The sequence below is a fragment of the Chenopodium album genome, chromosome 16 (genome assembly GCF_948465745.1).
Source record: "Chenopodium album chromosome 16, dcCheAlbu1.1, whole genome shotgun sequence".
NCBI classification, from domain to species: Eukaryota; Viridiplantae; Streptophyta; class Magnoliopsida; order Caryophyllales; family Amaranthaceae; genus Chenopodium; species Chenopodium album.
In genome coordinates this window covers 36,378,857-36,441,173 of record NC_137849.1, presented here as the reverse complement: position 1 = coordinate 36,441,173, position 62,317 = coordinate 36,378,857, and the positions used below count along the sequence as shown (strand labels likewise).

Here is a 62,317-nt window from a genome sequence, read left to right as displayed (position 1 = left end):
TCCCTTTAAATGATTATGAATTCATAATTATATCCCATTAGTTCACATAAATTTGTGTTCATATGTAAACACATGACCCAATCACTCTTTTCCATCAATAATTAAAAGTTTTATCTTTTAGAAAATTCTAGAACTATCAAATACACAAGACAAAGAAATTATATTACTAGAACAATATTTACATACTATATTGAATATTTATATGTAATATAGATTTGACAATTACTAAGGCCCCGTTTACTTCACCTTATTTTTGTTGAATTGAAATTATTTTTACTGAATTGAAATTATTTTTACTAAAGTGAAATTATTTTTGCTGAATTGAAATTATTTTTATAGGTTTTCTATTATATTTCTTCTTAGTTACTGAATTTTACTGAACTGAAATTATTTTTACTAAACTAAAATTATTTTTACTTGATATTATTTTTTTTAAGGTGAATTGAACGTGGCCTAATAATGGAATTCGTGAATACTATTAATATTACTATGTATTATGATATATATATATATATATATATATATATATATATATATATATATATATATATATATATATAGGCTAGTTCAAAGTTTTCAAGACACATCAATTTGCCTGACAATTTATATCTCAAGAGAAGTTATAGTAAGTTATTTCAATGCTACAATAGCTAAGCAAATATTTTAAAAAAATTATAAATGGAAACAAATCAATAAATATTAGCGTCTAACAAAGAATGTAAATAATTTTTTTTTTATTAAAAATATATATAACTACATTTTTGTAATGACTTACAAAACTAAAATAATTTTGCAGATGTGAAAAAAAAAACAAATTACATGAAGATCATATATATATTAACAAATACATATATATTGCACTTATGTTATATTATACATATTGACACTTATAATTAAGTGTATAATATTATTCTACATTTGTATATTATCAAGTCCTCAATTATGTGTAATATTCATCAGTTTATCAAGTGTTGTTAGAATAATTATAAAAAGTCTTTTATACCATCTTTTTATTGAAGGTCACACAAACAAATGATGAATATTAAAAAATTTCAACATGGGTCAGGGCTCCATTTTTTCTTAGTCGAATACCGTAGAATGACACAGTAGAAAAATAAGACACTTTAAAAAAAAAAGGAATTTTGGTGTGTACAAGCTACTATAAACACCAAGATACTAATGGTATTTTAATACTTAGGAGTATGCAAGAAGGAGTGTTGTACACAGAAATCATATACACACTAAGATAATGACTTGGTATTTTAATCATTGAACTTAGGAGTGTGCAAGATAATGACTTTGAGCATAGTGTTTGCCGCATGACCAATCCAATCTAACCCACTTCATATACGTAGTATAAAATTTTCAATTACTTGTTTGGCTATTTGTGTAGCAGGATTCGGTAAGGAATATCCTACACGTTTTTTTTTTCTTTTGTAATTTCCACATTATCCTTCGTCACCATCACCCACCTCGTTCTCGCCTTCATTACCATCACCCACCCTATTCTCGCCTACCCCATCCTCACCTTCATTACCAATCTCGCCTCCATCACCATCACCCGGCCACCCCATTCTCGCCTCCATCACCCTCAGCCATCTCTTAATAAAACGTAATCACAATTCTAGAGACAAATGGTAAGAGTTCTTGAAAATTCCAGTCAACTATCATGACTCCCCTTACTGTTCTATTTGAGACAGCTTAATTTAGTGCCTTATCATGTAATCATTGGGATTAAAGCCTAAATCATCAATGATTGGATTGAGCACAAACCTAGTTACAACGAAAAAGTCATCATAAAGGGTGTAGTCACCCCTATGTAAATAGGCAATGAGTTGAAAGTGACCTTCCTCTCCCTCTCGACGATAAATCGGTACAAAATCCTCGACATTGTCATTTGGACCAAGGACAGGACCAAGAAGAGAGTCATGTATGGAGCCATGAATGATTGGAGGTTCTGGAAGATTCTCAATGACATTTAAACCTAGATCATAACCAATCGTTGAAAAAAATCTTCTAAAAATATACAAACAGCAAAAACTGTTCTTAAAAAATGTAATACACATCATGGGGTATCAGGTAATATTACGTATTGAATTTTACAAGCATTCTAGCTCATAGGTTGACATATTTCATTCCATTGTATACGCTCTTTACCGTAGGCCTCTACGATACAATTCTAAATCTACCAAATGGTTGGTTTGATGTGTCTTTTACAAGTTGACAAAGGATGTTGAATCTACCATTTCAATGACTCTAGGAACACTTCAAAGTGTCATCACAAGAGCATTTCAGCATTATTAGTTTGCAAACTAAACTAAATAGTTTATTTTTGTTTATTCGTAGGGATGTAATAGTTACCATATTCAGTCTGTTATACCCGAGACATCTAACATCAAAGATTTGGAAATAATCAGTAGGCCTATTGTAAGCATTGGTTGTAGAAGAAGTATATTAAAAGTTAGTGACACACATGATTAGATACGAAAAAAAATAAGAAGTTAATTTATATGGCACCAAATTAAAGTAGTCACCCAGATTTTAAGAATTCTGCTATGAATTTTGCTACTAATTGCAATCTCTTCTTATCGCCTCCACTTCTCTCTCTTTTTTCCCCTCTAATTTGTTCTAGTTTTTTAATATTCTGCCATTAATTTGGCTCTTATAGCTTACACCATTAGTATATTCAAAGCAGTAATGCTTCTATCAAATACTCTATTAGTTCCACCACTATTGTTGTGGAAGTATTGAAACTTAATTCATGTACTGTAGACACCAAAATGTGTCTCCCCAAAACCAAACCCAGTGATGAATACCTTTCACGTCATTTGATTATCGAACAAAGTGAAAGTGTGAAAAGTCTAGTGATGAGGATGTTTTTTTAAAAATATCTCTTCTTTCTGTTTTAGAAAATATTTCTTTTCTTACTCTATTTATGAAAACGTGCAGTCCACTTTAGTTTGGTCCATCATATGGGTCCAATAATAGTGTAGTTGGATGGGGTTAAAAAGACCTTTCCAACGATATATTATAAGCCCAATTCCGATAAATAATGAGGAAGTTATGGCCAAAATACTAAACTGGGCTCAAACCGGATTTTACCTACGGCCCAATAATCATGTGGAGGGTCCAAAGGTTTAATCCTATTCCTAAACTTTTAGGATTAATTAGAAGCATCCATAAGATTCTAAAAGATCTTAATTATCCTTTTTGAAAAGATAAAATCAAAGAGTTTGAAATTGAATAAAAACTTTCCTTTTTTAAAACTTTCCTTTTTTAAGTCATAATTCTATTCGAATTTAAAGATGTTCAAAGACAGTCAGATATTATTTTTGTGCCTCATAGTTTTTATCCAAATATTATATGGTTGGATAGATCTTGAAATTATATTTCCAATGATATATTATAATATTAATTCCGAGCTATAACGAAAAAGATATGAAAGGAATACGAAACTCTATCCAAAACTGACACCGTTCCACTATTTCGTCCATATCTTTTTTCTACAAAATATTTTAATATGATTCTAATTGGATTGGAAATTAGACTTCAAGAGCTTTCCAACGACATATTATATGACTTATTTGGAGTTCTGGATCAAAAGTTATGATAAAAACAAAATTCGCAAAAACTGCTGACCGACGAGTTTTATTTCGATTCGAATTCGGATTCTTTTCTTATTCTTCGACTCTCTTTTTTTCCTATAAATAGTGGTCATATCTCCCTTTTTTCAATCATCTACGATCTATAATCAACAATCATCATCTCTCTCTTTCTCTCTCTAAAAGCTAGAAGCTTTCTCTCTCTCTCTATTCTTTTTCTAAACCTTCCCTCTCACAAAATTCCTCATTCATTAGATCTAGACACACCTAGCCAAGTTCGAAGTTGCCTTCGCCCTAGACGTGAAAGGTTATAATTTCTGAGGGTTTGGTCCCTAATCTCTATTTCAATTATTTAATTTGATTGTTTGATTTTATTTTCCTTGAAGTTACTAACGCGTGTATTTTGTTATTAGAAAGAGATACGAGGCATCAAAGTATGTAGTCTTATTGCTCTATTCTTGTAGAAAGCATGTTTAAATTTGTTTAATTCCTAGTATCATGCTTAGGATGTTATTATTGCTTTCTAGTATCATGTTTAGGGTGCCTTTTACTCTTTTCTAATAGCATGTTAGTATCATGTTAGGTTTAAAGCTTTGATTTTTATTGTTTAGTGACATGCTAGGGTTTGTTATTAATCTTGTTAGTATCATGCCTAGGATCTTGCTAATAATATTATGCTTTAACATGATTATTATTGTTATAATTATTGTTTTTATAATTATGATTTATGATTATCATGTTGCTTGAAGCTCATTTATTGTTATTGCTTGATCACGCCTTTTGTGCATGTTTAAAGGGAATTTGTACTTGTAATCACGCTTAATAAGATAATTAATAATCTTGTTTAGGGATAATATGGTTATAATTCAAGTGGTCGCCAATAATAGTTTTATTTGTGCATTAAATTCAACCAACATAGATAAACAGGTTTAGGGTTAACCTATTGATTGCATGTTAGTCAGAAAGCGCACATGAATACGAGAAGAATAAAGTAGAGGCCTATTTAGGGCAGGTTCAATCTCTTTTAGGTTGGATTTGTACCTTCATCCCTGAACCCTATTTGGTTCAAGACCTTTTGGAGTTGACGGTCTCATGGATCGTTAAGGGGTGTAATCTTCACCTTGTGAACGGTTTACAAGTTCCTAAAACTTGTTGGCGACTCTTTTGCTCTAGCTTCCTTCCCTTTGGACGCCACCATGCTTAAGTGTATGATCACAGTGGGGTTCAAGCTTGGGGTTAATGTTTGAAATATTCCCTACAGTTTTTGGCGACTCCACTGGGGAGGATTTCTATTTTAATTCCTGAAATTTATTTTGGCAATGATTTAGAATGAGTGGATGAGACTCGAAAAGTTCTAAGTATTTCATGTACGTAATTTTGATTAGCATTATTGTCATATGCATAAAAAAAAAGGTCCTCATTGGATAGACCATCCGAAATGAGTAAAAAACATAGGATTCTTACACGTAGGAAACTTGAGAAATATCTTTCACAACTAGAATTGAAATAATACTGCGAAATCTGGAAAATTCTAAGAACGTAGATACCTGCTGAGGCATGTAGGAACTAGCGTCTAGAAAACAGGGTTTGTGGCCTGTAAAGTGCTTCTGTCACCTGGCGACAGGGGTACTTTTGCGGCGACAGTCCCTGTAGTCTGGCGCCAAGTTCTTCCAATACCGAGCCAGAACTCTTCCTTCTTGTTTTGACCATTTCTAGCACTGTTGGCTCGATTCTACTTCCTGATTGAGTTTTCTCTCTTTGCTGAAACCCATATGTGTTCTACATATGGACATAACCCTCTGGGGGTTCACGCTCCATCTACCCAATCGAACACTCCTGGCAACGACGGGTACATCCGAGTTTGTGAATCCACCAAACCGTGGAAGCAAGTTTTTAACTTGCGGGGTCCCATCCATACGCGCCAACCCTTCCAAAGGTAAGGCTTCCGCGCGATGCATCCGGACTCATAACCATGGACCCTCTTTGACTAACCCATATCCTTGAACTTTAGAGAACTAGAGCCATGGTTAGGTTGCAAACTCATTGCATCATGTTGTGACTATTTGACTACTTGTGCATTATTTGCTTGTGCATACTTAAATGTGATTTAACTAACCGTTTGTTTTGACTTGTAATTATAAATACGATTAAATAAACTAACCAAGGACTAAAAGACTTTGCTTAATTAATTAGTTAATTAATTTGGCTAATAAATATGTCTAAAATCGAGTCATAGTTTCTTTAAGTCAACCCGGATTTTTATTCCCGTATACTGCACAAACGTCAACTTATTTTGGTCATTGTCGGAGTTCTAGGAATAGTTACGAGTTGTTCAACCTATGGATCTGTAGCCCCGAGTTTTATCTTTCATTTTCTGTTGGTTTCGTCCAATTCGGATTCACAAATCAAAAGTTATGACTAAAATACTACAACATGTCCAGTTTAGTGCACATACATGAAGTCTTAACTTAGTCTTTGCTTGAGTCTAGTCACATAGTCTAGCCGCATGGTCATGACACAAGTCTTAACATGTCACCTACACTCGCTAGTCTTAGCACACACTTTGTATATGTCACCATGACCATGTCTTAGGTTCATGCATGAGTCATCCTTTCCGTCATTTGAGTTGGGGGTCCGTCCTATTCCAAAAATTTCTATAGCTTTCCACATTCTTTCACATCACTTCTCCATACATTAAATATCTTACACTTTTCTTCTTTCACACTTTCTACACCACTTTCATCTTACATGCTTCCTTCATACATCATTCACCTTACTACACTTTTTTCCCATCCATACATGTTGAATCGAGTTTGAGTCATGTGATTGACAAACAAAAAAAAAAGGGTATGAAATGATGAAACAAATGCACAAGGCAAGCTTCTCACCAAGATTTCATGCTTTCTTCTTCTTTTTTCAAACCCTTCCCCAACAAGTCTAGCATAGGTACCCTACATCCTCCTTAGGTTTATTTCTTAGAGTTTGATTTTTTTACCCTTCACTTTTAAAATAAAATGAGCATTTCTTCTTCTTGCATATGATCATTGCATTGCATTGGATTAAAAAAAAAAAAAAAAAAAAAAAAAAAAAAAAAAAAAAAAAAAAAACCATGTCGAACTAAGCATAAGGTATACCAATGATTTGAGGCACCCCCTTGTAGCCACATCATATCACCTCTCACCCTTTCAAATATACAATCCTTTTTCTGATAAACCACTTTGAGCCTCGTCTAACGATAGACCTTTCTTTCTTCGACCCACATCTACTTAACCTTGGGATGGGACAGTGTGCAATTTATGCAATTTTAAAAATCTTGAGTGATTTCAAAAGATCAAAATAAATAAAATAGCAAAAGTAATAAAAGTGTACAAAAGGGCAAGTGTTCCAATGTCATTGACATGAACATGTCTTTAATATGAACACGTCTCAGATTGCGTCTCTTATCGAATGCTAGGTACCGTGTCTAAGAAACATGAATGCCAAGTGAGTGATAGACCGTATGATCGGGATTGCCCACACTTATCAAAAAGGTTCAAAATAAAAAAATGCAAAAGCAAAAAAAAAAAAAAAAAAAAAAAAAAGAGAGCAAAAATATAAAAGATTTAAAATTGAGAAAACTCAAGCATAAAAATACAAGGATCCAAATGCAAGGTTGCACACCTTGGGGGCTTATCTAGGTTCTTCAGCCTTTATCCCTTTCTTCTATAACCTTTAGCCTAACCACATTACAACCCTCAAAAGACCTCTTTGAGGAATACACACTTGTGCGAGGTTCGGCTAGAGCTACGTTCGGCCTGATTCCTAATGGATACGTAGGCAACCTCACATTGGGGTGCGGCCGTAATAAAAATGCATTCATATTCACATTCACACACTCACACCATGATCATATCAAAGGATCTCCTATGCTCATCCCTATCTATTTAGAGCTAGACTTGGGGGCTTGATCCTTACATTATTAGCCTACCTAGCCTAAGAGTCACCACCATTTGACTCTTTTCAATATATTTTTCCACACACTTAGCCCTTGCAGCCTAACTTTAGTGTCACTATCACACACATCACAGATACATGACTAAATAATCCTACCTTTAGGAACCCTTTGTCATGAAATCTTAACACAACGCTGAAGCATGCCTTGTCATGTGAAAATCAAGATCAATTATCATTGCATCACAAAGTATGAAGTACTTAGCCTCCGCGCCTAAGCTACCTAAATACTTTCATTATCAAGTCAACTAGGATAGTCTAAGATGTTACAATCCTTGTACTATTGTAGACACCCATTTGTGTCTCCCCAAAACCAAACCCAGTGATGAATGCCTTGCACGTTGTGTTATTATCGAATTAGGTGAAAGTGATTTGAAAGCCAAGTGTTGCGGTTTAGTTTTAATTAAATTCTTTTCTCTCTGTTTTTGAAAATGACTTTATTTATTTGAAAACGTCCAATTCAGTTTATTTTGGTCCATGATAAGGGTCCAATAATGGTGTAGTTGGATGGGGCTTGAAAAGACCTTTCCAACGATATATTATAAGCCCAATTCCGATGAATAATGAGGAAGTTATGGCCAAAATACTAAACTGGGTCCAAACCGGATTTTACCTACGACCCAATGATCATGAGGAGGGTCCAAAGGTTTAATCCTATTCCTAAACTAATTAGGATTGATTAGAATCTTCTATAAGTTTCTAAAATATCTTAATTATCCTTTTTTGAAAAGATAAGATTATGGAATTTGATTTGAATATAAACTTTCCTTTTTTAAAAACTTTCCTAATTCTATTCGAATTTAAAGATGTTCAAAAATAGTCAGATATTATTTTCGTGCCTCATATTTTTTTTGTCCAAATTTTATATGGTTGGATAGATCTTGAAATTATCTTTCCAATGATATATTATAATATTAAATCCGAGCTATAACGAAAAAGATATTAAAGATATACGAAACTCTATCCAAAACTGATACCCTTTCACTATTTCGGTCATATCTTTTTATCTACAAAAGATTTTAATCTGATTCCAATTGCTTTAGAAAGTAGACTTCAAGAGCTTTCCAACGACATATTATATGACTTATTTGGACTTCTAGATCAAAAGATATGATAAAAACAAAATCCGCAAAAACTGTCTCTGTCGCCAAACGACAGGCTTGTCGCCTCGCGACAGACTCTGTCGCCTGGCGACAGGATAAATTTCTGGCGACAAGGTCGGTTTGTTAGCGACAGAGTGGAGTTTTATTCCTTATCAAATTCTATGATTTTTCGGACTATTTTTCCTTATAAATAGGGTCCTCGACCTCCGTTTTTATTCATGATCTCTCATCAATTCTTCCTTAATTCTCTCTATTCCCTCTCAAGAATTACTTAATTCTTTTCTTTCTCCCTATTTCTAAACCAAACTTTGTACAAAATACAATATTCCGCATTCACAAGATCTTGAGTCTCTTAGCCAAGTTCGAAGTTGCCTTCGCCCTAGACGTGCAAGGTTGATATTTTCTGAGGGTTTGGTCCAAATCTAGTCTAAACTTTATTTAATTTGATTATTCTTTAATTCTTTAATTATTCTTTATTATTTTCATTGAAGTTTACTAACTTGTGTATTTTGTTATTAGAAAGAGGTACGAGGCTTCAAAGTATGTAATCTTATTACTCTCTTTCAATGTAGAAAGCATGTTTATTATTGTTTTATGATTCCTAGTATCATGTTAGGATGTTATTTAATGCTTTCTAGTATCATGTTTAGGGTGCTTTTACTTCTTTCTAATATCATATTAGTACCATGTTAGGTTTAAAGCTTTGATCTTTATTGTTTAGTGACATGCTAGGATTTGTTATTAATCTTGTTAGTATCATGCCTAGGATCTTGCTATTATATTTAAGCTTTATTATATCATGCTATTATCATTATTGTTATTTTGATTATTATTATTATGTTGCTTGATATTATTTATATTTTATTGTTATTGCTTGATCACACCTTTTATGATTGTTAAAGGGAATTTGTACTTGAAATCACGCTTAATAAGATAATTAATAATTTTGGTTTAGGCTAAAGTGATTTTAACTCAAGTGATCGCCAATAATAGTTTTATTTGTGCATTAATATCTCAACCAACATAGATTAACAGGGTAGGTTTAATATAATGTTTGTATGTTATTCGAAAAGCGCACATGAATACGAGCAGAACAAAGTAGAGGCCTATTTTATAGGGCGGGTCCTTTCTTTTGTAGATTGGATTCGTACCTTCATCTCCGGACCCTATTTGGTTCAAGACCTTATGGAGTAGTTGATGGTCCTTTTGGATTGTCTTTTGGGTTTACAAGTTCCTAAAACTTGTTGGCGACTCTTTTTGCTCTTTTTCTTTCCCTTTGGAACGCCACCGTACTTTAGTGTATGATCACAGTGGGGTTCAAGTTTGGGGTTATCATAATGCTTGAAATATTCCCTACAACTATGAGATACAACGTGGGCGCATACATTTGACTAAGCTCATTCAACATGCACCATCAAAAACTTCTTTCTTTTTTGTGTCTTTCTTTTTCGGGAGAAATTCGGTACCCTCCACAAAAATGACGGAAAATTTTTGCTTTTCGCAATACAATGCACACACGGGTCATGAGTCACACGTGTCATTTCACTTCGAGTCGAGTCAACCTCGAGTCAATCACAGCGAGTCAAGTTTATACCTTGAGTCGTGTCAAGTCAATGAGTCAAGCGACATTAAACCTTAGGTCAACCCTAAAATAATTAAAGAAATTAGCAAAGTCCTATAGTCAAAGATAAATACAGGTGCATCCCAGCGGCAGCAAGAGTAGAATAGGGAAGACCCTACTCCAGCGCCAGACGACAACATCTAGCGTCTAGCAACAGATTTCAGCGCCTGGCGCTAGATTCCAGTGTCTAGCGACAGAGCCAAATCGCGGCGCCAGAGGCATTGCAGCGGCGACAGAAAGCTCAACCACTCAGAGTAATTATTTCAACCTCTTTCAGCAATTTCGGGTTCCTTGGTACGCCAGTTAGCCCCTATAAGCAATTTGACATGATTAAGTAGTCGGCTTGATTACAATCGCAATAAGTGATTGACCTGACGAAAGATCGTCTCACTTAGCTTAAAGCGCCTAAACATTGGCTCATCGTAAGACACCGACATACTGGTTCATAAACAATAGAGGCACCGACATAATGGTTCACAAGCAGCAAAAGCGCCGACGTACTGGCATAGCGGAAGCAAAGTTCAAAGCGAGCTTTAAAGATCGACAAGCGTTGGTCTTCAGAAGTTTTCTTCGGAATATTATCGCAACAAACAATCAAGTATCAAAGCTCTATTGTTCAGAGACGCGTGGACATTTCATTCAAAGATCTTTTGTTCAAAGACGCGTGGACATTTCTTTCAAGCTCTTTTGTTCAGAGACTCATGGACATTTCTTTCAAAGCTCTATTGTTCAGAGACGCGTGGACATTTCATTCAAAGCTCTTTTGTTCAGAGACGCGTGGACATTTCATTCAAAGCTCTTTTGTTCAGAGACGCGTGGACATTTCTTTTCAAGCTCTTTTGTTCAGAGACGCGTGGACATTTCTTTTCAAGCTCATTTTCTCAGAGACGCGTGGGCATCCTATTCAAGCTCTTTTGCTCAGAGACGCGTGGGCATCATATCAAAGCTCTTTTTCTCAAAGATGCGTGGGCATCCTATCAAAGCTCCATTATTCAGAGACGAGTGAACATCCCTCTAAAAGCTCCATTGTTCAGAGACGAGTGAACATTCCTCAAAAAGAAGCTCTTTTGTTCAGAGACGAGTGAACATCAACGGTGACGAAGCACGACCACAACATCAACAACGGCGGGATGACGTTCTCTAGCTTGTGGAAGGTCGTCAAAACAAAATGCAACAAATCGGTTACTTCAGAGACGTGTGCTCGATGGTGCACGATACGCGTTTTTTAACTCTTTATCTGATTTAACTAATGCTAGTTTCCAGGTATCGGCGTTACAAGAATGATTTAGGATCGCAGAACGTTCTGAATCTTTCTCCATCCCTATCGATACTTTGACTTTTGTTTTCGAAACTTGCGTTTCTCCAAACTCAGTCAAAGTGGGGGCTTCTGTAGACACCCAAATGTGTCTTCACAAAACCAAACCCAGTGATGAATACCTTTCACGTCATTTGATTATAAAAAAAAGTGAAAGTGTGAAAAGTCTAGTGATGAGGATGTTTTTATTAAAATATCTCTTCTTTCTGTTTTAGAAAATATTTCTTTTCTTACTCTATTTATGAAAACGTGCAGTCCAGTTTAGTTTGGTCCATGATATGGGTCCAATAATAGTGTAGTTGGATGGGGTTGAAAAGACCTTTCCAACGATATATTATAAGCCCAATTCCGATAAATAATGAGGAAGTTAAGGACAAAATACTAAACTGGGCTCAAACCGGATTTTATCTACGGCCCAATGATCATGTGGAGGGTCCAAAGGTTTAATCTTATTCCTAAACTAGTTAGGATTAATTAGAAGCTTTCATAAGATTCTAAAAGATCTTAATTATCCTTTTTGAAAAGATAAAATCAAAGAGTTTGAAATTGAATAAAAACTTTCCTTTTTTAAAACTTTCCTTTTTTAAGTCATAATTCTATTCGAATTTAAAGATGTTCAAAGACAGTCAGATATTATTTTCGTGCCTCATAATTTTTATCCAAATATTATATGGTTGGATAGATCTTGAAATTATATTTCCAATGATATATTATAATATTGATTCCGAGCTATAACGAAAAAGATATGAAAGGAATACGAAACTCTATCCAAAACTGACACCGTTCCACTATTTCGGTCATATCTTTTTTTCTACAAAATATTTTAATCTGATTCCAATTTTATTGGAAATTAGACTTCAAGAGATTTCCAACGACATATTATATGACTTATTTAGACTTCTAGATCAAAAGTTATGATAAAAACAAAATTCGCAAAAACTGCTACCGACGAGTTTTATTTCGATTCGAATTCGGATTCTTTTCTTATTCTTCGACTCTCTTTTTTCCTATAAATAGTGGTCATATCTCCCTTTTTTCAATCATCTACAATCTACAATCAACAATCATCATCTCTCTCTTTCTCTCTCTAAAAGCTAGAAGCTTTCTCTCTCTCTATTCTTTTTCTAAACCTTCCCTCTCACAAAATTCCTCATTCATTAGATCTAGACATACCTAGCCAAGTTCGAAGTTGCCTTCGCCCTAGACGTGAAAGGTTATAATTTCTGAGGGTTTGGTCCCTAATCTCTATTTCAATTATATAATTTGATTGTTTGATTTTATTTTCCTTAAAGTTACTAACGCGTGTATTTTGTTATTAGAAAGAGATACGAGGCATCAAAGTATGTAGTCTTATTGATCTATTCTTGTAGAAAGCATGTTTAAATTTGTTTAATTCCTAGTATCATGCTTAGGATGTTATTATTGCTTTCTAGTATCATGTTTAGGGTGTCTTTTACTCTTTTCTAATAGCATGTTAGTATCATGTTAGGTTTTAAGCTTTGATTTTTATTGTTTAGTGACATGCTAGGGTTTGTTATTAATCTTGTTAGTATCATGCCTAGGATCTTGCTAATAATATTATGCTTTAACATGATTATTATTATTATAATTATTGTTTTTATAATTATGATTTATGATTACCATGTTGCTTGATGCTTATTTATTGTTATTGCTTGATCACGTCTTTTATGCATGTTTAAAGGGAATTTGTACTTGTAATCACGGTTAATAAGATAATTAATAATCTTGTTTAGGGATAATATGGTTATAATTCAAGTGATCGACAATAATAGTTTTATTTGTGCATTAAATTCAACCAACATAGATAAACAGGTTTAGGGTTAACCTATTGATTGCATGTTAGTCAGAAAGCGCACATGAATACGAGAAGAATAAAGTAGAGGCCTATTTAGGGCAGGTTCAATCTCTTTTAGGTTGGATTTGTACCTTCATCCCCGAACCCTATTTGGTTCAAGACCTTTTGGAGTTGACGGTCTCATGGATCGTTAAGGGGTGTAATCTTCACCTTGTGAACGGTTTACAAGTTCCTAAAACTTGTTGGCGACTCTTTTGCTCTAGCTTCCTTCCCTTTGGACGCCGCCATGCTTAAGTGTATGATCACAGTGGGGTTCAAGCTTGGGGTTAATGCTTGAAATATTCCCTACATGTACTCATGTGTTTGTTGAACTGCTAGAATGAAGATTTTGATTTATTAACTCTTCAAATTCTCAAATTCTCTTTGAGTGTGTGGAAATTTGGTAATTCTAGCACCAATTTCCAAAGTTGCTATAAAATTATTCTTATAAATGGAAGATCGAACAAGTGAAGGCTCTGGAATGAAAGCTTGCCGAACAAGCTGGTAATATGCAAATACTGATATGATGAAAATGATCGTGGAAATGAAAGATGGAAATGGCACCTCAAATCTCCAAGAAACTCTTCTGATTTGGTCTACACCAAATCTCAAGGGTATGCTACCTAAATTGTAACTAGTCTTCTGGCCCGTACAATGCACGGGTTGTTTATTTATAGGTATACAATATAAATTTATATTTTATAATATGTTTTAATTGGAAAATGAATAGTTTATAAAGGAGAAGAAGGGGTAAAAATTGAATGTAATTGTAGAAGATATTAAGTTGGGGGAAAGTGAACCAAACAACATTCATACATGTATTGAATTAAAGCTAGTGTTTTTTTTTTAATAAGAGAAAGGGGATTAAATAATGAAAGGTTAAATGAGGTGACATATGGCACTGGTGAAAAATAAAATTTACATGTGGCATAATGCTGATGATGGTTTGTGTTTTTAAATACTAAGTATAGATCGATATAGATATAGATTTCCTACTTTCAATAAGACTAATCCTATGCATTGGAATAAAATGCAGTAAATGTTTTAAATTTTATCTTTGTAATAAAGATAGCGATTGTAAAGTAAATCTTGCATCATTGTACATGACTGAGAAGGCATATAATCGGATTTCTAATTACTTGGCTATAAGGAAATACTCCCTTTTCGTTCCTAAAAGTTTGACTCACTTTGCATCTGCGCGGTCTCCAATGAACATATTTGACCATGAATATCTTCGGCGATGTATTAGTGAAAGTCATAAAAAGTTCATATTTGGAAATTTAATAATAAGTGGAATCTAATAAAATACCAAATGCTAATTTATTTCTATTATATAGATTTATCGTAGAATGTGGTCAAAGTTGTTTTATTTTGACCACATATATGAATAGTAAGTGAATCGAACTTTCAGAAACAAAGGTGATGATTTTGTTATTGATTTGACCGCAAGATCTAAAGATGAAAACGGAATCCAATATATAAAACACTTTATTACTCCCTCAGTCCCATAATTACAGGCAAATAACTCTAAAAAGTACAGTTTTTAAATAGGATGGAAAAAGTAGAGGAATATTATATGGAAAAGTTAAAAAGTGAAGAATGTTGCATGGGGATTACAAAAAGTAGAGAATATTATATGAAAAAATTTAAAATTAAGTAATGATTTTTTAGGTATCTGTGTATTTTGTATGAAAAAGAGAAAAAATAAGTAACGATTTTTTAGGTATGTATGTAATTTGTATGGAAAAGCTAAAAAGTAAGTAATGATTGAGTGTTACTTTTAGTAATAGGAGGAACATTTTGGGACACCCAAAATAGTATATTTGCTTATAATTATGAGACGGAGGGAGTAGTAAGTTAGTACAGGGGGTTATTCTTTGTAAAATTATATTGATAAATTTGAAAAGGAAAAATGAAAATTAAAAATCCAACGTTTGCACTTTCTTTCCTTAGAAATCCAACCTTTTGTTTATTGCATAAAAATCCAACCTTTACCCTCTATCTTCATCTAAAGATCCATTTGACCTATAACTGTTAAATAGGTTAAAAAAAATTATTCTTAATCTCTTTCCTCCTACCATGGCTACCCCCTTCCATGGCTACCACCATAGCCCCACCCACTGCCGCATGTGATGTAACCATACCCCTTTTGAGTTTTAGAGGAGAGAGAATTGGGGTTTCGAGTGGTTGTTAGGATTCGAGGTTGGGTTGGGTTGCCAAGGAAGGAGAGGTGGTGATGAGGAGGGGAAGGGGATTGATGTCACCGGAGAAAGAGAAGTGGGGGTGGCGATCGGGAGAATTCTCGGCCTTGATCGATGTCACAGGAGAAGGGCTAATCGACGGCTGGGGGCTTTGAGTTTTTTCTTTTAATTTTTTTTAATAATTATTAAAAAGATAGACCTTTTAAAAGCTGACACGTGGCATATTACTTAATTTTAAAATTTGGTCACCAAAAGGTAATGGATCTTTAGATGAAAATAGGGGATAAAGGTTAGATTTTTATGGGATAAACAAAAAGTTGAATTTTTAAGGGAAGAAAGTGCAAAGGTTTGATTTTTAATTTTCATTTTTCCATTTGGAAATAGAAGGTCTCCTTGCTGCAAAAATTGGTATGTGTTACCTGATGACAATGTGTTTGATAGTTTTATTGGAGGATCGATAGACACCCGCAAGAAAACCATATGTTAGAGCCTTAGCCCACCTTAATTTTTGATGTTGTTAATTTTACAAGGGTTATCGAACGGTTGATGCCCTATTCTCCCAAACTAACAACAGAGGGAGTAGTTCTTGGTCATATTGTATCTAATAAGGGTATACAGGTAGATAAAGCTAAGCTTTCTATGATTGAGAAATTACCTCCTCCAGTTAATGTTAGGGGGGGTTATAAGTTTCTTAGGTCATGCGAGGTTTTATCGTCGCTTTATCAAAGATTTTTCTAAAATTGTTAAACCACTAACTCAGATTTTACTCAAGGATGCCCCATTTGATTTTACTGACAAGTGTCTTGAGGCTTTCAACAGGATTAAGCAGGCTTTGATATCGACACCCATCATATGTGCTCCCGATTGGAATCTTCCTTTTCGAGATTATGTGTGATGCAAGTGATTTTGCATTAGCAGCCATGCTAGGACAAAGAAAGAACAAAGTTTTGCATGCTATTTATTATGCAAGTAAAACTTTGGATGAAGCCCAAGTCAACTATGCCACCACAGAGAAGGAGTTTCTTGCTGTGATTTATGCTTTAGAAAAATTTAGATCATATTTAGTTGGTTATAAAGTTATTGTTTTTACTGACCATGCAGCTTTGAAGTACTTGATAGCCAAGGCGGAATCAAAGCCTAGGCTCCTCCGTTGGGTTATCTTGCTTTAAGATTTTGATGTGGAAATTAAGGATATGAAAGGTGCAGAGAACGTTGTGGCAGACCACTTATCATGTATCAGGTATGATGAGGGTAAGGATTCTCTTCCTATAGATGATTCTTTCCCTGATGACCACTTGTATGCAGTTGTAGAGCAACACCCTTGGTATGTTGATTATGCTAATTATTTGGTGGGTAGTACTCTACCTCCTAACTTGTCCTACCAACAGAAAAATAAGTTCCTTTATGATGTTAAACATTATTTTTGGGATGATCCTTTTTTGTTTCGTGAGTGTGCAGATGGATTATTTTGCAGGTGTGTTTTCGAATGGGAAGTTCACGGCATTCTTACTAGTTTCCACAACTCACCTTATGGAGGACATCATGGTCCCACCAAAACGGTGGAAAAGATCAATGAGTCGGGTTTTTACTGGCCCATTATTTCAAGGATGCTAACACTTTTGTTCAGGCTTGTGACTCTAGCCAGAGGACTGGCAACATCTCGCGGTGGCATGAGATGCCTCCAACGGGAATATTGGAAGTTGAAATTTTTGATGTTTAGGGTGTTGATTACATGGAACCGTTTCCTTCTTCAAGGGGGAATTGTTATATACTTGTCGTCTTTGATTATGTATCTAAGTGGGTTGAAGCTATTGCCACACCTACCAATGATGCCAAGGTGGTCCATAGGCTTTTCAAGAAAACCATCTTTCCCAGATTTGGAGTACCTAGAGCGATAATTAGTGATGGAGGATCTCACTTTCATGAGCGGAAGTTAGATACCCTCCTCAAGAAGTATGGTGTATACCATAGGACAGGTTTAGCCTACCATCCCCAAACTAGTGGCCAAGTCGAAGTTTCTAACCGTGAGATTAAGGCAATTCTAAAGAAGGTGGTAGCAAAATCTAGGAAAGATTGGAGTGATAAGTTGGATGATACCCTTTGGGCGTATAGAACCTCATTTAAGACCCCAATTGGTAGTACTCCCTATAGACTTGTGTATGGTAAAGCATGTCACCTCCCGGTGGAATTGGAGTACAAGGAATATTGGGCTATTAAAGAGCTCAATTTGGATGCTAAGCTAGCGGAGAAAAAAGGCTTCTACAACTCAACCAATTAGATGAGTATAGGTTGATGGCCTATGATAGTGTCTACAAGGAGAAGACCAAGAGATAACACGACAAGATGATCCTTCCGAGAGAGTTCAAGGAGGGTGACAAGGTTTTGTTGTTCAACTCTAAACTTAAACTTTTCCCGGGAAAGTTAAAGTCAAGGTGGTCGGGTTCTTTTACTGTCAAAAGGGCAAATAAATTTGGTTCTGTGGAATTGATCGATGAGCATGGTAGTGAGTTCAAGGTAAATGGTCAATGACTTAAGTTATACCATGAAGGGGCTACGATTGGTGCGGTTGAACTACTTCACCTAATCGATTCTGTTTCATCTTGATTGACATGTGGTAAGAGGGTCGTGCGGGACCTAGATAAACTAGCTCTTTGCGGGAGGCAACCCGTATTTTCTTGCTTTTTAGATTAGTTTCTTTCTTTCTTTTTCTTGTGAGAGGAGAGTAGAGGGTAATTAATGAGTTTTAGACTTTTTGTACAGGTTTGGAGGAAAAGAGTTAGCCAAATTTGAAGAGAAGAAAAGTAAGAATCGAACTCCTAAGTGTTGTAGCGCACCACCCGACCAGGCGAATCTCCGCCCGACTAGGCGTGAGAGGAGAGTCCAAAAAGAAGAAATTCGCTCGACCAGGCGAAGGGAGAGGTCTGATAAAAGGAAGATTTTCGCCCGACCAGACGAAGGCACGCCCGATCGGGCGCGAGAGTTGACGTGTACAGACATTTCGATCGCCTGACTGGGCGCAAGAGACGAAGAATTTAAAAGGATAAGGTTCACCCGATCGGGCGAGCTGGCGCCCAACAAAGCGCGAGAGCCGCGAGAATCTCAAATTTAGATCGCCCGACCGGGCGAGCAGCCGCCCGACCGGGCGCGAAAACACTACCAGCCGAATCTCCTTTTCTTTTCTTCTTCCTCCTTCCTTTTTCTTCATTAATCCTCCATTATTTCTCAAACTCCATACTTTCTCTCTCTTAAACTCAAATTTCCTCTACCTTCTCTCTAAGATCTCCTCTCCATTTCTCACCCAAATCCAAAAACTTTTACATATTCTTTCACTTCTCTTCATCCTCTTCATCTCTATACCACTTTTGTTCGATTTTGAACAGATTTTTCCAAAACCCAAACTCTAAAATGGCATCAAAGAGGTCAAGAACTCAAGGGGGCGTGGTTCAAGCTCAAGCCAAGCCTATGATCCGGAATTACAACTCGAGGAGTGGCCGATGATCCGAATTACAACACAAACCCAATGGGAACGGCTCATCAAGCTCTACGAGCGTGAGGTAATTCCTTCTCGGTGGCTTTACCGACCCTCTCTTGAGTCTCTAGGATTATATGAGCATGTTAGGAGATTCATGAATGATATTGGCATGCGAAATGTTGATATGCACTATCCTACATATCATGAATTAACATGTGAATTTTTTTCTTCTTTGAATGTTGTTAACTCTAGAAATGGTCTTAATTTGCATTTTAGGTTGAACAATAGAAATATTAGTTTAACTTATATTGAATTTTGCAAATTATTTGATTTGGAATATGAACTCCCCACCACTTGGCATAAGGAATATAAAATAGAGGATATTTATTGTGTTCTAACTGGTTTACCGGCCCCAAATGCCCAACATGCTAGTGCCCGACCTATTCACCATCCCGTCCCTAAAATCTTTCAAAGATTTTCGGGCGCTTGTTTTCTAGGTAGGTATGAACCGCACAACGCACAAACTAACGAACTAGCTATCATAGGACACTATGTGTTTGGGTTTGGTAAATTGAACATAGGTAGGTATATCATCAACCATTTGAGTAGACATTCCACCGCTAATACCACCACTAGGACCCCTATCCGATTAGGAGGCCTTATCACTAGGATAGCAGTTAAGAAAGCCGGGTTTAGTGAAGCTAGGGCTGAGGGTTTCACTACTGTGGAGGGGGGGGGGGACACTTTTATGACCACTGGGTACCTACAGAGTTTGGATTGGATAGAGTTGGACCGGCAACAAATCCTCCATTGGTGTGTTAGGATAGGAACGGACCAACCATTGCGTGTCTTTTCCCTTCCTAACCCCGAGTTAACCGCCTTTCCCCCTGGGCAAGAGTCCTACACTTATGACATCTTAGTTACCCATGCCCAGGGACGAGTACCACCACCCCATGTGCCACAGCCTGAGCCCATGGTAGTGCCATCACCACCCCATATACCTCCACCACCCCCTAGGCATGATTCTGAGACCGTTTGGGACTTGCAGATTATAGGTCAAGCCATAGGTCGTATTGAGCAGACCCACGGAGACCTTAGGAGGATGGTTGGCTCACTAGACACACGATTAGGGTACCTTCAGAGGAACCAGGGTAGAGCCCTGTAACCTATGTATGATGACTATGCTCGTCGGGGCTCTATTCCGACGATACTATTCACCCTGATTGGTTTCAGCCACCACCCCAGGGATATATAGATCCCTCCGCCCATGGCATTTACACTGATTACTCCTCCTTCCATGGGTATGGCCAGGAAATTCTTTTTAGGGGTCCAGGGGGAAGTTTTTAACCTAACTATATTGGTGGTAGCTCTTCTGGTGGCGCAGGTGGTAGCGGCGGAGGATTTGGCACGATGGATGATGATAATGAGGATTAGCCGTGCTGGGCTAGTTCCCGAGACAATGAGGACATTGTCTGATCTTGGCTTGGGGGAGATTTTTGGATATTGGTATCTTTCTTCTTCTTTTTCTTTTATTTTTGGTGTGTTTAGTATAGCTTTATTGCTTTCTAGTTGTAGACACCTAAAAATGTCTCCCCGAAACCAAACCCGATGATGAACAACTTTTCATCGCCATTATTGGTCAGGTTGAGTATTTAATCCCGGGAGTTCTTAAAATTCATATTCAATCAAACTCAATTCATAAAATCAGTCCTAATGTTTAGTCAAAGCATAATCCAATTTTTATTTTGTCCCAAACCTTTTATTCATTTCATATTATTTATTATTTTAGCCCAAATAATAAATAATAAACCTAAATAGCCCGAAATTATGAAACGACACTTAAAAATGCTGAGCGTAATTAGGGTTAAAATGTATCAAGACGTAAAAATGGAAGCAGGATCCGCCGCGTCACGGCAAACTGTGCAGCGTCACGGGAAATGTTGCCGCGCCACGGCATATTTCCCCGTGCCACGGTACATATGCCGTGACACGGGATTGCTCCGTGTCTTCTCCGCGTAATCCCTAAACGAAACGCGTTTTATCTTCTGTAGTCTGTAATCTGTCCCGCATCACACCAAATTATCCCGCGTCACACTAAAGTGTACCGTGTCGCGGCATGCTACTGACGTGTCGCGGCTTTATTTTTTAGGGTCTTTATCTTTTTAGGGTTCCGTGTGTTCCCTCAGCTTTTTCTCTATAAATTCCCCCTTATTTTTGTTGTTCGGGGCATCAATCAACATTCTCTTCTCTCTTCTATGCTCTACCCTAAACACTAGCCTACCTTATTCTTCCAAAATGCATTCCTTAAGCACTCCAAGGAGTCCATACTTTACCTGAGGTTCTGTCCTTAAACCAAGGCGTGAAAGGTAGAACTGTTTGAGGGTTTGGCCCCAAATCAACTCTATTTAATTTTAATTTTAATTATTGTTTTATTATTTCCTTGAAGTTACTAACTCGTTTATTGTTTTATAGTTGCAAGCAAGCAAAATCAAAGTAAGGAATCATGTTCCTTTTATTTCTATTTTTTTTTTAAACGATTTTATATTGTTGGATTTATTGTTAAATTGCTTCCAATATTATGTTTGTTCTATTATTTATGATCACAATATTGCATGTTTAAAGGGAATATGTAATTGAAAATCACGCCTAATAAGATAATTTGGACGACCGGTTTAGGTTCCTTTTTAATCTTGTTATTAAATTAAGTGATCACTAATGTTTTAGAATTATATGTTGCATTAATATTAAACCAATTTAGCCTAATAATAGTTTGGAGCAAATTAAATCTTTGTTTGCATGCCTTTGAGATCGCAGGAATCACTTTTCACTATAAGAATCGAGTAGAGGCTAATACGGGCGAATGTGACTCCAACTTCGTACCATCATCCCTGATCCTCCTTTCGTGGTTCCAAACCATATGGAGTTAGTAATCTCATGGATTATGAATGGGGTGTAACCTTCACGGGTCAATCGTTGTTGCTTATCGTTGTCCCTTTATTCGTGATTGCCTTTTATGATCCGTGAACGGTTTACAAATTCCTTAAAAAACATGTTGGCAGCTCCCTACTTTATTTGTCCCTAATTGTATACGTCAATTCCCACTTCCTATGAGTGCCAAGCATATTCACAACTTGCTTTAACGTAGGCGCACTTCGAACGACGCCTACACTAGTATAGATTTTTATCGCTTTGAAAAAATGAAAAATACAAAAAAAAAATTGAAAAAAGTGCAAAAATACGTTCCAATGAATGATAAATCATGCTTCCCTGTGCCCCATACTTGAAAATTGTTTTTATTCTTGGTATATGATGATGAATATTGTGGATAGGTTAGCCATGATTTGATATTTGATTGCTTGGATGTCTTAACATACGTTAATTTTGTCCAACTTCTTGTGAATACAGTGCTTGACTAGTTGATTTGGTAAGGAATGTGTTTTAGTTCCTGGTATGTCAATGAATTTGAGTATTGGTTTGCAACTATGAGTAGTGTTTTATGACTCATTATTATGCACATTGAGGAGGACGAAGGCATTTGTTCTTGTAGGTAGCCTTCAGACGTTATTAGATACATTTGTTCCCTTCTTGCTACCCATGTTGTTACCTTGACCTTTTTGTTGTTTATTAGCCACATTACAAGCCGATTTTTCCCCATTGGTTACTAGTCCCAAGCTTGGCTTGGGGGAGCTATTAGTGAGTGAGGTGAGGGAGTTTGTAGTGTGCTTATTATTTGCACAATGTGGAGTGGTATTGAAAAGTTATTTGTTCTTGATTGTGGTTTATTTTTTATGATTATGAAAGTTGAATTTCTTGTGAAAAAAAAAAAAAAAAAAGTTCAAGAAAAAAAAAGTGAAAAATAAGTGAACTTCAAAAGAAAAAAAAGAGCAAAAAGAAAAAATGTTAAATGTTCAAATATTCTAAGTGAAGGTTGATCAAAAGAAAAAGAAAATGATGATGAGTTTCAATGAGAAAAATCAAGTTTGAAAGTTTAAAGTTTGTTTGTTCACTCAAGTGTTACATTGTTATATTTTATGAGTGAATTTGTAAGTGTTGGAGATTTTTGTTATGATTGGAGTGTTATTTGGTGAATTTTTGGTGGAGTTGAGTATGTTGGAGATGGTTGGTCATTATTTATTTTTGACCTTGATTTCATTAGGATTTGGCTCCCTTTAAGCATTGCTTTTCTCTCACATTTTCCCAAATATTTCCTACCCTTTACCCTAGCCTTACATTACAAGCTTTAAAGACCTTCCGGCCGTGTGCATAAAGTCGTGCGAATGTGAAAGTGTTGCCTATCAATGCGAGGAATGACTTAACATATTTCGAGTAGAATATTAGGTTGAGTGGATGTCTTTTTAAACACACGAGTCTGAGTTGGGAGGGCATTGTTCACATATAAAGGGGTTGGGATGGAGAACGATCGAGTACATCTTTTACTCGCCACATAAATAAGAGTCGAGTGTGTGAGCACTAGTCTTGAATTCTATATGCTCTTGTGGTTTGCTTTATTTGACAATTGTTAGGGAGGATGAGTGATTGGATGGATGAGATTGGTTGATGTTGAAGCATGTTTGTTAGATTTGCCTTGAATTGGTTGTTCTTGATTTTGATTATTTTGGGGTGAGGCATGTTTTATTTGTTCATTGATGAGCTCTTTGATTTGGGACAAGCAAAGGTTTGGCTTAGGGGAGTTTGATATGTCTATTTTATATAGTGATTTACCCCCGTCCCTTGGTCATAATTAGGAGTATTTTTGGCTCTTTAGAGCCACTTTTATTACTAATTTGTGTTTTCTAGTGTTTTCGGAGTTTTGGTTATGTTATGTAGGAAATTGCATATTTGGAGCTTTTTCCCAAGATTTATTAGAGCCACTACGAGCACTGGAAGCTATTGACCATTTTTCGTAGCCCAAGGCCGGTTGGAGTCATCAAACCGGTGATTAAGGGCTCAACATATGAGAAGCCAAGGCAATGGACCGAGTATTCAAGCCCCAAAGAGGAAACCCGAATTGGTCTTAAAATTGAAGCCCAATCAAGGTCCAAAGGTGGTGCCCAAGTGGCCTTGCCCGGTCAGGCATCCTCGCCTTGAGGCACGCCCGACCAGGCGGGGCGGAAGAAGGAACAAGCAGCCCTTCGCCCGAGCTCGCGCCCGACCGGGCGCAAGAGAAGCCTTCCTGATGAAAAAGGCGGGCCCGGCAGGGCGGTGCTTCACCTGACCGGGCACGAGTCTTGAAGCTTAATTCCGGCGATTTTACTTAGTTTCTAATTAGGATTTTTAGAAGCTTTGTATAAATACGTTTTTAGTTGTTTGATACAATTATCTCTTCTTTTAGCTAATTCTCTCTCTTACTTAGTTTTAAGCTTAGACTTCTCTCTTGTTTCTCTCTCTACAACTCTTGGTTTAATTCAATTCATTATTTTTGTTAACTTTGGTAACGATTTCTTCTCTTTTATTTTCAGTGATTTAATTTCTTTAATTCATCATGTCTTGTTTAATTGCTTTGATTAGTTTTGATTTAATTATGTATGAGTAGTTTTATTTCTAGGGTTGGTGGGGATCCATAAATAATATGAAGGGGTGATTTATTATTGTTGATTGTCAATGCTTGATTAATTTCCTATTGATTGATTTAATGTTATGCAATTAGATTAGGCCTGGTTTAATTGTATGAGTTATGCAATATTGATTCGAGATTCGAGAGATGAGAATTGATGTTTAGGCTTAGTTTCAATAGCAGGTTAATTTATAAATGATTAAGTCAAGATTCGAGATATGTGATTTAATACCGGTAGATTAATTCTGTGATTGTAATACGTAGCGAAAGCCCTTTATGATATGGATTTTAATGGATATAACCTTCAATCGCAGTTGAAAGGTTTGGAATCTTGAGTCTCGGTCAAGAAACACTAAGCAACACGAGCTTTAAACCTAAAGTAGGCCAAGAATACACAAGCACAAACTTACGTAAAACTTTATAAATTTCAAATCAAGCAATCATCCTTTTCGTTAAACACCATCACGTATTTAATTAGCCTAAAAATCGTGTAAAACAAATTCTAATCTAACTAGGAAACTAACACTAACTTGTAAAGATAATATTTTGCAAATATGATCTTTAAAGTTAAGCTTAGCTTCTACTAACCGAATTAAACTAACAAAAATATCCTAATAAATTCGGTACCTAATGATAAAATAAAAAATAACAATAAAAATAATTATAATAACAATATTGATGCCTTGGAACCGCATCATACTCCCCCTCTCGAAAAAAACTTGTCCCAAGTTTTAGCAAATCATGAACCCAAGATATCATCCAAATTAATCGAACATGAACTAAAAGAATATGTCTCCATCCAACCATGCCATGCTTATAACTTACACCATTGAATGCACCACAAACTTCAATTGAATGCTCCAAAATTGTAATTGATGACACACCTTTTTCAATGCAATCAATATAGTGGAAATAATACGTGAAAATATTTGTATCCCAATTATCACCGTAAAAGGAAGTTATAGAAATTTGACTTTTTGCTACGAACTTAGATACCACAAATGTAACCTCCTTGTCAACGAAACTAGACAAATATACACTTTTGTGCTCCTTAATTTCTTTTTCTTCTACTAGTTGTTCATGAGATTGCTCTAAAATTGGATTTGTAAGATTATCACTCGGTAAAGATACAATCTTTTCCTCGTATATAGCCTCAACAATAGGTTGCTCTACTTTCTCTTTCTCATAAGACATATCTTGTACACCACATCTCACGTCACGCATTTGAAAACGAGCATCAATTCTATCCAAACATTCATTCATTTTCTTGATTTCCATCATAAATGCTTCAAACAAACAGCAGCCACACCAATTTGATATGGATTTTAATGGATATAACCTTCAATCGCAGTTGAAAGGTTTGGAATCTTGAGTCTCCGTCAAGAAACGCTAAGCAACACGAGCTTTAAACCTAAACTAGGCCAAGAATACACAAGCACAAGCTTGCGTAAAAATTTATAAATTTCAAATCAATCAATCATCCTTTTCGTTAAACACCATCATGTATTTATAAGCTAAATAATTAGCCTAAAAATCGTGTAAAACAAATTCTAACCTAACTAGGAAACTAACACTAACTTGTAAAGATAATATTTTGCAAATATGATCTTTAAAGTTAAGCTTATCTTCTACTAACCGAATTAAACTAACAAAAATATCCTAATAAATTCGGTACCTAATAATAATATAAAAAATAATAATAAAAATAATTATAATAATAATATTGATGCCTTGGAACCGCATCACTTTATGATCTGAGTAATTGATGATTGATTGTTATGTTTTACCCTGGAATATTATTTATTGGTGAACCTATACCCTAGGCCTTTTATTTATTGTTTCTCCCTATTCTTAATCTTCGTAGTTTAGTTCCATTTTAATAATAACAATTTGGTTACTAAAGTTTAGGTTGCTTTAATTAATTAGGAATAAATTAACTTGTTTCCCTGTGGTTCGACCCTTCTTCCCTATCTGCATAGTTAGAGGACTTAGGAATTATTTTTTATTAGGTGGTACGACTTGAGCCTGTCAGTTCGCATACTCGGTAATTATTTAAGTGTATAGAAACATGCTAGGCTTTGTGTAATTAATTCCATGGTAGTATCATGATAGGTATGGAATGGAATTGGTGATTGGATTGATGTTGGTGATTGATTTATGATGTATGAATTATTTATGATGGATTGATGTTTGGAATTATTTATGTTGAATATGAACTATACTTTTGTTATTGGCATGATTGAGAGCGTGTTTGATTAAACTAAATATTTAATTTGGTTTGGGATATAAAAAGGGAAGTTTATTGTGGTTCATATAATTTTTATTGATGCTTTAACCACGAGGATTGAGCATTCAAGTGTCTTAGAACACAGGAATTAAATATATTGCGATGCCTATGTGCACTTAAGGTGTTATAAACACCGAGGGGTAGGATTTGTAGTGCTTTATGCACTTAAGGTGTTATTTAACATTGAGGTAGTTTAATAAGGGTTCAACATAAAATTTATGTGGTCACTAATTGTTCAAGAATTAAATAAGTAACATAAAGTGAAAGAGTTTACGCACCAAAACTCTTGGAACGTATATACATTGAGTATGAACATATGGAGGGAGTTATGAGATTTTATATTTAACCATAGCTTCTACTTGGAGTACAAGACACTATATTTTCCTTTTTATTATTAAGCACAGGACGCCTGTCACTTCATGTGACATTTGCTTACCCGGTTAGCTCCTGGTGTAGTTTACCCCAATTCTTTGGGGCAGGGATTTGGTGGGAAACACGTTCGATGCGTAATCAAATTAAATAAGCAATTTATTTATCTATTTATTCGTTGGTTGTGCTGTGTGCTTGTAAACAGGTGCAACAAGGTAAGTTGTATGTTGATAGGATTAAAGCATGTTAATGTACACTGTTTACGCTAATATACTCAGCATTGATGATTGTGTGTTGTATGTTTGTTTAGCCTTGTCTTTATCTTGGCCCTATGACGACCCATTTCTAATGGCGAGTAGTGGGGACGAAGTAAAGAGAAGATTTTCAGGTGTTGAAGCATATTCATGATGGGCATGAATGAAAAGCGAATCATGTTTAGTTTCCATAAGAATATGACGTGGTTTATTGCTTTGATTATTATATATTTTGCTTGTGAGACTAACACAAAGGTTTTAAATATTTATTTCAATATTATTAAGGACCTAAAATGGTTCCAAGTTGTAGGTTGGCTTTGTTTGACTTTGGATTGACTTTACTTTCGTTTGGTTTGACTTTTTAAGTTGACTTGTTTTGAATGGTTTTAATTTTTAAAGATAGTCTTCCGCTGTTTGTCTTTGATAATTGCCTTAACCGTTTTCACGATGGCGGTAATGTCTTAGAATTTCCAATTTCGAATTTAAAAAGAGCAAAACAAGTATTTTAAAGGAAATGAATTTCTAGGGTGTTACAGATTCCAACTCCCCTTTCCTTACCCATTGAATTTCGACCACCTTGCGCCTTCTCCGTCAAATTCGACCACCTTGTTGCCTTGTCCGTCTAATTCCGACCACCCCCTTGGTGGTCCGAGAGTGGCAGGAAGCGGCTGGGGCTTAAGGAAGGGAGGTTGGTGGTGGTGGTCGATGCTGAGGCTGAGGGAGGGTTGGGAATTTATTTATTTTTTTTTCATTTACTTTTTAACTAATCAAGTTACGACATGTGCACAAGTAATCCCAAGTCACCAAGATTTACCTCTTCAACCGATTTCAAGTTACTTGGAGGTGATAAAAATTAATAGGGTATAAAGTTGAGAGTGATAGAAAATAAATAAAAGTTGAGATTAATAACATCGGACGGAGCAAAGTTGGGATTAATGGGGACAATTTTCCCAAAATAAAATAAAACTACTTGAAAAGTCCCTCACAATTGCAAACCTTAACTAGTCTCTATTACTCTATACCCTCTACTCAACACTCTACTATGGCAGTCTCCACCGTAAGCCACCATCACCGTTCACCGGCCACTATTTCTCACTCTCTGTCCTGCGAACAATCTCTCTGTCTTCATCTCTAATTTTTTTCAGGTACAATCTTTCTCAAATTATTTACTTAACTCAAATTATTTCTCACTCTTTTCAATTTGTTTGTTGCAATTATTGTTATGTTTGTTGCAATTGTTGATTAAAATTTCCAAAATTCATTTCCCAATTCAATTTTATTGAATATTACTTACCACTTACCTGTAAAAATTAGGGAAAATAATTTACATCCAAAGTGAAAATCACAAATTTTAGAGATTCATTTGTGTCTTCTCCATTTCCTGAACATGACCCAAGAAATCTAATAAGATAAATCAATGATTTTTTTTGTTGTAATTTAGTCAATTGTTATTATTAGTATAATTGTTGTTGAGTATAATCTGCTATGACATAAGTTTAAGCAACAGACAAATTCGAGTATTTAGGTACTGATATTAGGATTTCCCTTGCTTTTTCTTGGGTTTGTTTGTATTTGATAAATTAGTCATTAGAATGTAAATTACTTATAATTTTGATCCTTTATTTAATTGTAGTATCGATTCCAATTTCTTAACATAATCCAAGAAATCTAATTAGGGTGAGTCCATATTATACCTGTTGCTTTAACCTTTCCATTCACTGATCGGGTATCGGATTTTGTAGAAGTGTGTTAATAATGGTCTTCATTCATGTTAGGTTAGAGTTGCCTGCTATGTCTTGCAGTTTTTTCTTTTATTAATAGACTTTTTGCCTCCTGAATTCTGCTGCAATTGACTTTCTTTCCGAGTTTAGTTGATTATAAAATGAAAATCTGCCAAAAATCCGTTGGTTTGATTGCATTATGAGCTGTTTTACTTTTGTGTAATGTTTACAGTCAGTGATTGAGCTGAAAATATAATTAGGAGCTGCTTTTTGTCTTAATTTTTTGTCCAATACAGTAAGAAAATTGTGAAAGGAACTTAGAGGAATTGTTGTATTATGTCACAAAACCATAACTTTGTGAAATTTTAAGTATTTTCTTCAGAAAAATGTTCATATAGAGCTGTCTGAAATTTACATGGATGATCTTTTTATCCTCTCAGCATTCTGGACATGTCTTGAATCTGAAGTTCATGCCTTTTGCCTAAGGCAGAACCTACCATAGTTTCAGTTCTATCAATCGCGCATTCGCAGTATCCCTGCCATTTTTTTCTTACTATCAGTCACATTGGCTTATAACATATGCTGCTAAAATTTTTCATAAAATCTTTGCATTTTGATTGTTCTCTTGGCATTTATCAAGATATTGATACTCTTTTCTTTTTTTTTCACAGGGTTTTTTTTTTAACAAAACCTGCTCAACATGAAAATCATTAGGTTCTCTCAAAACCTGAAGTTTACAAACAAGAGTTCTAAGCCATCTTTTTCGATTTTCATTAGAGATTTTTCTCTTTGGTCAATGAAGAAAGACCCAGATCTTGAATCAGCTCTAACCCATAACTGTCGTTGGATTGTGAATAACCAAATTAAGAACATAATCCTGAGATACCCTAATCACGTGGCACCTGTTAATTTCATCCAGAAAAAGTTCAAGACCCTTGATCTTCAAGGCAAAGCTCTCAATTGGCTAAACAAGTATCCATGTTGCTTTGAGGTCTTTCGAGAAAACGACGAGCTCTATTGTCAACTAACCAAAAGGATGATGTGCCTAGTAGAGGAGGAAGAGGCCATCAAAGAAGAGCAGGAGCCTGTATTTGCTGAGCGGTTGGCGAAAATCTTGATGATGAGCTCAAACCAAAGGCTTAATGTGGTAAAGCTTGATGAATTGAAGCGAAATTACGGTTTTCCTGATGATTATCTGATTAGAATAGTTCCAAAATATTCAGAAATGTTTCGGCTTATTAATTATAGTGGGAGGAAAAGTTCAATGGAGGTCGAGCTTGTGTCATGGAACCCTGAGTTGCCGATTTCGTGCATTGAAATGTCAGCTAGCAAGCAGAATTTAGAGCCTCGCTTTTCGTGTTCACTGCCTTCGACATGGATTAAATCATGGGAGAGGTTTAATGAGTTCAATTCAACGCCATATATATCACCTTACACAAATCCAAGCAGCTTGGTTGAAGGATCAAAGGAGCATGAGAAAAGGACAGTGGCCTTGGTACATGAATTACTATCACTAACTCTTTGGAAGAAAATGTCTGTCATAAAGCTAGGCCATTTCAAGAGAGAGTTTGCTTTGCCAGAGAAGTTAAATGTTTTGCTGTTAAAACATCCTGGCATATTCTATGTAACAAACAAGTATAAGACCTACACGGTTCTCCTCCGAGAGGGATATAATGCCTCAAAGCTGATTGACAAGGATCCACTAGTTGTGGTGAAGGATAAATTTGGGGAATTAATGCAAGAGGGGCTGCATGAGTACAATCAGCGAGGGCGTTTATTGAATCTAGAGAAGAGGAAGAAGAAAGGTACAATAATGCCTAAAGTAGAGAAAAGGAAGGACAAGAATGTGGAGATATCTGAAGAAGAAGATCCAGTAGGTCAGGCTGGATGTCTATTTGATCCTGAGGAAAGGAAAAGGTTTTACAAGATACTATTTGAGGACGATTCCTGAGAAAATGAGAATATGTGGTGTTCATTAATTGGGCACTAAATAAACGGACAAGGAATCTAGCTGCTGTTTTCTTATATCAGGAATAGTAACATGGAATGAGCTTAGAAGTTCTCAACCAATCTAACAAAACAAAGCAATAGGATTCCAAGATCTGAAGCTCATGCAATAATATGACCCTTGATTCTGACATAGCATCCAATACTGTAAAACCTCTATGCTATTCTGGTTGTGAAATAAAAACTCAAGTGCCATATTTGAGTAATTCACCTTTTGTTGAGATTTAAGGTGATGAAATCTTCATAAAAGCTGGAATGCTGTAAATACAAGGGAAATCACAGGGTTTTTTTTCTCCTTTTTTCCCTTTTATCTTGGTTTGGTCTTCCTTTCTGCGTACTCTGCTGTAGGATTCTTTGTGACAGCAATGGCTGAACGATATACTTATATGTAAAAGATTTGCATTTTCTTATTAAATTGGTGGGTAGTTTCTTATCTGAACTCTTCTATCTTGTGCTCTTATTACTTTTATTATTAGGCATGTTGTTTTCTTTTGATTTTGGATCTCATTATTACCCTCTAATTGAGTGTAAAGTGAACAAGAACACTATATAATTTCAGTGGATTATAGTGAAATACTTGATTGCCATTAAGAATTCCTGTACTGGTTGAAAACTTTGTACAAATGATATATTTTGCCAATTTTGGTGCACTCTTTTTCAAAAATGTTGTATGAGATATAATCATTCCAAGCCTTTTTTCTGATTGTGATCTCACTAATTTTCTGATTATGTCTTACACAAATATAACTGTTATATGTAGAAGTCATTGTTATTTTTAATCCTGAAGGTATTAGTGACAGAACAACAAACAGGAATGTTTGTAGCTGTTTTGGTTCTTAAGTCTGTATTTATATAATATTTCTGTTTCTCTTCCTGCTTAGTTCTTTTTAATTATATTTCAATTTATGCTGAGCATCCATCTGTAATGCATTATGCGCGCGGACAGTCATACTCATACTGTACTGTGGTTTTCAACATTGTGGAATATTGACATCTGAATTGCCTAAAGGTAGTGATCTAATATTAACAATTATGGAATGTTGAGGTTTTATTTTTTGTAGAGTAATTGCTAATGCAGCCATTATAAATTAAAAGAGCTTTGCAACATATAAAAGATACAGCTTTCAGTTTAGATCACAACTTCATCCTCGATCTCATAGAAGATGGATAAGAGGCTCTGAAAATAGTTACTTATTATTAAACCTCTGGGAGTGACCTGAATTCCGTTACAAAGTGGACCTATTTGAAATGGGTGGAAGCTCTCTTGTAAAGCACAAATTGTTTGCTGTAAAAACAATTTTCTGCCCATTTTTATGCAAATTGGAGAATTGTGTTGATGAAGCTCAAAAGGATGCAGAGAGTGCCAAAATATCTGAAGTGGAATGTCAAGTTGGTAAGATGCTATCTGAAGTTTTTCTACAATAGAAGTCTTGTTCTTGATTTGTTTTTGTTGCTGATAATTATGTTTGTTTAAGTAGTTTGCATTGGACAACTTGACCGGTTGACCCTAAATCAAGTATTTAATGTCTCAGTTCGTCTGAGAGTCTGACTTTGAGACATCAATCTATGAAAATTACCCTGGTTTTCCAACTTCCCAGTTGCCACTATTCGTCTCCCTCTGGAAATTTGATGTTGCATGAAACACTTGGTGAAATTGTGATAGCAAACCGCCCCCCACCCCCCCTCCAAAGGTATACATAAGATGTAGGATGAATATTTGTATTAAGCATTGTGATAGCAAATATTGGTGAAATTGGAGTTTGGTATCATGTTAGCAAACATTTTTTTCTTTGGGGTTTTCTCTTTATATTTTTATATGATTTTGCACTGCAGGATCTTAATAAAGAACAGTAGTGCTATGAGAGGAGCAGCAGTGCTGAGAGAGACTAAAGGTGACTTAAAATAAGGGTTTACACTGAATTTTGCAGATTTTGAACCCTTATATGAACTAAAATCGCTAGTTAGTCACCTTATTTTTAATATAAGGGAGCCTATTGATTAGGAATTGTCATTTAGTCCTTCAGCTGGGGTGCTCAGATTTTACACTGAAATTGTTATATTGTGGTGGTTTTTTTAATTCAAACACAGGTCAACTTTGGTAACTAGATATTGATTATTGGCTCCTGAAGAACTTTGATTTCCTGCAATTTGGAAATACTTTTTCTGTTTCTTGTCATGGAAATCTCCATGCCCTTACAAGTCTCTCATCACTTTTAGTACTAGTATTTTCTAATAAAAAAATCACTTTAACATGTCAAAATGCTATGATCAGAATCGAACACAAGAAGAGACCAAAACTGGTCTGAATCAATCAGCAATCAACTGCTTACTATTATGCAGGACCAGAACCAAGAGAATTTGTTGGCATAATTATCAGAAACAGAATGATGAACTGTCCAAATACTTATCTAGAGACCTCCAGGCTTGTAAACTTTCACTTTCATATATTTGTGTATTGGAATAATAATTTAAATCTATCATTCTGATATCTCCTGGTGTTATCTAAATTTTGCGGTCTATTTTAACTTACAATTGACTGAGTTTTTCTAACTTCTTGAACAGGAAATTATCTACAACTGTAAGACCTTACATCAAAAGAATATGCCCCTTGTCATTCATTCTTCCACCAAAGGTTCTCATCGTATTCTTCATCTATACAATGTAGCATGTGAAGAACGTATTTGGAAATTTCTTGAATATGCAACTTATGCTGTAAATGCCTGGTACTCTGGTGTTAATTCTCATCACAAAAGCCGCTTATGACGAGTTGCTTTTATAATTTCTCTTGGTTTACGGTGTGACCCTTTGTTTCTTATGTATGGGACCTAAGAGCGATATGAAGCATCAAGCACTGATATCTGGGTTTATTCCTTTTAACCAAATGTGAATTGCACTATGTTCAAGGACGGAGTAGTTTTTTAATATTATTTCTCTGCAATGCTAGTTTACTTGTTCATTATCTCCTCCAACTGCAAATTTTCTTGTTGCTAGTTACCATGAAGTATGACTCTAGACATTGCACAAAGTTAAAAATTACACCCCCCGCTGGTTTGCAGGATTACAATGTCAAGCACACCATTTGCTGTAATCTCCCATCAATACTCAGCTAGCATCCTGATTCTGCTCTGTTATCCTCTGAATTTAGGGAAGCTGAGCCCTCAAGTATATTAACCGTCACATCTTGCTCCAAAGATAGAATTGGGAAAGTGGACCACTGTTTAAGCAGATCAAAGTGCTCCCTCAAATCGATGTGGGAATTTTTACCATAATCCGAAACAAAGAAGAGCTTCCACAGTAATGTAGCAGGATTTTATCAGATTTCAAAGAATTTGTTTTTCAAGTACTGGCAAAGAAACTTTCTGTCATTGTGCTAATATGCCAGCCATCTTTGAGTAGCTAGTACCTTAAAATCAGTTGAAGCTTGTACCTTAAGATTTCTAATGTGTGCTCCATTTCTGATTGAGAGGATGCTTGCTTGCAGGATAGAGAACAGAAAATTACTATTTACTTAGACCATGAGATTGATGGCTATCTTTGCTTGATAGTTGAAAAGGAATCAGGTATTTCACAAACTGATTAAGGCATGCTTCATTACCAGTTACTCACTAAGCTAACTGTTCTCTGTCACAAAATGCAGATAATCGTTTTATGGTGGACTTGGAGGAAGACTCTGCACATCTCCTTAAAGAAGTTGAAGGATCCTCCTAAAGGAGCCATCAAATGAGGTTATTGAAGAGGTAGTCACAACTTACAAATGAGAAAGTGATCGATAGTAGTGTGATCGAGAAAGAGCCAAAGAAACTAAATGCACCACCACTTGCTCCATATGTGCCACTAGTTCCCTTTCCACAGAGATTGACTCAAGCCAAGTTAGAGAAGAAGTACAGGAAATATCTTGATATATTGAAGAAGCTTCACATATATATCTTGTTCCTTGATGCTATATCTGAGATGCCTTCTTATGCTAAGTTTTTGAAGGATATGGTCTTAGAAGGAAAAAAAAAAAAAAAAAAAAAAAAAAAAAAAAAAAAGGTCGACACTTCAGGTCTTGGAAGAGATACGTCCATGACATATCAAAATTCAGAACACCAGAAGCTACTGTCAAAAAAATTCGTGTAGTGCCTATGGCGATTGGCGGGCATGTCCCAGCAGGTAGGCACGTCCGTGCCTCGTCAGTTTTGAGCATGCCCTTTTCTTCTTATGTCTGTGTTTTTCCTTCACAACCCCCACACTTCCACGAATTTCTCTCTCTTCTTTGCTCTCTCCTCTACTTCATGCTCTCCTCTCTCCTCTCTATACTACCAGACCCTCAACACCCTAAATTTCATCACAATCTCTTTCCATTTCCATTATTTTCCATCACTACTACACCAATTTCCTACGAAATTCTCACCATAAATTCACTCAATTTCTCACAATCTCACCAAAAATTCGAAAATCCTAACTTTCAAACGAATTTGGGGGTTTTCTCATATACTCAATTGGAAGCAATTTTGTGGCTTAATAGACTACAAGAACGGGTCATTTGTGGGTATTTGACACCAATCACAAGTTGGGTATACTCTTTTTACTCTCTTTCTCTCTCTAAAAATTTCATGGCTTACTTTGTGAAATTTCTTGATGAAACTTTTTAGTTTGTGATTCTTTAGGGAATTTCTTAGTTGTGTTGACCTTGTTTGTGTTGATTGTGATTAATTTGGTGAAATTTCAAATGTTCTTTGTAGTCATGGAGTAGCTACTTGAAAGAGTTGACTTTGATTTGGTTTTGCTTCATTCTTAGTCTTTATTCTTGATTGATTGTGATGGAATTTTCGAATCCTTAAAAATTGCGGAAGCAATTTTTGTGAGTTAAGATTGATTGCAATGTTTGTTGGTGGTTGTTCTTGTTGATTGTGGTATTGTGGCAATCCTAGGATAATTCTTGTTATCAACTAGGGTGGTGTAGCTTTGTGGTGCTTGATTGGTTATTGTTTCTTTGGTTACTTCTTGGTGTCTTTGATTGCTTAATTGTTCTTCAAACCCAAGAAGAAACCAAGAAACACTTCCACTGCCAATTATAGAAATCGCCCACCACCTAACAACCCATCCCACCACCTATACAACCCCCTCCTATCGACACTTATGGAATTGATTTTGGGAACAATGAGCAATATATGGCAAAATTCCTTAAGATTCGACAAAGGTCCATTGTCCCTCCTAGATTTATGAATAGAGGCGCCACTATAGCCTTAGGAATTGAAGATAAGATGTTGAGATTATTCACTCGTGCGAGTTGGGCTCCCTTCTTATACAAGCATGCATACACTTACACCAATCTTACTTTCGAGTTCCTCTCCATTTTGACCGTCAATCGTAGGTCAAATGGCTACACCCCTAAGGATATATCATTCAATTGTTTACGTCATACTCTCACGATAAGCCAAGTAAACCAATTCCTAGGATTCCTTTCGCATGGAAAGTTAACTAGACCAAACCGCTTTAGGATAGAGGGGTATTCAGATAGAGCATATTAGAGGGACTTAACTAGACTAGAGTAATATGACCCTAGTTGATCCATAGCCATATGCATTTTTCATCATGCTTTCTGATATATAGTTCGACTCCTCTCTTGTACTTTTTTCGCTAGGAATACACTTGGGGTGTATGCTCTAAGGAGCTATATTTTTTGTGGCATATCGTGGTTAACTCCGCTCGGGATGTCCAGGGAAATAAGGATGTCTCCGAACGAACTTTTAACCCTGTATGTGGTTCATTGATTATTTTGTACAATGTTGCAGACGGTTCTAGGGAGATTGCTATAGGAGGTATGATTACCTTGCTTGTTATTGGTGCCACTAATGATCTTGATCTTTCCGTTTTAGAGCCATAAAAAATGGGTGGTACTATCACCCTTGAATTGTGGAGTTTGAGGACAATGAACTGGAGGTTATGTGTGGCCTGTTGAAGGACATAACTGAGTGTCAACAAAACACGAATGAGATGACGATCGAGCAAGCTAATGCATTCTATACTACTAGAACTGCCCTCAAAATGACGACGTATCATGCCACCCATATCCTGAAATGTAGAGTGCATAGAAGTGAATTGACTTTTCATCTTGCCAAAGTGGTGGCCATGCTGTCATGAGATTTCACTAGGTTTTCATACTCCGTTCTTGTGTCCGCAAAATCCCTCCTTAGGCCATCAAAGTAAGTTTTCATGTGACCAAAGTCAATCCCTATACCTGCAATTTGCTCCTCTAGTGTAAGTGGTTGGTTACCAACTTGCCACCCTTTGAGCACCTTGAAATGGTTGAGCACCTTGAAGTGGTTGGGCACCACCTTGGAGCATGGGGATATATTCCTCCATGTTTTGCTGATTATCCCTTACCGATAATAGACACCTTCAGTAGGTGGGTGTGGGAAAACAAAGTCTGGGGAATGGCCTTTGTCTCCGGTCCTTTAATCTCAAGGAGACCCTTTCTTGGGAGGTTTGCATATGGCACAGGACGTGGGAGATTTGGCCTTCCAACAAGGCACACATAACCGTGGCCGCCTTGTTGTTTCTTGATGAAGTTCATTGTCCACAAACTCTGCAATTTAAGGGTGATAGTACCACCCATTTTATATGGCTCTAAAACTGTAAGATCAAGATCATTAATGGCCTAATAACAAGCAAGGTAATCATCCCCCTATAGCAATCTCCCCATAACCCTTACCAACTTTGTACAAATAATCTATGAACCACGCATCGGGTTAAGAGTCTGTTCGGAGACATCCTCATTTCCTAGGACATCTCAAGCAGAGTTAACCACGATATGCCACAAAAAATATAGCTCCTTAGCAGAGTAGACACCAGAAGTGCTATTCCTAGCGAAAAGAGTACAAGAGAGAAGTCGGACTATATATCCGAGGACATGATGAAAAATGCATGTGGCTTTGGATCGACTAGGGTCATATTGCTCTAGTTTAGTTAAGTCCCTCCAAAATGCTCTATCCAAATACCCTTCTATCCTAAAGCGGTTTGGTCTAGTTAACTTTCCATGTGAAGAGAATCCTAAGATTCGGTTAACTTGGCTAACTGTGAGAGTATGACGTAAACCTAAACAATTGAATGATATATCCTTAGGGGTGTAGCCATTTGACCTATAGTCGACGGTCTGGAGAGGAACTCGAAAGTGAGATTGGTGTAAGTGTATGCATGCTTGTATAAGAAGGGAGCCCAACCTACACGACCGGATAATCTCAACATTTCATCTTCAATTCCTAAGGCTAGAGTGGCACCTCTATTCACAAATCTAGTAGGGACAATGGACCTATGTCGAATCTTAAGGAATTTTGCCATATATTGCTCATTGTTCCCAAAATCAATTCCATAAGTGTCGATAGGAGGGGGTTGTATAGGTGGTGGGATGGGTTGTTGAACGGGTTGTCGTGGTGGTGGGTGATTTCTAAGGTTGGCGGTGGAAGTGTTTCTTGGTTGGTTTCTTCTAGGGTGTGAAGAGGAAGCCATGACTTGGTCTTCAAGTAAAAGCTCTTAATTGGACAAAATCAATAATTGTGTTGCTTTGAGGTATTTTTAGAAAATGATCATAAAGCTAATTTATTTCAGGAGAGTTTGTGTTGCCTGAGAAGTTAATCTTTTGCTGTTCAGACATTCTGGCACCTTCTATATATATTTTAGATAAAAGTTTACAATCTAAATGGTTTTCTTTGAGAGAGCTGTTGTAGCTTAAAATTGATTCACAATGCAATTAAGGATAGATTTGGGGGACTTGCAAGAGTGGTTTTATGAGTTTTTAAATGTGATAACATCTCTTTGTGTGCTCAGGACGTTGTACCCAAATGATCTGGTGGTATCAAATACGATTATGGGTTAATTTAACCCAAGAACAAGATGAAAGGAATGATTGTGCCATGAATAGGAGGAAAGCAAGGAAAGGAATTCTGAAAATTTCTGAATAAGATCAATTTGGTTAGAAATTAGAATGGAGGTCAAATTGAAGGTTTTACCATGTTTTCTTTTATTTGTTTTTTGAGTTTCTAACTGTTATAGATTGGATTGAAGTTGGATTGATCTTTAATTGTTTGAGACAAATAGATAAAGAGTAAGTGAATTAACAAATAAGATAAGCTAGAAAAATACAAGATTTTTACGTGGTTTGGTCAATCTGACATACATCCATGTTTGAAGAGATATAGTTTTCTGTTACTGTGATGGAGAGAACACAGTATGATCAGCAAGAGTAGCAATAAAAATCTCATGGCTTCCATATGGATGGCATGGCTATGTCTTTCTGCAGCATGACCCTGCAAGCCTGCTTCTCTGAAACAAGAATCTTCTGGAAACTTTTCGTGTTATTCCAAACGATACCACCTAGTCATGATGACAAACTCTTCAAAGCTCAGAACATGCTTCAAATAGGTGAACAGCAAAGCACTTCATAACAAGAGTTCTAGCCTTGATTTTGCACTACCATGGCTTTTCATTAATTTCATTTTCATTATTATAGAACATCGGTTGTTACATGCCTTATTAATTTGAAGAATGCTATTAAGTGGTTATTTTATCACTTGATCTGAGGGCCACAATATAGAAGAATGAACCACTTGTCAAATTGGATGGATTACACATTTACACTGGGGTTTTTTTGTTCTGCTTTTTCTCTCTGTATTGTGCATACTACTTTTAAACGTCAAGCCTTATGTTTTCTTTTATTAGTTTCTCAAATATCTTGGAATTGAGCTGTCAGATAAAGCTATATTTCCTGAGCAGATTGTCATTGAGAACTATTCTGTAAGAGTAAGATTGTAAGCTATGGACTTTTGGTCTGTAACTGAGGATTATGTTTTTTCCTTAAATATGATGCATCTATGTTTTACCATAATGCTGCTGTTGTCTGATTAATGTAAAACAAAATCTATTCCTGTTTTTTGAAGCACTGTAGGCAATTTGCAAAAATGTTGAGTTATATTTATTACGATGGTACTTTTCTTTCTTTGAGCCTTATTACATGACCCTAAGATACAGCAGTAGCAGCACCAATGACGAAGGTGACTAATGGCTTAATTAGCTGAAGAGCCTGAACAGATAACGTAGGAGTTGCTGTCATGGACTACTTGCTTAAGTAGCCTGCCATTTTCATGTCTAAGCTTATCTAAAACTCTTTCAACATAGTACAGAGGAGTTAATGTTGCCTAAACAGCTTTCAGACTGCTAGATTATTATGAAGAGCTCCCTTTGCTTTCCAAATGAAGTACTGACCTTGAAAAAACAAACAAGCCTGTGGCAGTAATGCAGTATCAGCTTATTATCAAGAATTGAATTGCCTCATGCCTCTTGAAGAAGTCGGCTAAGATAAGACCAGTTTGGACTCCTGATTATTCTTTATTTTTCTTCTCAGGTCATTCAAGCTGTGTTTGAGTATACATCTGACTTTGTGGATATATGATCCGCAAACGTCTGAATCTATTGGTATCTGTGGCAAGAACATAATTGGCTGTCTGGGGAATTATTTTTAGTAACTACGGAGCTAGCAGAAATGATAATGCACCTTTCAGTGATGTGCTGTGCAAGTATTGGTTGAAAGCTCGGGTGATCTCACAGTAACTTATTCTGAGGCGTCAAAAGTTGCTACCAAAAACAAAAGGTCACCTCAGTCTCATACAAAATATTTCCCTCGGTGAGTTTCATACCTTTGCCTGTGTCAGAAGAAGCTTCCCCCAGTAACACGATAAAAACAGGCAACCACAATCTGCATTTGAGTTTGTCGAGTGATGGAAAAGAGTCAAAGAACTGCATTTCTTTTTCAGATATGGACATTGTATAACCTGTCCAGTGAGAAACTAGCAATTTCTGCTGCATAATGTAAGGTCATAGTCTCTATTCTGTTGCGTCTAGCAAGAAATGAGCTTCATATTTCCAGATTCTTAATATCTCTACAGAAATTAGAATTGTCTGATATATTAAACCGTATAATTTTTCCATATTAACATTATTTCTTGCATTCTTTCCTCCTCACATCCTTTCCCCTTCCTCGTTTTTCTAACAAGAAAAGTCAAAATCTGATATCAATTGAAGATTTCTTCAAGTGAAAAATCAAATATAAAAGTGGTTCATTCTTCTATATAAAATCAACATAATTTTTAAAAATAAAATAGAATGACAAGAGTAATTGAGCAAAAGTAGTATTAAACCATAACAATTAGATTTCCGTAATTCCATTGAACATAAAACAAACATTCAGATTTCTATTTAAATACACAAATCATCACTACTAAACCCTAATTTCCCAAATTCATCCCCAAATTACAAACCCTAATTTAAATCAAAATCAACCAAACTTAATCTCAAGCCCTTTCACCACGAATCCGACGAGCAAGCTGAATATCCTTAGGCATAATAGTAACCCTCTTAGCATGAATAGCGCAAAGGTTAGTATCCTCAAACAAACCAACCAAGTAAGCCTCAGCAGCCTCCTGAAGAGCAGCAACAGCGGAACTTTGGAAGCGAAGATCAGTCTTGAAATCCTGAGCAATTTCTCTTACAAGCCTCTGAAATGGGAGCTTCCTGATGAGAAGCTCAGTGCTCTTCTGGTACTTCCTGATCTCTCGAAGCGCAACGGTTCCGGGGCGGAAGCGATGGGGCTTTTTCACTCCGCCGGTGGCTGGGGCGGACTTGCGAGCAGCCTTGGTGGCTAGCTGCTTCCTTGGGGCTTTTCCGCCAGTTGATTTACGGGCAGTTTGCTTGGTGCGAGCCATTAATGGAGGTTTTTGAGGAGAGAGAAAAATGGAGGGAAAGTTTGATTGTTTGAGTTTGAGATGAAAGAAAATGGTGGGATGAGGGGGTTTATATAGGAAAGAGAAGGCGGGAGTTTGAAATTTTTGAGGATTTTTTTTGTTTTTTTGATTTGTTTGAAAGGTGTTTTGAGGTTGATTTTGAGGCGTTTGATATTAGGGAAATGAGCGGTGAAGATTGGGTTTGTGAGGGAGCACACAGATCGCGATCCGTGTATGACTTTCGTTTTATCCTCTTTTCTAAATGGTGCGGTTTTATCCAAAAAAAAAATGGTGCTCTTTTTAAGGAAGATCATCGAGCAATTGCGGCCACAAAAACTGTTGGTCATCATTTCTTTTTTTTTGAAAGAAAAACTTTTGGTCATCAAAGTAATACGACTACTCTTTTTTCGTTGATGTTAATTACAGTATGTGAAAAATGGATTTATTAAAAATAAATGAATCATAAATACTCCCTTCATTTTATTTTATTTTTTTACATTACTTGGAAATGCACGGAGTTTTAAAAGAGTAATATAACAGTGTTTTAGGAGACTAATATAAATATACTCCCTCCGTCCCCGAAAAAACGACCCATTTGGCCTAATTTTAGTCCCAAAAAGAATGACCTATTTGCATTAAAACACCCACCAATTTGCAACAATATTTGTGCAAAATTAGCTTTCCCATATAAAAAATTGATTTCCCATGTAATTTTATTACTTTCTCTCTCTATTTTTTTACAAACCCCATGTAAATTTATCTTTTCAATATACTTTTACTTCCTTTTATTTAACTTTCTTAATTCCCGCGTAATCAACCCAAATGGGTTGTTCTTTCGGGGACGGAGGGAGTATAATATTGTGATTGGGTGAATAATTACTAAGAGGGGTTGTTAAATATCGCCCTCGAATATCTAACTAACGTCCGTAAAATAAAATAAAATTACGTACTTATCCTTATAATAACGATTATAAAACTAATTAAATTTACCTCAATTTCACACTTTTACCGTACACAAAAATTTTAACCGTTCTCTCTAGTGATCAACGGCCACCAACGCTAATCGGTCAACCATTCCAACCACCGCGATTTTCAAAATCAAACAAATTTTTTAAATTTGAAACCGTACAGACTTGATACGTTGCGATAATTTTTTTTATAAAAATTCGAAATCCAGGAAAACACCTAGGATTTTCGAAAACCCCAGGCTGAAACGCCTAGTTTTTCGAATATCCTAAGATGTTTCGAAAAAATAGGCGTTTCAGCCTAGGATTTTCAAAAATCCTAGGCGTTTTCCTGAATTTCGATTTTCAACCAAAAAAAAACAAATTAGTACAAATCTAAACTATAAACAAACTAACGAAGTTGTGAATTTTTTTCGTTTTTATAAAAAAAAAATAATAATAATAAACAACAATAGCGAAAAATCAAAAAAACGAATTTTAAAAAAAAATTAAGCCGAGGAAGACGCCTAGTTTTTTCGAACGTCCTAGGCTCAAACGCCTAGTTCGTGCGAACAACCGTGCGGTTGTTCCAAAAAACTAGGTGTTTGAGCCTAGGACGTTCGAAAAAACCGGGCGTTTGCCTGCGATTTCAGAAAATAAAAAAATAAAATAAAAAATAAACTTTTTCTCCGGCGACCGACTTCCCTTTGTCCTTCCTCGTCATTACTGCGGCTGTGTAGATCGTGAAACCGGAGGTAAAAGGAGTTGGTGGTTAAAAGAGGAGGAGGTGGTGGTGGTGGTGATGGTGGTGGGTAGTATGAAGAGGTGTTGGTGGTTGTTGTTGTTTAGGGAGAGAATTATGTTTAAGAGAGTGAACAAGGAGTGAGAGTATGGGGGGATTTTGCGGGCGTTAGTTAGATATTTGAGGGCGACGTTTAGCTTTCCACAATTTGAATTTTTTTTTCATTATTAAATAATTTAAATCCTAAATCTATAAATCCCTATTTGTAGTTTCTCACCTACATAGCACTTGAAATAAAAATGTACAGTAACATTTTAATTTAGCAAAAATAAGGTGAAGAATATTCTCATATAATCCAATAATCTAAGAATAACAAGACTATGATCCAATATTTCTTTTTACGGAGTATATCTTTCCTTAAAATCAATTATCCATTTGATATTTTGCACCCAAAATTTATCTGTTTGATTTCTTTTACAGTACATACATTTCATTGATAGAAAGACAGACTTTTTTATCTTATGTTTTTTTTTTTTTTTTTTTTTTTTGGAAACAAAAGATACTTAAAAATTAATGACCATTATGGCAATTATCCAATATTTTTTTATGAATATTATCCAATATATTGTTATATAGTTGTATGTATAGCATAAGAACCTGAAAAGCACATAATATACTATTTTGCTCTAAAATTCTTTGCAATGGCGATCGTATTAAATTTTTTTATTGTGTTTTTAGTTAAAATTGCAAGTTGTAGTGGAAATAGAGGTACACCAAGCATGGAGAACTCAAGTCATAAGTCTGTTATTGGAAAATTGGAACCAACCTCATCAGTAAGTTTTAGACTTTTTAGTGTACTAGTTTTTTTGCACTACGGGCGTACCGTTTTATTAATATAATTTAGAAAACCATTAGTGAATCGTTAAAATAATCAATTTGGTTTTGTTTTTGTAATTTTGTGCATGAATTTGTAGTTGTATGAAATATAAATTATTGGAATGCGTGTGTAAGATATAATTATTTCATATTGAAATATATTAATGTTAGCAATTATTTAGATCACAAACAATTGATAAGCATTGACACTCATGTTGGTATGGAGTATAGAAAATTAGAAAATTAATATCATTGCTTGGATTGGATCACATGTTTGAGCTTTGTCTTGCTTTGTGTTAATTATTTCTTGGTCAACGGTTACTCGAGTTGTTGGTGTTACTCAAGTTACTTGGTCAGGGGTTACTTGAGTTACTCCTTATCGAGTAACTCCGTAAGTAACCCCTGACTGAGTAACCTCTCAAGTAATCCATGACTTAACCCCTCGATTAACCCCTAACCGAGTAACCCCCCCCCCCCCAAGTAACCATTGATTGAGTAACCCTGACTGAACCCTCAAGTAACCACTAACCGAACTCCTTAAATAAGCCCTTACCGAGTAACTCGAGTAAACACTGATCGAGTAGCTCGAGTAACCCATGACCGAGTAACCCTTCGAGTAACCATTGACTGAGTAACTCGATTAACCCCTGACCGAGTAATTATTATAAGTTTTAAATGTTGAACAATTATCTTAAAGGTTTTTCTTTTATTATAACATAGATAGTTTGTTCTTATTGTGTTATTTTAAGAAAGAGGTCTTAAAGCTATAATCAATCTTCTATCTAATAAGAAGCACTTATATATAAATCTAGAATGATTCTAACAAAAACTCTTATTAGTGTTGTAGTCTTTTGACCCCATCTTACCTCATCTCTTACTTGTTTCATTATTTTCTTTCTCCTTTAACTTCTCCTCATCTTCTAAGGTTTTACAAAGTTCAAAAACTCTTTTCAACATGATTTTTTCCATAAAATAAACCATACACTAATGATATTCTTTTTAAAAAAAATGATCAATATCTGATTCAATTGTCATGCATTTATTAAAAATAAATCTCTTTATAGACGTTGTATGACTTTTTATTTATGATATAATCTTTATTAAAAAAAAAATGTCTAACACACCCCCTCAGTCAAAGCGGGAGGAGGACAGATGCTTAAATTGAAGCGAAAATCTTAGAACAATGGAAAAGGAAGATCCTTGGTGAAAATGTTAGCATACTGATATGAAGACGGGACATGTAAAACAGGAATGTGACCTAGAGCAACCTTCTCCCGAGCAAAATGAATGTCCACTTCAACATGCATGCTTTGTACGTTGATGTTGTACGGGATTATGAGACAGGTAAACATCACTAATATTATCATAGTAGACTATTGTAGCCTTCTGGAAGGGACAATGAAGCACTAGAAGTAAGTTTCGAATCCAAAAGACGGAATGTACGTACATGCAGGTATTTTCTAATGTACGTGGGCATATAAAAGAACATAGTGTTCATTTATATATAATGTACATGTACATATATATAAAAGAACATAGTATCCATATATAATATACACGAGATTTTTGTGCAACAATTTTGTATTTATTTTTTTTGAAAGAAATTTTGTATATAAGGAAATAGATAAATAGTACTATAATTATTTTTCTTTACCATACATTAATTACAAAACATTTAATTTTTTTTTTACCAAAAGTTCACCTTCTCTCTCCAAACAAACTTCAAATCCATTTAAATTCTTCAAACCTCGAGCAAAATTTCAAGAGAATTCGAAATTTTGAGTCCAGAATTGTTCAAGATAACAGATAAAAACGAAAGGTAAGACCAAATTCGACATTCATACTTGCTTATTTTGAGTTTGAGTGTTTGTTTTTTATAAATTTGATTGAAAATTGTAATTTTTGGTTTTAATTTGCGATTTATGTAGTTTAGGTGTTGCAATGAGAAATAAAATGAAGTTTTTGAAGAAGATAAACCGATTAAGACATTTTGGAAGAAGAAAGCAAGCAAATAGACAAATTCAGAAAAAGTTGTAGATCCAAATAATACAATGTACATTAAAATACAATAAAATGTTTTTTTTCATATACTTGCATGATCCAAATAATGCAATGTACATTAAACCTGTAAGCAACATTATCAAATATATGTTCATTAGAATATAATACAATGTACATTATAATACAGTAAAATGTTCTTTTTCAAATACTCACATTATCATTTATACCAAATGTACATTTACTAAATAAACAATGTTCTTTAATATTATCATGCTCTTTATTAATATTACAAACGTTCTTTAAATTTACAAAAAAAAAACATATAAAATTGGATGTTCTTTATAAAATAGCTATATGTTCTTTACTGAAGAACTAAATGTTCATTTTGCCTTCTTTTTTTTTGGAACGGATTCACGGATTATCGTTTATCCGCCTCCAGGGTAAAAATTTCATTATAAATGTCGTAATATTTAATTTGTACACATTAAAATTATCTTTGAGTGGCTTAGTTGCCAAGCAATGCTTTATTTTTGGAACTTCCTAATTAAAAATTATTGCAGTAGCTATATTTACTTTGTCTAGTATTAGCATAAAACTATTCCCACTAAGTATAAGCACCCGTTCATCTCTTTTGAAGTTTGACATTTTGGTACTTTAATCATGCAACTTGACTAAGTTTCGAAAGTTGTTGCATGAGTTATTATGAAAAACTTTAATCTGGATAATAATAATTAATTGCGAGCGACACTTCATACAAATTTAATTACAAAATGTTTCGTATCAATGCAAAAAAAAAAAAAAAAAAAAAAAAGTATTTCGTATCAAATAAGTCCTTGCCTGAATTAGGAATAGTAAGTTAGGGAGGTAATATTTATGGGGTAAAAAATTTCTCTTTCTAAACTACAAAAGAAAATGCATTAATCAAGTAAAAAAGCTATATACAAATATGAAAAGTTCAAAATATTGTCAAATTATAGTAATTTTCACACATAACAGAAATAAGCACTCAAAACATTTCAAGTTGATATAGTGACATAGTTTAACTTTAACACGTTTTCTTGAGATAGGGTCGGGGATCATTCATTAGATTGTGTACCTTACATAACAAAATCAAGCACTCAAACCAAAAAGGATCTCAAGCCTAGATAGACACTATATTCTCAAAATATATGCATGATTTTGATCATGTTTCTCCACTTAATCAAAAATAGGTATTTACGAAATATATGATTTGATCGTGCTTTTCCACTCAACCAAAATCAGGCATTCTCTAATAATATGATTCGATTGTGCATCTCCGCTTAACCAAAAATAGGAACTCTCTATGTTTAAGGATCAACTCTATTACTGTAAACATATGATTTTGATCGTGCTTATCCATTTAACCAAAAATAGATATTCTCAAAACATGCATATGAATATGAAAGTATGAATATGAAAGCATGAAAGAAATAAATGGAGTGGTTTATTTTCCATCCTATATATTTTGCTCTCCATAAATAAATATACTTAGACTATAAATTTACAAAACTAAAATAATTTTACAAATGTAAATAAATACACTTAATAAAAAAAGTAAATAAATCTATTATTGAATTTCGAAAAAATAACTATATTTTCGTAATGACTTACAAAACTAAAATAATTTTACAAATTTGAAAAAAACTACATTAAGATCATATATATATATATATATATATATATATATATATATATATATATATATATATATATATACATACATATATAGTTCTCCTTAGCCGGATACCACATCATGCAAGCACTGAATATAACACATCATGGGGTATCAGGTAATACTTTTCGTTAAATTTTATAAGCATTCTCATAGGTTGAAATATATTAAATTTCCATTGTCGATGCTCATTATCGTAGGCCTCTACTTTGCAATGGATGCAATTATAAATTTGCCAAATGGCTGATTAGAGGTGTTAGCTAGGATATTAGATCTAAAATTTTATTGACTCGCTTTAAGATCACTTCAAAATGTCATCACAACGAGCATTTTGGAATTATTAGTTTGCAAACTAAACTAAATAATTTATTTTTGCTTATTCATTGGGATGTCATAGTTAGCATATTCAGTCTTTTTGTACCCAATACATCTAACATCAAAGATTCAGAAATAGTTAGTAAGGTCTGGTGTAGGCATTGGTCGTAGAAGAAATATATTAATTAAAAGTTCAGATTAAATCAAATCAAAAAAATAAGTTCATCTACACTCTTGAAAAAGAGAGAAGACCACCGGTACTGTTCCTTATGAACAGTAGGATAGTGCACGGTCGGTTCTACCCTTGTGTGATTCATTTTACGTGCTTGCCATTGTAGCTCTATCCACACTGGTCTTTTTTCCATTTCCTTAGGGTGTTATTAAACGTCGCTCCCATTTTACAAGGGAACGCTCGCATTTTTTTAAGGAATTTTCATTTTTACCCCTAGCATATAAATACGGAATTTTCACTCAACGACTCACATTTTCACTCTCTAACCTCATTCACTCTCATTTTATCTCTCTAACTCTCTAAAAAATTTTAAAATTAAAATTTGAATTTTTTTTTTAAAAAAAAAAATCAAACAAAACAAAACAACCACCATCAACAACCACCTACAACCACCAATTGAAGGAGGTGACAAAGGGATGGCTGATCCGCGGCGCATAAAGGGTGACGTATGACCTATACATATCAAAACATGTTCCAATACCAATAACAAGTCAGGTTGAATTTGGGTCGGGTCAATAACAAGTCGGGTTGATCTCGGGTCAGGTTTGTAACAGGTCGGGTTGAAATTCGAGTCGGTTTAGTAACAGGTCGGGTTAAATTCGGGTTGGGTTAGGAACAGGTCGAGTTGAATTCAAGTCGGGTTAGTAACAGGTCGGGTTGAATTCGGGTTTTGATGGGTTAAACGGGTTTGGGTCAATTTCGGTTCGGGTCAGGTTCAGTTCAGGTCAATAATTTACGGGTTACATCGGGTCGGGTCGTCTCTAGATTGGTTCATGTTCGAGTTCGGGTCTTAAATTCTCGGGTTAACTAGGGTCTAGGGTTGGTTTTAGGTCGAATTAGGTCGGGTTCGGGTCACCATTTTTTCAGGTTCAGACGGGTCGGTTAATAATCGGGTTAGGGTCGGTATTTCGGGTCGGGTCAGCTTTTGACAGCTCTAGTGGCGACGGAGGTGTTGGTGGCGGCGGCGAGTAGGTACAGTTAAAAAAAAACAAAATCGGAATCCAGAACTTCCGCCCAGAAATTCCGGAAATTCCAGGCGGATGTTTTGGAATTTCGTTTTTTTTTTAAACAATTTTTTTATTTTTATTTTTGTGAATAATTTAGTTTTAAAAACTATTTGTGAATATGATTATTGTTAAAAAAAAACATGATTTATAATTATTAGTAATGTTATTGTTAGTATGATTATTGTTATTTTGATTATTGTTGTGTTGTTGTTGTTGTTGTTATGATGATTAATGTTATTATTAGTAATTTTATTATCATTTTTATTTTTGTTATTATTATTATTATGTTATTGTGTGTATGATTATAGTTGTTGTTATTGTGATTATTGTTATTGTTGTTGTTGGTGTTATGATTATTGTTGTTGTTATTATTGTTATTGTTATTAGTAGTAATATTATTATTATTATTAGTATTTTTTTTTGAAACCTTATTATCATTATTATTATTATTATTATTATTATGTTTTTGTTGTTGTTGTTGTTAATGTTTTTATTTGTTATTATGATTATTGTTGTTGTAATTGTGATTATTGTTGTTGTTGTTGTTGTTGTTGTTGTTGTTGTTGTTGTTGTTGTTGTTGTTGTTGTTGTTGTTGTTGTTGTTGTTGTTGTTGTTGTTATGATTAGTGTTGTTAGTATGTATTATGTTATTATTTTTTGTAATTATTTCTAATATTTGATTTTCTACTTATTTAATGTAGATCGAGGGTTCTGGTGCTCGTCATGCAATATCACGATGTTTGAATGCGTTTGTTAGGAAACAAACATCTCGTTCAGTAATGACTGGGTCACCGCTTCAACACGAGCGGCAATATGGGTCTCCTAGTGGTTGGTCGGGAGACCATCAGTCAGGAAGTAGTTGGCCCATGTATTCGCCAGGTGGACTACCTACATCTGACGAGGAGGACGAAGACTCGGTTAGTCATGCTGGTGATCGGGATGAAGAATCGGACCCTCAGGATTATCATATGGTATATAGGGGTCAGCATAGGAGATTTGTTGGTAGTCAATCGAGTCAGCCTACTACCAACTCTGCAGAGACATGGTTAGTGTAGCAGCCGATGCCAGGTGGTCCCGAGGATGGGATTGTTATCCCTAGTTTTGGTGGTCACGTGGCGTCATATATATAGGTCAAGAAGGAGCGAAATGTTTTGCGGTGTTTGAGTAGGTCAAAGTTGTGTTATGAATTGGTTTAGTGGCGAGGTCGTCAATCAGTGGAGAACCTTGAATTGATTGATGGCAGTTGGTTGTCTCACTTACCTGGGCTTATGTTTAAAAAACTTGATTGGCCATTGATTTCTGCTTTTGTTGAGAGATGGCAGCTAGATACAAACACTTTTCATATGCCATTTGGGGAGATCACGATCATGTTGCACGATGTGTACTACATTCTTGGGCTACGTGTCGATGGTAAAATGGTTACCACTACACCTAGCACGGACATCTTACGGGACGCGTGCTCGGTTACCATGGATATGACTCCGGATGAGTTAACTGAGATTTGCGGCACCAAGACGATTTGGCAGGGTACTGGGGTGTTGACTGATAAGATTTTTGACTGGACGTTGGAGGCTCAAAGGCACTTTAGTGTCCATTATACTGTGTACTTGTGGTTAGTGCTTGGAGGTTCACTGTTTTTAGACAAGAGTGGTAACCGTACGCATCTTTCCTTCCTCCACGAGCTATGTGTTGGAGATATCCCTATTAATGACTACTCCTGGGGTGCAGCTACTCTAGCATAATTGTACCGGCAATTGGGTACGACATCACAAAAAGATGCTGATTTGACCGCTGGTTGTCTCACACTTCTACAAGCGTGGATTTACGAGTACTTTCCGTGCTTTCGGCTTTAGCAGGGTACCTTGACGAGGGACCTTAATATCCCTCGTGCGTCTGCTTGGGATGTTGGAGCGGGATGTCCTAGCAAGAACTTGGAGCGCCTATTATCTTTTCGTACTAGACTTGATGCGCTGAGTGACCTTGAGGTTAACTGGCTATCGTACGGAGTTGATCCTGCACTACAAGTGCCCTCCACTTTATTCATTGGCTGCATCCAGTACCGTAACATCTTGGAGCCCTACATGCCTGATCGATTGGTTTGACAGCTTGGATTCGTGCAAGGCATTCCTAGTAGCATCATCAGGCTAGAGAAGTCCAAGAGGCCGACTTACTTGAAGATGTACCGGGTAGACTTCCCGACCGAGATGACATCTGTGATGTGGACGAGGTTTGTCCCTTGTGTATCTTTTAGTGTAGTTTTAGGTGGCCTCACCAGACTTAGTGCTGGAGCTCCTATGGTTGCGCCTGGTTGCATGCAGTGGCTGTACAAATTTTCTCAGCCTCGTGTATCTCCAGGTCCAGGTGTTACAAGCAATCTACCAGAGCGAACTAACACGGATTATGTAAGTTTTTGTGTTTATTATACTATTATTTCGAATTCTAATAATTGTTGTTTATATAATATGTTGTTGTCTGATTTGCAGTGGATGAGTCGATCCATGGAGATTCACCAAAGAGCATTGGATGAGTATCCTCACATGTCGCGTGAGACTAGGACAATGACTGAGCAGCTTGTATTTGATTGGAAGTCAAAAATGGGGCTGTAGATTACTTGTTTGAAATGTTTTATATTTCTTTTTTATTCGTCATGTAATGTAAGAACTGGACACTTTAATTTTTTTGTTTTGTTGCATGTAATGTAAGATCTTAACTAACTTAGTGAAAGTACATTAAAAGTTATATTAAAAATTAAACACAACTATAGCTACAGTTGTTCAAACTTAGTGAAAGTACATTACAAAATACCTATCTAATGCATCCCACATGTTCCTTCTAACTTCATATTGTTGATCCCATTGATCAACACTAGCCTCGTGGTGCTCAGTCCACTAACCGGCGATTGGCGGGAGAGGTGAATCAGGTGCAAGGTCAAGACAGATGAAATGTGGTGCTCAGTCGAAACAGGGTCTCGACTTGGTGTCCAGACCCCGTTTCGTGCCCTAAGCGGTAACACTGTGATGCATGGTAGTAGCAAGTTGGTACTAGGCCTACACCGAGACAAATCACCCTTGCGTTGAATCAAGTAACAATAGGAAATAAATCTTGAATTTTTACCATCCAATGTCGTTACCCAACAACCCCACCATCCCATCGAATACGCTCTATGTTCATCTATAGTTGTCCAATCTCGTAAATCCGTTCGTACAACTAAGGATGACCGGCGATCTTGTTCGCTATTGTTTCCCGAGCGTCAAACCATTGCGCCTGATCACCAAAGAAGAAGTTGGCCACATAATGAAAGCCATAGTTCCCATCACCAATGGCATCCTTCCAAGACGTGATGTACAAAAACATCGGGCCCGGAAGCTGGTGCAAATACCCGCACTGACTAATGTCACACGGATCTGCTGCACATAATTAAAAGTCAATTATTAGTAAAGCTACAAGATGAAATACATTTAATTTTGATTATTGTAGTTGTTTAATAGTACCTGTTTCTTGGTCACCACCACGTTGAGTGTATTGACGGTTCACATGCTCGAAATAACTTTGATCATGCCTGGTATCATTGTTCCTCCGTCGACCACGAATGTTGAGGTTCACATGTGGTTCTTCAAGGTCTGTATGATCCGGATACAGCTCCTCTTCAATGATGCGAGATGCATTTCGACGTACAACAGGATTACTTTCCATGACTTCATCAACCAGGGAACGAAAATGTGCAGCCTCCTTGGTCGAATCGTTAACCAATTCAGGAATGTTAACACCATCACCAATAACCAAAGTCTTCCAGAAAGAATGAATTTGCCTGGTATACAAGCCTGTCTTTACAACTAGAGAATCATGTATCTGGCAAGCACATGGTACACCATGGGTCACACACATTGCACATCCACAACGTTCATAAACCTAGTAACTCAAATCCCGCATCCTTTTCGTCTCCTCATCAAGTACTTTCAAGCAATGTTGAGACACTTTGCCATTTATACGTAACAGTGGCAATTGTCTGTACATCTCACCAATTTTAGATCTTGATGCCTCCAACCTATTACGAATTGCAATGATTCGATTACCAATATAATAATGGACTCGGGCCCATACGGTATCCAAAGAACCCGCCATTGATTCAGATTAGTAAAAACATTATAATTTTTTATCATAATTACAATAACGAAGTAAAGATAACAACTAATATAGTAAAACAACTAACCTGTGGATGATTCAAACCACGTCTTCACTGCTGAATGTTAGCTCTCAATTCTACAGTTGCTCATATTACCAAAGTGAAGAACTTGGTTCGTCCAATATGTCACAAATTTGGTTTTATGACAAAGCCATGTTCCCTCAACATATTGAATCACTACCGAAAAACTTGGCCACCTTGCTTTCATGGTAGCTAGAGCATGATCATACTCCGCCTCGGTTGTTGCATCCATGATACGTTTCCATTTGTCATTTTTAAAAATCTTACCAATCTTTTTGTTTTTGAACATCTGCGTCACCCTAGCCTCCACATCTTTGTTAATGTGCCATCGATAGAGTAAATGCGACATCCCTGGAAACACTTTTTTCAAAGCCGCACAGAGCCCAAGTTCACGGTCTGACAAAAATACCGATGGCTCTTTATCAAACCCAATCAACTCCCTTAATCTCTGCAACACCCACCGATAGCTAGCTGTGCACTCGTTGCGCATGAAAACATAACCAACTCGGAAATTCTGGTTTGTTGGTGTCACACCTACTATCTGAAAGAACGGCATCTCATATCAATTGGTCTTGTAAGTAGAATCCATACCTATTACATGTGGGTATGTGCGAAGTATGTTGATCGTGATCGGGTGCACCATAAATGCATGTTGCAGGACGCTGAGATCATCGGCCATGACCCAGTAAATGTACTTACTCTCTCTCGCCAAATGAAAAAATTGCTGAACAACTCCTCTTCTTTCAGACATCTCCATCCTCAAGTCATTCCGGCAATTGTAAATGTGCCTGATGTTTGGATGATCATCAGGAAATTGCTCTGCAATAGTTGCCATGATGTTACGGGGCGCAACCTTCGACTTTGTCATGTCACGCACAACCTGTTTTGCACTTGGGCTCAATCCACTAACTTTACGATGACCCTCTTGATACACAATCATTGGGTGGTTATGTGTCCAAGTGTGATCTTTTTTCGCACGGATCTTCCAACTGTCAGTGGTGAATTCATAATATATCTTGATGTAGAAAGGACAAGCATTAGCTTTGGTTTTTGTGTCCTTCCGTATCGCGTTCTCCAAATCTCTCGGCTTGCTCCTCTGTGCCCGATCACATTTCGAATATCGATACGGCCGACCATCTCTGGTTTTATTATAAGACGATTTCACCAAAACAAATCCGAGATTTATGGAAACAGCATCCGCCCATTTAACTGTATCCTCAAACGTTGGAAATAACGTGTCCGTGACGAAATTCCCACTATAATTCACACCATCACTGCCGTATTCAGATTCCACATCCTATAAAAATTAGACAAAACAATGGTTTAAGACATTTTGTTCTTTTATATAATAGTAATAATAATATTTATAATACAATATTAGAATTAACAATATCTTTAATAATAACAATAATAATAATAATAATTAATATCGTTAATACTAATAATAACAATAATTAATATCGTTAATACTAATAATAACAATATTTATAACACGATATTAGAACTAATAATAATAACGTTAATACTAATAATAACAATAATAACATTAATATTAATTATATAAACAATATTAACTTTAATAGTAATTATTCAAATTATCAAAATATTAATAATAACCACATTAATAATTATAATACTAATAAGATGACTAAGTTAATAAATTTAATTAATTAAAAAATAAAACATTAATAATGTTAACAATAACAACAATAATACTAATAACTACAATAAACACATTAATAATAATTACAAAACAATAATAAAATTATTACTCATTACTCATATTATCAATAACATAATAACAACCACAAAAAATAAAAAATAAAAAAAGTAATTTAATTACGTATTAGAATTAATTTAAATTACATAAAAAAAAAACAAATTATGGAAATGGGACATCCGCCCAAAAATTTCGGATCCACCTAAAATTTCCAAATCCACCTAGGTAGATCTGGAAATTTTAGGCGGAAGTCATGATCTGCCTAAAATTTCTGGATCTGCCTAGGTGGATCCGGAAATTTTAGGCGGATCCACCTTGGCATATCCGGAATTTTTGGGCGGATGTCCCATTTCTAGAAAATAAAAAAAAATTCTTACAGATTCATCCGATGACCTCTCCGGAGTGCGAATGTTCCAGTCGTCCATCGTCCAAAACCCGTCGCAAAAACTAGATAATTTTTTTTTAAAATAAAAAAAAAAAAGATTTTTAGGTGGTGGATCGAAGCAAGTGGGGTTGGATATCGGGGGGACCAATTTGGTGGCTCGGGATTCATGTGGTACACATTTGAGGGGACCGTTTGATATAATAATGTTCATGACCAATAAAGAAGCTTTTTATAATACAACTTGCAAAAAGGGCAAACTTGTCCATCCATGTCAAAAAGGGAGCGTTAGTATGTAAAATGGGAGCGATGTTTAGCAGCTCACTTTCCTTATGTCATGTCTTTCCCCACTTTGCTCGCTATCACTCATTCTCTCTTGCTTTCTCATTTCCATGGCCTTTTCTCCTCCGATCATTTTCCATGGTTTTATTATTCAGAAATTCGGTTCGCCTTGTCGTATCCTGTGTTGCATCATGTTCTGCTTCTGGTGGTGGTGAGGTAATTATATCCATTGAAGCTAAGGTTTGCTTCCATCTTTTGATACTGGAATTAGGGTTTGATTATTCTTCAACTGTAGCTTAATCAAGGGTAATAGGGTTTTGATTTTTTGATATTTGAAGCCTATTTCCATTCAAGGATATGCTCAGTCCAGCGATCTTGTTGGGTTTTAGAGATTTTTTAAAGAACACCCTTTTCTTCTTAAGGAGCGTAATCCTGTGGTATGCTCTTAATCTCTTTTGATTGCTTAAAGAAAGCCTCTTTTTTGTTTGATTGTGAATTTGATGGCTTTTTAAAATTTAATTTTTTTAGTGTTTGATCTTGTAGGTGTCGTTTAAAGCGCGCCTACGTTAAGCATGTGTGAATATGCTTGGAACTCATAGGAAGTGGGAATTGACATACACGATTAGGGACAAAGCAAAGTAGGGAGCCGCCAACAAGTTTTTAAGGAACTTGTAAACCGTTCACAGATCATAAAAGACAACCACGATAAGGGAAAACGAAAGGCAACAACGATTGACCCGTGAAAGTTACACCCCATTCATAATCCATGAGATTACTAACTCCATATGGTTTGGAACCACGAAAGGAGGATCGGGAATGATGGTACGAAGTGAGTCATGAAGTCACATTCGCCCGTATTGGCCTCTACTCGATTCTTATAGTGAAAAGTGATTCCTGCGACCTCAAAGGAATGCAAACAAAGATTCAATTCGCTCCAAACTATTATTAAGCTAAATTGGTTGAATATTAATGCAACATATAATTCTAAAATATCGTGATCATTTAATTAAACAACAAGATTAAAAAGAAACCTAAGCCGGTCGTCCAAATTATCTTATTAGGCGTGATTTTCAATTACATATTCCCTTTAAACATGCAATATAGTGATCAATAATAATAATAATAGAATAAACATTAATATTGGAAGTAATTTAACAGTAATCCAACAATATAAAATTGTTAGAAAAATAATAGAAATAAAAGGAACTTGATTCCTTACTTTTATTTTGCTTGCTTGCAACTATAAAACAATAAACGAGGCAGTAACTTCAAGGAAATAAATAAAACAATAATTAAAGTTAAATTAAATAGAGTTAATTTGGGGCCAAACCCTCAAACAGTTCTACCTTTCACGCCTTGGTTTAAGGACGGAACCTCAGGTAAAGTACGGACTCCTTGGAGTGCTTAAAGGAAGTATTTTTGAAGAATAGGGAAGGCTAGTGTTTAGGCTAGAGCATAGAAGAGAGCAGAGAGAATTAATTGATACCCTGAACTGCAGAAATGAAGGTCATATTTATAGGGAAAATGAATAGAGGGAACACACAGAACCCTAAAAAGATAAAAACCCTAAATTTAGGTGCCGCGACACGACAAAATCTGGCGTGACAGGGGAATTTAGCGTGACGCGAGGAAGTAGCAACCCTAAAATGATAAAACGGGTTCAGGTTTTACGCGGAGAAAACACGGGACAATCCCGTGTCACGGCAAAATATGCCGCGACGCGGCACATTCCACCGTGGCGCGACACGTGATGCCGTGACACGGTAACAATTTCCCACGTTTGCGTCCACGTTCATTTTGAACTGTGACACGGTGGACATTTTCCCACTTTTGCGTCCACGTTTATTTTAAACGTAATTATGTTCAGCATTTTTAAGTGCCGTTTTATAATTTCGGGCTATTTAGGTTTATTATTAGTTGGGCTAAATTAATAAAAATTGATTAAAAAGGTTTGGGCCATAATATAAATTGGACTATGCTTTGACTAAACATTAGGACTGATCCATTGACTATTTTGCAAATTTTTATTGATCATGGATATTAAGCATTCCCGGGATTAAATACTCAACCCTACCAATAACGGCGGTGAAAGATTGTTCATCATCGGGTTTGGTTTCGGGGAGACATTTTTAGGTGTCTACAGATCTTAACTCTCGGCACACACTTTCTCGCTCTATAGTTTGCATCAACTTTTAAGTTATTTTCATGATTAATCAATAATTGATGTTCATTTTTATTTTTGATTTGATTTGTTTTTCGATTGATCATGAAGAACCCAGGGAAATTAAAGAGGTTTAGTGAGTAGCTTAACAAAGAGAATAGGTCAGGACCAAAACTTTGGAGAGTAATGCAAAGATGCTTATCAATATATATATGAATTATGGTTTTGAATTTGATTTATTGGAGGATTTTTGTTAAAAAATTTGGTGGTTTTAGTCAATTTTGCACTAATATGGTTTACAGTGACATTTATTAATATGATCCATACCATTAGTGAGTTTAATTGGAAATAAGCTCATTTTGTTTGGTGGATGACATAATTTTGTAAAGACATCTCATACAGAAGAGCAAGCAAGGGTGCTTGCAATTTGTTATTTTGAAACCTATGTTGTAGGTTGTGAGGTCTGGAAAAGTAGAAAAAGATAAACACACAGAGTCATAATATCCAAAGGGAAGTTTAACAAATAGTGCTTACTCTTTTAGAACATATAATAGCTTAAAAACTCATGTAGCTAGATTTTGGCTTACTTTTGCTCCTTTTTTTTCGTCTTCAATATTATTATATGATGTCTGGTTTATTTTGTTTTGTCCTGTTTTTATGAAAAAAAAAGTCAGGGTAATTTTTTTTTGTTTTGTCCTGTTTTTACGAAAAAAAAGTCAGGGTATTTTTTTTTGTTTTGTCCTGTTTTTACGAAAAAAAAGTCAGGGTATTTTTTTTTGTTTTGTCCTGTTTTTACGAAAAAAAAGTCAGGGTAATTTTTTTTGTTTTAATTTGCTTGACCCAACATAGAACCGATGGGGTGAATAAACTATACTAGAGGATGAAAGGAGTAAAGGGTGTGTTAGGGGCCTCGGTCTCTCTAATATTAATGGCTGTAGGAGGAGCATAAAATGAACCATCTATTTATATTATAGATTGTAGCTAATAAATATACCATCCTATTTAATGTTAAATGATGAAGGTTTGGGTAGTTTGAGCATAATTTGGAATGAGACACTGTTGTTCAGGAGCTTTTAAAAAGAATGAAGATAAGATAGCTAAAGAAGTAAGGGAAAAAATTCAAGGGAGAGTTTTTTAGTGGCTTGAGACCATATAGAAGTTATGTGTAATCCTTGATGGGTTCTTTGATGACAACTATAGCTACAAACCCTAAATTGTATAGAGTTCAATAGAGCTAACTTTTTGTGTTTGTTATAGTTAGGTACCTTGATTTGATTCAGTTTATTTGTGTGATGTTTGTGCCTTGTTTTTTTGGTTTTAATAGTGATTAATTTGTATATGTTGCCAAAAAAGCGAAATCACAAACTCTAATTTGCTTTATTATGACAATAAAGTGGTGGGGTATATGGCTGGATGCAGGCAAAGTCGCAAAGAGGTCAAAGATAAAATACATCAAGAAATTCCCAATGCTAAAAATTGATACTATTATGGAGTTGGATTTGAACCCAATGGCATATGATTTGTATGAAAATTTGCATCAGATTTAAAAACCTTAATGTGGCCACTTATCCTTTTAATGTAAGAAACTCCTATCTGATTGTGTTATTTTTTTTCTATCCCTAAGCTTTCAACCCTCACATTTCTTAGTTTAGCTACTATCTTTATATTCCTCTTCCCCTATATGAACATGTTGGCATTACCTGAGTGTAACACCCTAGAAATCCCTTTCCTTTAAAATACCTGTTTTGCTCTTTTTAAAACACAAAAAAGGAAGATCTAAGACATTACCGCCACCGTGAAAACGACTAAGGCAATTATCAAAGACACACAGCGGAAGCCAATCTTTAAAACCATTCAAAACAAGTCAACTTAAAAGTCAACCAAACGAAAGTAAAGTCAAACGAACACAACCTACAACTTGGAACCATTGTAAGCCCTTATTAAAACCAAATAAGACTTAAAAACCTTTGTGTTAGTCTCACAAGCATATTAATAATATAATCAATCAAACAATAAATCACATCATAGTCTTATGGAAACTAAACATGATTCGCTCTTCACTCATGCCCATCATTAATATAATATGCTTTATCACCTGAAAAAGCTCATCTCTACTTGTCCCCACTACTCGCCATTAGAAATGGGTCGGCATAGGGCCAAAGTAAAGATAAGGCCAAACAAACATACAAACACACAACCAGCAATGCTGAGTACATAAGCGTAAATAAAACACACTAACATGCTTTCACCCAATCATCACACAACTTACCTTGTTGCACCTGCTTACAAGCATACAACATACTCAATGACCAACTAATACATAACTAATTTATCTATTTAGTTTGATTACGCATCGAATGAGTTTCCCCCTAACCTGCCCCAATAAAGGGGTACTAACATGGGAGCTAACCGTGCCAGTAATAACCACTCGTAAGTGGCCAGAATTCCTGCGCAGTATAAAAAGCAAAATACAACGTCCTGTACTCCCAGTAGAAGTTATGGTCAAATATAAAGTCGCATAACTGCCCCCAGATGTTCATACTCAAGGTATATACGTTCCAAGAGTTTTGGTGCGTAATCTCTTTCACTTTACGTTATTTACATATTATTAGACTTGGTGATGACTCTCAAACCATAACACAATCAATCATTACAATTATTCAAACATTTAAACATTCCAATTTAATTCTTGAATAATTAAGACCACATAATATTTAATGTTGAACCCTTTTTAATCTACCTCGGTGTCAAAGACACCTTAAACGCATAATGCGCCAAAATTCCTATCCCTCGGTGTTAATTGAAAACACCTTAAGTGCACTAAGGCACCAAAAATATAATTATTCCTCATGTACAAAGACTTTTAAATAGCTCCTTTCTCATGTTTATAACATCAATAAAATTTATATGAAGCATAATAAAATTCTTTTTTAATATTCCAAACCAAATTAAACATTTAGTTTAATTAAAAATGCTCCTTAACATGCCAATAATAAACATGTGGTTCATATACAACATGCCAAATTAATTATTTCTAATCACCAATCCATCACAAATAATCTATGCTTCATAATTCAATCACCAACATCAACCAAATAGCAAATTCCAATCAAAACCTATCACGATACTATTTGGAATTAATTATTCAAAGCCTAGCATGTTCCTACATCATCAAATAATTACCAAGTACGCAAACGTACCTCAATTCGTCTTTCCAACTAGACAAAGTTCTAGTCAACTTAAAGTCTCTTAGAATACCAAATACATACTCAATTAATCCCTTGATTACACAAATTTCCAGCAACTTTAATTTTAAACATCTTAAAATCTCTCTAACAAGCTGAAATTTTGGTTTAAAACCTTTAAAACTCTTTCTTTAAGTGGGTAATTAAAACCACAAAGTAAAAACATAATTATAGTGCTTATATAAAAATTCCAGCATACTTTTTAATGTCTAAACCCCTCAAATAAAAGCTGAAAATTATATTAAAACCAAATAAAACCTTCTCTATTTATGGGTAATCAACCCCTTTTTATTAAAATACAAAATTAGCACTTTATAATAAAATTCCAGCAATTTATTCTTAATGAAAACTCATTAAAACTCCATAAAGATACAATCTTTAGGCTTTATTAACACTTCCAATCAA

The 62,317-nt window shown here is 35.5% G+C and overlaps 2 protein-coding genes across 2 annotated transcripts; one reads left to right on the top strand and one right to left on the bottom strand.

Moving 5' to 3' along the window:
• Positions 1-28,640: 28,640 nt before the first annotated feature.
• Positions 28,641-31,861, top strand: LOC145585193 (protein WHAT'S THIS FACTOR 1 homolog, chloroplastic-like). The gene is made up of 2 exons (XM_081641923.1): positions 28,641-28,768; positions 30,016-31,861. Exon 2 carries the CDS (start codon positions 30,045-30,047, stop codon positions 31,293-31,295), a length of 1,251 nt encoding a protein of 416 aa, XP_081498049.1. The 5' UTR covers positions 28,641-28,768; positions 30,016-30,044; the 3' UTR covers positions 31,296-31,861.
• A 9,666-nt stretch (positions 31,862-41,527) lies between these two features.
• LOC145585192 (histone H3.2) lies at positions 41,528-42,136 on the bottom strand. Its single transcript, XM_081641922.1, has one exon. The coding sequence runs from the start codon at positions 42,088-42,090 to the stop codon at positions 41,680-41,682; it is 411 nt and encodes a 136-aa protein (XP_081498048.1). The 5' UTR covers positions 42,091-42,136; the 3' UTR covers positions 41,528-41,679.
• Between the last annotated feature and the right edge of the window lie 20,181 nt (positions 42,137-62,317).

Bases quoted from the DNA above. Each gene is read 5' to 3' on its own strand.
- LOC145585193 (XM_081641923.1), top strand. From the start codon at position 30,045: ATGAAAATCATTAGGTTCTCTCAAAACCTGAAGTTTACAAACAAGAGT.
- LOC145585192 (XM_081641922.1), bottom strand. From the start codon at position 42,090: ATGGCTCGCACCAAGCAAACTGCCCGTAAATCAACTGGCGGAAAAGCC.